The following is a 67,476-nucleotide window of genomic DNA, read 5'->3' as shown; positions in this document are numbered from 1 at the left end:
CTTCCCTCTCTCTCTTCCCCCCCAGTCGCTCGCTCTCTCTCTTCCAACATCAACATTCCCTCAAAAAAGCCTCGGCACTGCCGGGCATCCCCAGCAAGTATATATATATATATAGATAGATGGATAAATCATGTGAATTCAATATATTATTTGCGTTGCCGAAAAAAAAGTAATTCAGAAAATTATATCAAGCACAATGTTCTGTTACCTTGTACCGTGACATCGATATAGTTGCTGGTTGTGTTAAATATCCCTTCATAGGTCCCTCTGTTGCTCGCTACACAGTGATATCGACCTACATGTCCTATCTGGAATGAATTGATAATGAGTTCACTCCCGTCCCTACTTAAGTGATAAGATTCACTGTTGTTTACTAACTGTTGGTTGTTCAGGTACCAGTGGAAAAGCGGTGCAGTGCCTCTCTTCACCAGGCACTGGAGAACGAGACGGTCCCCCACTGAAAACTCAGTTTTGTTGGGATTGGAAGTGAGAGAAGCACCAGCTACACGAACTAGAGGAAAGCAAATAAGATTAAAGATGTAGAGAATTAATTCTGCAAGACAAAATTCAAAATTGGAAACTATTTTGAGTACTAAATTAGATTAAATCAGATAAATACATCAGACTGGTGCAAGAATTGCTGATCAGCTGCAAATGCATTGCTGAAAATATTTAGTCCAGATTTGTCCTTGTGCTGCACCATCAGTGATATCGAATATTAATTCTAACTAAAGTGTCTGCACATAACTCCAAAGAATAAGTTTTTGTCCAAAATTGAAAGTCTTCAAAAGGACTGTATATCAAGCGGGGAATATAGCAAGTGGACGGTGATATTTTTGCGCTACTGAACAAGATGATTTTTTCCGGTAGGTTCGTTAATACACTGAAACACTCATGTGCAGATTTCCTTTGTCACCGGCCTCAATGTGGTGGTGACAATGAGCCAACAGGACAACTTGCACTGAGTTTCATACCGAACAGCTCGGGGGGTATTTAGAATTTTACAAGATGACGTGAAATGCAGGATTTGGAATTATCCGCCAGTCATACACCACACCCGGTTTCCCTTCTCATTGCTATTGAAAGGCAGGAGCCATGCACTATTCCAGGACCATAAACACAACGCTATCTAAATGCAATGGTAACTAACTCCACCGCTCCACCTGGCAAATCATTCTATGTTCCAGCACTAGTCTATGGATAAGAACGTCCATCCCGCATTAATGATAATTATACATTACTGATCCCTCCTTCCTGTCTTTGCAATCAGAGAGAATGTATTTCCCTAATCGCCCTATCTAGCAATTGGCATGTAAAAAACACAAATGAAATAACCCTTAGCCATGGCTAACCCGGTACTGTTAGTCCCAATACCTCAAGTCTATCCTGGTGAATACAGTTTCACTTCCCTGGCGTCAAATGTTGATTCAGCGCTGCCCGTTTTCTATGATTTTCATGTTCTCTTTAAAAGTGATAAAAAAATCTTAAATTTACTCACATCGGACTGAAACGGAAACCTGATTACTCAGTTTATTCACTTCACTGTTCAAAGTAGTTGCTTCACACCGGTAAATCCCCGAGTCATCCGGCCGAAATATTTCCTTGATGTAATAGTTGTGTTCTGCCGCTGAAGTGAGAGCTTGTCCATCTTTGTAAAATACGTGTCTCAAGGAAGTATTGGATCGAAATATTTTAACCAAACAGGCGAGATTTAACTGTTGGCCCTCAAATAATTGAGCTCCAGACTCAGCCCTCAATGTAGGTTTGGAGAAGACCTCTATAAAATAGAATGATATATGGATTTTCCGGGTTCCTCATCCATCACAGACTTAACAATTTATGTGTTTGGACAACTCACGTTAATGAGCAGAACAATGAAACGCCGACAGCGGCTCAGAGAAAGAGACTTTCAATAATTCTTGATTGCGCTCTGCTACGGGAATAGGCAGTTTGGGACACCGACAAAGTTATCACCTGTGATCTGAACATCCTGTCGTGGCTAGATTTGGGAACAAGTTAACCCTTCCATTGAAATGAATGGAAGAAACATCCTGCGGGTCCTGTGAAATTATCACCCAACACACCACCCCCACCACCCCATCCAGAATTTGAACTCTGCTCTCAGTCCAGGCGATGCTTTACTCCCCGGTCTTAAATATTGAAATCTCCTTGGTCGTTGTTGCCGTACCTGCAAAGTTTAGGACATTCATGTTAAACGCTCAGCTACTGACAATACAATTCTTCTGAAATCCACTGCCGACAGAGGATTGATAACTCCCACCTTATTTTAAGTTTGCCTGTTGAATTGGAAATGCGAAGCAAGAGTTATGGTTGGCCGGATCTAACGGAGTGGAAAGGAATCCGGGGGCATCAGAGGCACAGACTTTAGTGACCTCGGGCATTTTGCCTCCACCTCTACTGAAATTGGAGGGGGTGAAAATTCAAGTTTGTCTGGGGTGCAAAATCGGTGGAAGCAGATTTGCCACCCTTTATAAAGAGAGGCCCATTTCGATTCCATTTTCTGCTGATCCACTTTTGCGCTCTCAATGTTAAGTTTTACTCCCGAGTTTTCAACTATATAAGATTTCCGGGGCTAGTAAGTGGTAAGGCATTGTCTAATTAATCACCCTGCTGTTCCTGACCAGGTTTTGCTCGCTGCTGAATCTGTCAGAGAGAAACAGAGGAGGTAACTTTACCTTGGGGGACATGAGTTAAAATGCACGGTATCGAATCTTGCACCAATTCTACACTACACACGATTTTCCTGTCCATTCAAGATCAATGGAGGCAAAAACGGGCAGGACATATAATGGGAGGTAAATTCAATGTCGCCCAATTCCACACTATTTCAGGAAGCTGCTATTACCCACTGGGAGTGGGCGCTGGTCCTCAAACGTTGCAGCTTTTACAATGTTGGTTTTCAGCAAAATGTATGGATTGTCTAAGAACCAGATGGCGCTTTGATTTAAACAGGTTGCATTCAAATGGATTAATTACGTGATAAACTTGTGGTTAAATCCTTTACCAGACTGGATCCCTCTCATATGTTTTTTTTAATTATAACCTCCTGAACAATTCTTTCAATCAACAATAATTACAGCTGGCTGTCCTTAACTTTAACCGCAATGGAAACCTCATCACTCTTTTTCACACCACGGTAGGAAATAATTGCTTCACACATGCAAGTCCCGGAGTCCTTCAAAGAAGCTGTCTCCGTGAGCTTAAAGTTGTTGTTTGAATTCAATATCAGTGCTTTGCCATTTTTGTAAAATGAGTATTGAAGCCTATTATTGTACGGCATTGTTTCAATAATACAGCTGAATACTAACTGGTGTCCCTCAAATATTTCAACTGCAGGGTCAGTCCTCAGTTTAGGTTTGGAGAAGAGTTCTGTGAAAACAGAATCTGGATTGACAGGAAACAGTTCCTATCACTGAGTTAAACAAACAGCAGAGTTTATTAATAGGAGCAAGGCAATACCGAGAATCGCCACAAGGGGCGTCTACAATAAATGGTAACTGGCAGCTGTATTGTGGAACACTAGAGCAGGAAGCATTACTATATTGTTATGGAATTCCTCTCGCTGCTTTGATTGCGGATAACTTAATCTGCTTAATATATTGTGCTGAAACAGGAATTCCAAACAGGACAAGACTTATGTTTCAGCAGGAATCCTCCCATTAATTTTTTCTCTTTTAGCCATTATCTGCTGTGTCTCACCATGTACTATGACCAGGGTGAAATCTACAAATGTTCACAGCTACATCGCTCTTTCTCCAGCCTGCCCCAGCTCAGCTGTCACCATCTGAAATTACAAAGACTCCGGATTCTCACGGCCAGGGCGATGGATCAGTGATGATATAGCACACCCGCTGTGATGACAAGGACATCCAAGGGAATCTGCTCCCATAGTTTATTAGGAGTCTGTGACGAAGTTTACGCAAAACACGTAAGTGAAAATAGCAAGAGAGAGGGGAGAGGAGCACACTGCTTACGCTATCCTTCCACAATGTCCGTCAGCGGACCCACCACTGAAGTTCCTGGGGCTCACGTGGACCTGCTGGTACTTTTTGTCAACTCCTCATCGTGGCTGTTAAGGACAGATGCAGCATCATATTTCGGTATCGTGGGGGAAAACTCCCCGTCAGCCTCTAGATGTGACAGGGTGGTAATGGGGGAAGCTGCCAAATTCTCCTCCGAGGTGGGGCGGGAGGAGAAAGAAATCTGCTGAAGCTGGCACGGGAGGAGACCCGCCCAGGTTCAATATCGACTAAAGTAGCACATTGTTATATAAACATCATATGACCTAACGCGAACACATTTTCCCGGAATCAAAGAACAATGTATAATTTTGTACAGATTTCGAACTTCTCAGACCTGTAATATTTATATATATTAAAGAGGGATATCACCAATTGAAATATTGCATACGTACCATGAACTTGAACATGAACACTTCGAGACTTCTTATTGTCAATAGTACAATGGTATGATCCACTGTCTTTTGACCTATTCACTCTAATGCTATGCAGAACTTTCCAATTATTCAACTTCATTGAGTGGATCCTTCTATTGTCTTTGAAAAAGTCAACATCTTTATTCCACCAAAAATAATTTCTGTACCGACAATTCAGATTTAGTACATCTCCTTCCAAAACTGAAGGTGGGTCAACCTGTAAGGCCACATCGCGATCTAATGTTGGGAACAAAATTTCATGGTTATAGTTTCACAAATGCTTAACTCAAACTGAGAACTGCTTCTCCAACAGCCTGAATACATTGGACACGTTGTGTAACCTCAATCCCAAATCCAAACAAGCCTGGGACAAATGAAGCACAGAAAGGAAGCAGTGGCCAGATGGTATTGAATTTACTGATGGTTCCAATTGTGGTTTATTGATATTGCTCTCTTCCTGCAGCACTTCTGCACCATTTGGCCCAGCTCTTCTTAGTTTGGAACTCTGAAAATAATCTGTGTAGGAGCAGTGAGGAGCGGCGGAGCTTAAAACCGGCAGCGAGGCCCGACCAGAGCATCGGACCTGTTTGGTAGCAGTGAGGAGCGGTGGAGCTTAAAACTGGCAGCGAGGACCGACCAGAGCATCGGACCTGTGTGGGAGCAGTGAGGAGCAGCTAAGCTTAAAACCGGCAGCGAGGCCCGACCAGACCATCGGACCTGTGTGGGAGCAGTGAGGAGCGGCGGAGCTTAAAACAGGCAGCGAGGCCCGACCGGAGCAACGGATCTGTGTGGGAGCAGTGAGGAGCGGCAGAGCTTAAAACCGGCAGCGAAGCCCGACCAGAGCATCGGACCTGTGTGGGAGCAGTGAGGAGCGGCAGAGCTTAAAACCGGCAGCGAAGCCCGACCAGGACATCGGACCTGTGTGGGAGCAGTGAGGGGCGGCGGAGCTTAAAACCGTCAGCGAGGCCCGACCAGAACATCGGACCTGTGTGGGAGCAGTGAGGAGCGGTGGAGCTTAAAACTGGCAGCGAGGCCCGACCAGAGCATCGGATCTGTGTGGGAGCAGTGAGGAGCGGCAGCGAGGCCCGACCAGAGCATCGGACCTGTGTGGGAGAGTGAGGAGCGGCTTACCAATTCAACAGCAGGGAGAGAGATAAAAAGTAATCAAAGTGTGACGTCACCAGGAAGCAGGTAAGTGATTGGTTGGTGAGTATATCTCTCTTTTTTAAAAATTTAACTCTGTGGTTTATAGTTTCTAAGGTCTCTCTGGTATAGCGGGGACTGTTGGTAAACCAGTTAACTTTAGTGTAATTAGTGGGATTGATTTAATTTAAATTCAATTAATTAAAGGCTAAGTCATGGCAGGACAGCCTGGCCCCGTGGTATGCTCCTCCTGCGCTATGTGGGAACTCGGACATTTCCTGTGTCCCTGACAACTAGATGTGCAGGAAGTGCATCCAGCTGCAGCTACTGACAGACCGCATTGCGGCACTGGAGCTGCAATTTGATGCATACTGGAGCATTCGTGATGCTCAGGACATCATGAATATCACGTTTAAGGAGTTGGACACACCGCAGGTAGAGGTTGGACAGGAAGAAAGGGAACGGGTGAGCAACAGGCAGAGTACTAGGTGCAGGCAGGAAGTGCAGGGGTCCCCTGTTGCCATCCCCTTCTCCAACAGATACACCACTTTGAGTACTGTTGGGGGGGGATGCCTTATCAGAGGAAGGCAGCAGCAGCCAACTTCCTGGCACCAGGGGTGGCTCTGCTGCACAGAATGGGAGGAAAAAGAGGGGCAGAGCTATAGTAATAGGGGGTCCTATTGTAAGGGGAATAGATAGGCGTTTCTGTGGACACAAACAAGACTCCAGGATGGTGTGTTGCCTCCCTGGTGCAAGGGTCAACTATGTCTACGAGTGGCTGCAGAACATCTTGGAAGGGGAGGGTGAACAGCCAGTTGTCATGGTGCATATCGGCACCAACGATATAGGTAAAAAGAGGGATGAGGTCCTAAAAGCAGAATATAGGGAGTTAGGAGATAAATTAAAAAACAGGACCTCACAGATAGTAATCTCAGAATTGCTACCAGTGCCACGTGCTAGTCAGAGCAGAAATAGAAGGATACTTCAGCTGAATACGTGGCTAGAGGAATGGCGCCAGGGGGTGGGTTTCAAGTTCCTGGGATATTGGAACCGGTTCTGGGGGAGGCGGGACCAGTTCAAACCGGACGGTCTGCATCTGGGCAGGGCTGGAACCGATGTCCTGGGGGAGTGTTTGCTAGTGCAGTGGGGGAGGGATTAAACTAAAATGGCAGGGGGTTTGGAACCTGAGCAGGGAGACAGAGGAAAGGAAAACAAGGATAAAAGCAAAAGATAGGAAGGAGAAAAACAAAAGTGGCAGTCAGAGAAATCAACGGTTTAAATCAAACGTGGCCACAGTAAATAATAATTCTAATAGGTCTAAGAGCGTTAAAAAAACAAGCCTGAAGGCTTTGTGTCTTAATGCAAGGAGCATTTGTAATAAGGTGGATGAATTGACTGCGCAAATAGAGGTAATCGAATATGATTTGCGTGGGATTACAGAAACGTGGCTCAAGGATGGCCAAGACTGGGAACCCAACATCCAGGGGTATTCGAAATTCAGGAAAGATAGGAAAAAAGGAAAGGCAGGTGTGGTAGCATTACTGGATAAAGTAGGGATTAACACAATTGTAATGAAGGATATTAGCTCTGATGATGTGGAATCTGTATGGGTAGAATTGAGGAAATACTAAGGGGAACAAAACGTTAGTGGGGGTGCTATATAGACCTCCAAACAGTAAGGCGGAGGTTGGGGATGGCATTAAAAGGGAAATTAAAGAAGCGTGCATTAAGGGTGACTTTAAACTACATATAGATTGGGCGAACCAAATTAGTAACAATACTGTGGAGGAGGAATTCCTGAAGTGTTTATGGGATGGTTTCCTGGACCAATATATCGAGGAACCAACCAGAGATCAGGCCTTCTTAGACTGGGTATTATGTAACGAGAAAGGAATAATTAGCAATCGTGTTGTACGAGGCCCCTTGGGTCGGAGCGATCATAATATGATCGAAATCTTCATTAAGATGGAGAATGAAGTAGCTGACTCAGAGGCTAGCCTACTCAATTTAAATAAAGGAAACTACGATGGTCTGAGGAGCGAGTTGGGTAAGATTGATTGGGGAATGGCACTCAAAGGGTTGACAGTGGATAGGCAATGGCAAACATTCAAAGACCAAATGGATGAGCTACAGAATTTGTTCATCCCAGTTTGGCATAACAATAAAACAAAAAAGGTGACTCAACCGTGGCTAACAAGGGAAATTAGGGATAACACAAGATCCAAGGAGAGGACATATAAATTGGCCAGAAAAAGCAATAATCCTGAGGGTTGGGAGCAGTATAGGATTCAACAAAGGAGGACAAAGGGATTAATTAAGAAAGGGAAAATAGAATATGAGAGTAAGCTTTCAGGGAACATAAAAACTGACTGTAAAAGCTTTTATAGATATGTGAAGAGAAAAAGGTTGGTGAAGTCAAGCGTAGGTCCCTTGCAGTCAGAATCAGGGGAATTTATAATGGGGAACAAGGAAATGGCAGGCCAACTAAATACATATTTTTGTCCTCTCTTCACAAAGGAGGACACAAATAACCTCCCAGAGGTGCCGGGCGATGCGCCATCAATTACTCAAAAGGCTGAGGTTAAGCGAGTAACAACCAGGCTTTTATTAACTAAAGAATGAAGGTCTAGTCTCGAGTGGTCGATCCGTCCAAAATACTAAGGGACTGGGAGGTAGTCACTAATATACCTGGAATAGTGGGAGGAGTCAGCCGAGGCATGTCCAGACCTGTACCTAGTGGAATACACATACACATACGGACAGGTATAACAGTGGTTTACCACACCGGGGTACATAGGTCTGATGAAAGGGTGGAACTGAAAGAAATCAGTATTTGTAGGGAAATGGTGTTAGGAAAATTGATGGGACAGAAGGCCGATAAATCCACAGGGCCTGATAATCTACATCCCAGGGTACTTAAGGAAGTGCCCCTAGAAATAATAGATGCATTGCTGGTCATCTTCCAGAACTCGATAGACTCTGGAACAGTACCCATGGATTGGAGGGTAGCTAATCTTACCCCACTATTCAAAAAAGGTGGAAGAGAAAAGGCGGGAAATTATAGACCGGTAAGCCTGACATCGTAGTGGGGAAAATGCTAGAGTCCATTATAAAAGATGTAATAGCAGAGCACTTGGAAAGCAGTGACAGGATCGGACAAAGTCAACATGGATTTACAAAAGGTAAATCATGCTTGACCAATCTTAGGGAATTTTTTACGATGTAACTGGTAAAATAGATAAGGGAGAACAGTGGATGTGGTGTATTTGGACTTTCAGAAGGCTTTCGATAAGGTCCCACATAAGAGATTAGCGTGCAAAATTAAGGCACATGGGATTGGGGGCATGGTATTGACTTGGATAGCGAACTGGTTGGCGGACAGAATGCAAAGAGTTGAAATAAACGGGTCATTTTCCGAGTGGCAGGCAGTGACTAGTGGGGTAACACAAGGATCGGTCCTATGACCCCAGCTGTTCACAATATACATTAATGATCTGGACGAGGGAATTGGATGTAATATCTCCAAATTTGCAGACGACACAATGCTGTGTGGGAGGGTATGCTGTGAGGAGAATGTCGTGAAACTCCAGTATGATTTGGACAGTTTGGGTGATTGGGAAGAAACATGGCAAATGCACTATAATGTGGATAAATGTGAGGTTATCCACTTTGGTGGCAAAAGCAGGAAGGCAGATTATTATTTGAATGGCAATAGATTGGGAGAAGGGGAAGTGCAAAGAGACCTGGGTGTTCTTGTGCACCAGTCGCTGAAGGTAAGCATGCAGGTGCAGCAGGCAGTTAAGAAGGCAAATGGTATGTTGGCCTTCGTAGCAAGAGGGTTCGAGTACAGGAACAAGGATATCTTGCTGCAGTTGTAGTGGGACTTGGTGAGACCGCACCTTGAGTATTGTGTGCAGTTTTAGTCGCCTTATCTGAGGAAGGATGTTCTTGCCATGGAAGATTCATTAGGCTGATACCTGGGATGGCAGGAATGACGTATGAGGAGAGATTGTGTCGATTTGGCTTATACTCACTGGAGTTTAGAAGATTGAGAGGGGATCTCATCGAAACCTATACAATTTTGTCAGGCCTGGACAGAGTAGATGCAGGAAGGATGTTTCCGATGGCCGGAGAGTCCAGAACCAGGGGTCATAGTCTAAGGATAAGGGGTAAGCCATTTAGGACTGAGATGAGGAGGAATTTCTTCACCCAGAGAGTGGTGAACCTGTGGAATTCTCTGCCACAGATGGCGGTGGAGGCCAGTTCATTAAATATATTCAAGAAGGAGTTGGATATATTTCTTAAGGCTAAAGGGATCAAGGGATATGGGGAGAAGGCAGAGACAGGATACTGAATTTGGATGATCAGCCATGATCTCATTGAATGGCGGAGCAGGCTCGAGGGGCCGAATGGACTACTCATGCTCTTATCTTCTATGTTTCTATGTTTCTATAGTCACCACGATCACAATACCATTTTTGCTAACAACTCTGTTATGTGATACTTCATTAAGCATTTTTTGAAAGTCTATATACATAACATTTTACCGCACTAATTTCATCAGCATTCTCTGTTACTTCTTCAAAGAGCTGTCTATCTAGCCATCCATTTCTTTACTCAATTATTATTACTCACTGCCAATCTTCAGTGAAATGATTTGGTAGGTACCCAGACCAATTTCTAGGCCACGTTATCTTTATTGTATTGTTTTAGACATTAAACTTGGCACTGAGGCTTAAAATTGGGGTTCAGATTGGAAGACCATGAGAGAAACCACCCAATTTATATCCCCACCAATCAATGAAAATGATGATCGAGCGTCTCTCTTATAGTCGCGTATCCAGAAGGTCAGTTTTATGCTTGGGCGAACAGTTGATAATTACTCCATTGCTGGATTCTTGTTGTCCTACTGCTATAAATTGGAAACGTTCATTCCACAAACTGGATTATTATCAATAGTGAACATTATTGTCATCATACCTTGTGTGGTCGCCTGATGAGTAATTTGCACTGAAAGAGAGAAGACAATGTAAAATATGTTTCATTATCTGAGACCATCTTCAAGGTTGACCTAAGCTGCTAAGCTGTAAGGCAGCTGAATACAGGAAAAACCCAGGGCATGAAATTCTATTTCAGCAGGGACATAAAACAATCAGTAACACATCTGCCGCCCGTCTATATGTGCCGCCAGGTATTCAGTTCAGTTGAAGTAAATGTAAAATATTAATACATCGAATTATTCCAGTTGACCCTCTCACGAACAAAGATAAATTGTTTTTATTTAAGTTCCTAATGCTCTGAGGACTACATGGAAAAGCTGCTGCCAGATGAAAGGAAACTGACAAAGATTGAAATGTTCATTGTTCTGAGAGCCACTGAGTGTGATTGTTCTGTCAAGGAGCAGGGAACATTTCTTTAAAATTGTTTATAGGCCATTTAGGATGGAAATCAGGAAGCACTTTTTCACACAATGTGTAGTGAGAAATTGCATTGCTCTTTGCAAAAAACGCTGTGGATTCTGGGGGTAAATTGCTGCTATCAAGATGGAGATCGATAATTTATTGTTAAAAATGAAAGAAATGGTTGCATTTCTATAGCACCTTTCAAGACCTCCGAACTTCCGAAAGCATTTTAAAACCAATGAAAGACTTTTAAAGTTAAGTGACTGTAGGAAATGTGGCAGCCAATGTTCACACAATGATGTTGATAATGAGCAGATTATCTGTTTTTGTTACGTCATTGATGGACAAATATTGCCCAGGGCACCAGGGATAAACGCCCTGGAAGGGGCGTCACTTTAACATCTCATCCGAAAGACAGCCAATCCGACAGTGCAGCACTCCCTCAGCACTGCACTGGAGTATCAGCTTAGATGATTGTGCTCAAGTCCCTGGATTGGGACCGGAATCCACGAACCTTCTGACTCAGAGGCGAGAATGCTATACACTGAGCCATGGCTGACACGAGTTGAGTATGGGTAACAATGGATGTTGAGCAAGTGGGGTAATTGGAGTGGAGGTACAGATCAATCATGATATAGTTGAATGACAGAGCAGTCTCCAAGGGCTGAATGGCCTACTCCTGTTGTAATGTTCCTATTATCAGTTAACTCATCTTTAACCTAATCAGAATTACAAGTTTTGCCAGGGTTGCAACTGATACTCGTGAAGACAGTACATGACCCAGCAGCTAGAAGCAGAAAGCAGCAGAAAGCTTTTGTCACACCTCAGACCACAGGAATCACACTACTAAGGCAATGCTTGTTGCTGCAAACTTTGCAGAAATAATTGCAAACAGGTCAATGATCAATGCAGATGTGTCTGTATTTCATTGTTCAACATGTAGACCCTGGGACTTTCGTCCAGCTAGGACTCAATAGGGTGAATGTTTCAAGCATTCAGTTAGGCCAATATTTCCAAAAAGTGGGTTTCATGTGCTGTGCAACACATAAATCATGGGGCCTATTATATGCTTAAGAATGATCAATTTGAGATTAACTTCACATCTTTTATGCTCTACCTCATTAATCTGTCGAACTAGATTTAATCAACATGGTCCCACAACTAATGTCAAGTTACTAAAATAGATGAGATTCTGGTGAAGGAGTCGATGGTACATTAAAGATGCAAGCCCTGTTGTTTTTTCGTGTTTGCTGGTCTTGTGGTCCAGTGGGTAACAAGACAATAGAGCGCTGAGGTCAGCATCTCACAGGAAGGCAGCCTCAATGTCATGTGACCATAAAGAGTCACTTCTGTCTAAATTCCAGGAAACAGCATCAGAAATTAATATTGAAGATCCAGCATTTTAAAATTCCCTGCCAAACCCCCTAAAGCCGTCAGTTTAGCTCAAGTAAAATCATAGTAAATGTGTTCTCCTCAGCTTTGTTAACTCAAGGGATGTCATCCCGCTAATATTTATTTTGTCCCTCACACCTGAAAATAAAATAAGCCCTTCATAGTGAATGTGAAAAGCTGAGTTGAAAACCACTCCTGTCCGTTCTCTCTCTCTGTCACTCTCCCTCGTGCACATCGAGATTGTTACTTTCTTCCAATCTCTGTCTATCTATCTCTCTCTGTCCCTATCTGTCTCTCGCTCTGACTCTCTCTCTCTATCTTTCTCTCTCTCTCTGTGGCAGATGTTAACAAGAAACTTGCCTGTGGTACTCGAATCATCAAGCAATGATACGGACCAGGTTTAACATCTAGCTACAGAAGCCACACACTGTAAATCTCACCGCATGTATTAATAGCAATTTGTAAGAGTGAGTTAACTGAGCCAACGCTGATATTTGATATGAAGCGTATAAAAATTTTTTTTTTTTCCTAATAAGCAAAACTAGAACAATAAGAAATGTCCAACCAGATTCTGCAGGTGAGGCTAAATAATTGGTAAAATAATGAACATTGGACCGTTTAGAAGCAATCTTAATTGGGCTGCAACCTTTAATAGTAAAGAAGGTTCCCCTTAGATGAGCAGAAAGATCCTGTTAGCCTGACTAAGCAAACATATTTCTGTTGTTGCATTCAATTCTGATTAAAACTGAAGCATAGAAATGACATTTCAATGCTTTTTAATTGAATGTTTGACCTTAATAAAGTCTGAATATTAATTTAGAGTGATGATCCCTCTCACAGAATGAGTCTTATTAATCTGATTAACGGTCCGGGGTGAGTGACGTTGATTTTCAAAGGCACTGGAAATATTTGAGATTCACTTACTGAAGATCAGAAGGCGACAGATGTGCTTCATTTCGAATGCGGGGGATCCGAGCAGCAGTCCACCTCCCTCTGTGAAGACGCGTGCTTCGGATCAGCTGTTTTCAGTTCTGTTCACGTGAAAAGTGAAATCATAGAATCACATTCAGCCGCTGACACTGTTCTAATTCTTCAGTACCAAACGCCTGCACGCACAGATCCCGAGTCTGTACTTACGGTGAATGAGGAGACAGCGGCTGGAGCGAGTTCCCCAAGAAGCAGTCTACAGCTGTGGAGCTCACTGTTCATGCACCAGGCGACTGCACACTGAGATCAGTCTGACTGCTGACCACATTGGAGACAATAGGAAATCAAACCAGACGTGATGACGAGTCCACCCTAACGCTGAAAAGTTAACTGAGCCCTGTCAGTTTTATAATAAATTCTTATCAGAAGGGAACAGTTGGCATCCATGCTGGAGACATCTCTTCAAACTGTTTTAAATATGATTTATTCTAACCACAGCTTATACCGTTAACTGAAATACCAGCCTGCTCTGTGGCCCCAGTCTGAAGGCTTGTTTTTTTCCACAGGCTTAGGGAAGCGGTCACCCCAGCTCTGTGTATATGGCCTGGTACAACGTTAGAGGGGGAAGGGAGGCGAAGTGCTGATACCAGCGAGAAATCAGACCACTGAACCTGTTACACTCTGGCACAATTAACCATTTAAGTCCCGCGAGTTCAATCTCGTCATTAATGTTTAGCAAATGGGTGATTCGAACCTCAAATTACTGAAGCCTAATACCAGACTTATATGGGGCATCTCCTTGAGTCGCACAGTATTGTTCCTCTCTCAGGCTCACTCTAGATATCACCTACTGGTGCAGGTCCATGATTGCTGCTTCGACTCTCCTACTGCAGAATGTATATGATCAATACGTAGACACCACTTCTAGTACAGGTCAGCTATTGGTAGTGATACTGTCCTCTTTGCCCAGATCTGCAATAAATACCAACTCTTTACTATTGTGGCGAACTCTAATTAGAATCTGCGCAGTTCAATTGGTGTTTGTCTATGACTGGGAGCGATAAAGAGACACTGGATAAGGAATTTGTAATTTACTACTCGTGCAGTTAGTAATTAGTACATATATAGCCCTACGGGTGCCGGGCAATGCTCAGTACATTCACTGTCCTTCTGGTACAGGTCTATAAATAGTGCCTATAATGTCCGACTGCTGCATGTCTCTAATCATTTGCTATACTGTCCTATATGTGCATGCCTATGAGTAGTACCTAAAGTAGCTCAGATATTCTGTTGACTGTTTAAATTGTCCTATTGCTGCAGATCTTTTTGAAACTTTATTGTCCTACTCGTACAGGCCTTTGTTTGTCAATTATACTGTCCCACTGATCAATCACAGAATCACAGAAACCCCACAGTGCAGATAGAGGCCATTTCGGCCCATCGAGCCTGCACCGACACATATCCCACCCGATCCCCGTAACCCCTACACCAACACATATCCCACCCTATCCCTGTAACCCCACGTATTGAATTCCCCTAACACTACGGGTCAATGGTTAGAGTCTATGGTTAGAACCTGTACTATTCTACTGGTACAATCCATAATTGGAACTTCAATTGTCCTATTGGTGCATGCCTTTGATTATTTGTGATACTGATGATGAATAAACAGACATAGTTAGATAATTAGTAAATCAAACACAAAAAGATAGATCGATAAGTAGATAAAACAGACCAACAATGCGCTATAGCAATATATGGAATGCCCATAAGGAACCTACAGAATTTTTGTTATTCCTTTCTCTAACTTTCAGAAAAAGAGATTAAACGTTTTGGCACCATCACCAAAATTAATTGTTTCCATTTTCGTATTGTGCCGCATCCCAGAATATTTATTGATTAAAATAAATATATATATTTTAAATATGCAGCAGAATATGAGTGAAAGACACCAGAAATACATTTTCCCTCCCCTGTCTTAGCCAATCATTTGGAGGGAGTCTCCAGGGAAAGACAGGCAGAACCGTATGGTCATTCCCCAGATACAAACTTTGTGCATTGAATTAGCAGAAGGTTTGGTTGAAATCGTGCTGAATAGACTTACACTTGATGTCAATCTGTAAACAACGGGGAATATTTCTTAAAATTATATTTATTATTCAACGATAAAAACAGTTATTGTTGAAGCACGATAAAATACAAAAAGACGTTAATAAACATGCTGAATGGGCGTGTACATGGCAAGCGAATTTTAACATAGTTAGGTTGTGAATTTTGGTACAAGGAATGAGGAAGCCACATTATTCTCGAAAAATTTGAATCTAAATGGGGTAGAGGAGTAAAGGGATCCAGGCGTGCACATTCACAAATCATTAAAATTAGAAAAACAAGTTGACAAGGCCTTAAAAATGCTGCCGAAGTATTGGAGTCCATTTCTAGAGGAAATGAATGGAAAAGCAGAGAAGCCGTGTTAAATTTGTATAGAAGTGTTATTGGACCACATTACAGTATTGTGTCCTTTTGTAGTCTCCATCACAGAGGCGGTTCCATTAAGGTCCACTAGATTGATTCCCGGGATGAGAGGGTTGTCCGAAGAGGACATATTGAGTAGATTGGGACCATACTCACTGGGATTTAGAAGAATGAGAGATGATCTAGGATTCTGGGGGGATTTACAGGATAGATGTTGAGAGGCAGTTTCCCCTGGCTGGAGATTCTAAAACTCGGGAACATAGTCTGAGGTTATGGGGTCAGCCATGAGGTGGAATTTCTTAACTCAGAGGGTTGTGAGTCTTTGTAATGCACTTCCCCAATTTGGTGTGTATGCAGAATCATTGAGTACATTCAAGGCTGAGATAAAATCGATTTCTGGATTCTAGTTCAAACAAGGGAAATGGAAATCGGGCAGGCAAGTGGAGTTAAGGTCGAAGATCTGCCACGATCTTACTGAACGCCAGAGCAGCCTCGAGGGACCATATGGTCTACTCCTGCTCCTAATTCTTATGTTTTTATGTTATATGTTACAAAATGGATATGTTGATAGGATTAGATGAGGGAAGGTGAGAAGAGTCTCGTGTGGAACATAAACGCCAGCACAGACCACTTGGGCAGAATGGCCAGTTACTGTGCTTTAAATTCTGTGTAAATTTTAAAATTCCCATCATCCATGTAGCATTACAAAACGCTATGTCTTATGCATTTGGCACTAATATATGGTGAGGTAGAGTTCAGTCTGTACTGCCGGAACGTGGAAGGAAAGTTTGGCACAAGGGATACTGGTAACGGAACGGCCTGCTTTTTGAAGGTTGAAAGAAAGCAAAATTCGATGGGCTTGGCAAGTAATGGGCCATCCTTCCCGCCAGATATTCTATCCTGCGATCTGCCAATGCAATGCTAAACTCCCAAGCGATGAAGATTAAACAGTAACCACTTACTCTATACACAGTTTTTTTGTGGCATTCATATAGATTGGAATAATTTGAATTTTGGGCGAGAGTGGGAAATGGACGATATCATTCAAGGCTCCCATTATACAGCATGCCCTGTTTTACTTTACATTGACGTTAATGGAAAAGGAAATATGTCGTGGGGCTATATCGGTTTGATGACATTCATTCTACAACATGACTTAAGATAAAAGTGACCCTAGAAATTGCTACAGGATTTCTCCCGTCATCTTCGGGCATTTGCATAATTTCTCCAGGGGATCCACTGATCTCCCTCTGCAGTTTTGGAAGAATGCAGGATCACTGGCGGAAAAAGAGAGCAAGAGCCCCAACGCATCCATTAACTAATTGCATTAGAACATGGCTAGCCTGGGTGTACGTTCCGGTGCAATATTCTTACACACTGTATAGACTTGCACGTAGCACCACCAAAGCCACACGTAGGTTCCCTGTGCAAAATATCAGCTGCAAAGCTTGCGACATGATGTCCCTCGAGATATAAAGTCCTGTCAGAGTAAAACATATGTATAAATTGAATGGCTGGCGGGCAGGAACGCTGTGCCTAGGAGGCCTTGCACAAGGAACAATGGCTTAACCTGCCTTCAGATTAAAGTCCCTGAGGGCAGGTAGTTTGCACAGAGCACAAGTTGATTGACGTTGCCTCCATTCTGTTTTCTTGTTGTAGCCATGCTTTTTAATCCTGCTTCACTCTTATTTCCGTGGAAGGTTTTCGTAGACACAGCCTTCTTCCATTGGACGTCCTTCCAAACTAGCTTCAGTGTTTGTGCGGTTAACTGTGGCGTACGTGACACAATAGTCGCTGGGACCAATCTTGTTATCCTGGAATTAAAGAATATGGGGCTGAAATTGTCTCAGGTGATGGTGCACAGCTGGCGAGAGAGAATCAGTGGTGATTTCAGTGGAAGGGAAGTCGGGAGAGATGGATAATGGATGGCCAATTCAATATCGCCAGATTTACAGTATGGTCAAAACTACTGACAATTAACTGGCTGAGCTCACACAATTTCACTTATAATTCCTCTATTAATTTACTTTTATAGTTAAAAATCAAAATAAAATGGTTGGATTGAAACGAGCAATGAATAAACCACCGACTAAATTTAAACAAGCGATGATAATTTTTTATTCATGGACGGGATGTGGGCGTCGCTGGCAAGGCCAGCATTTATTGCCCATTCCTAATTGCCCTTGAGAAGATGGTGGCGAGCCGCCTTCTTGAAACGCTGCAGTCTGTGTCGTGAAGGTGCTCCCACAGTGCTGGTAGGGAGGGAGTTCCAGGAGTTTGACACTGCAGTGATGAAGGAACGGCAATATACTTCCAAGTCAGGATGGTGTGTGACTTGGAGGGGGAGGTGTTCCCATAGGGTTAATGCCTTTTCTTGCAGTTTGGTAAAATTGATTGGCTTGCTCCGCCATTTTAGGGGCAGTTAAGGGTCAACCTCATTGCTAGTGAGTCTGGAGTCACATACAGGGTAGACCAGGTAAGGACAGCCAATTTCCTTCCTTGAGGACATTAGTTGGGTTTTACAACAACCAGAGTGTGTCATGGTCACCATTACTGTTATGAGCTATTTATTCCAGATGTATTTAATTAACTGAGTTTACTTTCCCCAGCTGCCAGTGCTGGGATTTGAACTGATGTCTTCGGACCATTAGTCGAGACCTCTGGATTATTGATCCAGTTATGTAACCACGAAGCTACTGCACCCATATTTGCAATGATCTTTCGGTGGAACAAAACTACAATGTTCTTTATTATTCTGTAAACAACTGGCAACTGAATTTTAAAATAATGGTCTGGATTTAAATTACTAATCAGGGGCTACTTTAGTGGTGTGGAGCCAGTTTAGCAGTGACCTTTGCAGACAGAATGATTTAGATTTCAGAAATTGGGCCCAGGCTAAAAACTGGCGTCGATTGGAACCGCCGGATTCTATTTTTAATTCAAATCATTGCAAATTAAAAATGTGTGTTTTCCATTCTGTGTGAAAGATCGTCATCACCCTCTTTAAGCCCAAGTCGCAAGCAGCATATCTGTCCCAATGATAGAGAATAATAGACATCGGGGTTAAAATTGCTTTTGGGCAGTGTGGGACCATAACGGGTGGACAGCGAATGTGCTGCTCCTTTCACAATCCAAACGAATATCTTTTCGATAAGGGAGTGTGTTTCAATCGGGCCATTGCTAAAACTGATCGCCGACAGTTTACTTTGCGAACATTAGTTAGAAATCTACTCGCATTGGTCGCGATATTTCTCACCAGCATCTTTCCCCTCTAAAGATAACTTACCTGTTTCCTTCCTGAGGCGCCATCATCATTATCTGTAAATAAAGCAGATGCATTATAAAGGCAACAATCTGGGGAAGTTGATGAATAGAATTAGATGAATCCAGCCTAATCCGGGGTCATTTTAATATCACCCACCCTGGCAGTAAACTGACGGGATCGGGACAATTTCGGGGTGGGTGTACACCCAATGGACTTTACTCTCCCTTGTAGTAGGAGAGTAAAATTGGGTGCGATTGACAACAGGCATTTCACCAGATCCAGTCCCTTTTCGACCAGGCTGAGTTAGGTTAAAATTACACCTGCTAATAACATCTACGTGATATTTCATAAGAAACATAAATAGGAGCAAGAGTAGGCCATTCGGCCCCTCGAACCTGCACCACCATTCAATACGATCATGGTTGATCTGATCTTGGCCTCATCGCCACTTTCCCATCTGCTTCTCAAAACTCTTAACTCCCCTGTAGCTCAAATATATGTCTATCTCCGCCTTGAATACAATCAATGACTCCGCCACCACAGCTCACTGGGGTAGACAATTCCAAAGATTCACAACCTCTGAGAGAAGAAATTCCTCCTCATCTTCGTTTTAAAAGGGCGCTCCCATATCCTGTAACTTTGTCCCCTACTTCTAGATTCCCCCACGAGGGGAAACATCCTCCCTGAATCTACCCTGTCAAGCTCCCTCAGAATCTTATATGTTTCAATAATACCAACTCTCATTCTTCTAAACTCCAATGCGTAAATGCCCAACCTGCTGAACATTTCTTCTTTAGACAACCCCTTCATCTCAGGAATGAACCTAGTGAACCTTCTCTGAACTGCCTCCAATGCAAGTGTATCCCGCCTGAAATAAGGGGACCAGAACTACACGCAATACTCCAGTTGTAGCAAGACTTCCCTACTATTATGCTCCACCCCCTGCCAATAAAGGCCAGCATTCCATTTGCATTCCTAATTACTTGCTGTACCTGCATGCTAACCTTTTGTGTATCAAGTACGAGGACACTGTGTACGGCAGCATTAGGTAGTCTCTCCCCATTTAAATAATAATTTGTTTCATTCGATTTCTTACCAAAGTGGATAATCTCATATTTTCCCACATTATACTGCATGTGCCGAATTTCTGCCCGCTCACTTAACATATCGATACCCCTTTGCAAACTAATTGTGTCCTCCTTACAACTTGTTTCTCATCTACCTTTGTATCATCAGCAAATTTGGCCAGGTCATTAATATAGATTGTAAATAGTTGAGGCCCCAGCACTGATCCCTGTGGCATTCCACCAGTTACAGTTTGCCAACCGGAAAATGACCCATTTATCCCGACTCTTTGTTTTCTGTTGGATAGCCAATCCACTATCCATGCTAAAATATTACTCCCAACCCCATGAGCTCTTATCTTGTGCAGTAACCTTTTATGTGGCACCTTAGCGAATGTCTTCTGCAAATTCAAATACACTACATCAACTGGTTCCCCTTTATCCACCCTGCTCGTTACATCCTCAAAGAACTCTAGTAAATTTGTCAAGCACAATTTACCTTCCATAAAACCATGTTGACTCTGATAGAAAATCATGATTTTCTATATGTCCTGCTATTCATTCCTTAATAATAGATTCCATCATTTTCCCAATGACAGATGTAAGGCTAACTGGCCAATAGATTCCTGCTTTTTGCCTCTTTCCTTTCTTCAATAGGAGCGTTAAATTTGCGAATTTCCAAGCCGCTGGGAGCTCTCCAGAATCCAGGGAATTTTGGTTGATTACAACCAATGCATCGATTATCTTTGCAGCCACTTCATTTAAGACCCTTGAATGTACGCCTTCCTGAGAATGTGATCACTCCTTCTAGACCCACCAGCCGGGGGAAACATCCTCCCTGCATCCAGTCTGTCTAGCCCTGTCAGAATTTTATACGTTTAAATGAGATACACTCACATTCTTTTAAACTCTCGTGAATAAAGTTTAGTCAGCCCAATCTCTCCTGAGACGACAGTCCTGCCATCCCAGGAATCAGTCTGGCGAACCCTCGCTGCACTCCCTCTATCGTAAGTATATCCTTTCTTAGGTGAGGAGAACAAAACTGCACACCGTACTCCCAAGGTCTCATCAAGGCCCTGTATAAATGTACATCCTTGCTCCTGTACTCAACTCCTCTTGCAATGCAGGCCAAAATTCAATTTCCCTTCCTTACTGCACCTGCATGTTTGCTTTCAGTGACTGGTGTACATGGACGCCCAAGTCCATCTGTACATCAACATTTCCCAATCTATCAACATTTAAATAATATTCTGCCTTTCTGTTTTTCGTACTGAAATGGATAACTTCAGATTTATCCACGTTATACTGTAGCTGCCATGTATTTGCCCACTCAATGAACTTGTCTAAATTAGCTTGAAGCCTATTAGCATCCTCCTCACAACTCACAATCCCACCTAGATTCGTGATGTTAGCAAACTTGGAAATATTACATTTGGGACCCTCACCCAAATTTTAGATATATATTGTGAATATAGCCCCTTGATTATCAATTATCATTGGGATGCTTTTTGTTTCTTCCACCGTGAAGACCAATACAAAATATTTGTTCAATGTCTCTGCCATTTCCCTGTTTCCCATTATTAATTCCCCAGTCCCAACATCTAAGGGACCAAGTTTTACTTTAGCTATTATCTTCCATTAATATACCTGTAGAAGCTCTTAGTCTCTGTTTTTTTATATTTTTTGCTAGTTTACTTTCATAATCTATCTTCTACCTCTTTTAATTTTTTAGTCATCCTTTGCTGATTTTCAAAAATTTCCCAATCCTCTCACCTACTACGAATCTTTGCAACATTTTATGCATTTTCTTTCAATTTGATACCACGCTTAAATTCCTCAGTTAGCCCGGGATGGTCATCCTTCTCGTGGAGTCATTCTTTCACACTGCAATAAATCTTTGCTGAGAGTTATGAAAAATCTCGTTAAATTTCTGTCGCTGCCTATCTACCGTCTTACACTTTAATCTATTTTCCCAGTCTACTTTAGCCCACTCTTTCTTCATACCTTTGGAATTGAATTTATTTAAGTTTCAGACCCAAGTTTCTCACCCTCAATCTGAATTAGAAATTCATCATGCTATGATCGTTCTTCACAAGAGGATCCTTTACCAGGAGATCATTAATTAATCCTGCCCCATTACACATTACCAGATTTAAAATAGCCATCTCCCTGGTTGATTCCACAACGTATTGTTCTAAGAAACCATCCCGAATACATTCTATGAACTCGTCCTCAAGGTTAACCTTGTCAATTAGATTTGTTCAATCTATATGAATATTAAAATCACCCATGATTATCGCAGTACCTTACTTACAAGCCCCTATTAGTTCTTGATTTATACACTGTCCTACAGTGTAGCTAGTTAGGAGTGCTATATACTGCTCCCACTAATGATTTAATTCCCTTACTATTTCTTATCTCCGTTAAAATTAATTCTACATTTTGATATTCTGAGCCAATATCATTTCTCACCACTGCACTGATCACATCCTTTATTAAAAGAGTTACCCAACTCCTTTTGCTTTCTGCCTATTCTTCCAAAATGTCAAATACCCTTAAATATTCAGTTCCCAGCCTTGGTCACCTTGCAACCCCGTCTCTGTAACGGCTATCAGATCATGCCCATTTATTTCGATTTGTGCCCGCAACTCATCTATCCTGTTATGAATGCTGCGTGCATTCAGTTAAAGAGCATTTATTTATTTTTATACCATTTTTAACTACACTGAAACTATTTGCAGGTGCACGTTTATGTCTGTATGCTCTGTCTCCTCCTGTTAATCTCTGGTTATCATTACCCCTATCGCTACCTTGCACTATTACCTCCTCCTTTCTGTTTGACTTTCTAAATTCCCCTTCAACTGAACCCTCCCCCCCCCACTATTTAGTTTACAGTCCATGTGCCTCATTCCCACTATATCAAGCAGAGGAATATCCCAACATTATCTAGAACTGTAATTATCATCTCGCTTAGCAACAGCTGCGAACAATTGACAGAAATTACCACAGCCTCGTGACTTTATGATCGTGACCTCCGAATACACTAAATGAGCAGCAGTTCCGGTATCATCTGAACAGAAACAAAAAGAGAAAACAAGACAATAAGGACGCTTCATTAAGATGGATTAATATATAGATGATAGAGAGGTGATAGATATATATAGAGATATAGGGAGGAAGACATTGAGTGATAGATAGAAAGATACATAGATATTTGGAAGATAGATATAAAGATAGATTGACACATAGATAGAAAGATATTGATGGGTACATGGATACCTATTTAGAGAGCTAGACTGACTGATTGCTTGGTATAAATTAATTGACAGCGATAATGAATTGAGAATATCGTATCAGTATCCATAACATGAATATAGTGCATGTGATTAGAGCATGTCATTCCCATCAGTTATATAACCATTAATTGCACAGCATTGATTTAAATTTCCAAGAATGGATTATGTTTGCCAAATGTACACGTTATTTGCCTTCAACTGTATCGATCGAGTTATATTAAAGATTTGTTATCATCATTGCATTTTATGGTGACATTAAGAGTCCGGCCAATTACGATGTTCCACACAATAGTTAACTAAAAACCAGAACAGGGGAGTTTCTGTGCAGGTTCTAAGGATACTACTCCCAAGAGATGGAACTTACAAAGTGTCTATAGTGATTTTGTCATTTACAAATACTGGTATTGTGGTGCCAGTCCTATAATGCATCAATCGATTCAGACCCTTCCCAGATTACTTCTCACAGTCTGAAGACAGTCGCTACCCTCACAGTAGTTATGAAGCCTTTTGAGATATACAAATCCCTCCAGCCAAGTAACAAGGCGAATACGTACCTTCCATAGATTTCCTGTCTTGGACTACACTGTAGATTATCTGATTGGAAATAGAAGCTGTAGAGAGAAAAAATGGAAACTGTCAATGACAGTTAATTAAGGAAGCCTTTAGATACCAGACACAACCTACAATTCATGATTGGAAATTTACTGCTGTGTTTACTGGTATTAAAATTAATCAACTAATTATCCTGATCAATACAAGCTGATCCATCGGCCCGTGAGCAAATTCATGAAGTGTTTTGGTCCCAAGCCATAGGGCTGGGCTGAGTCGCTTGCTTGTAAACAGGGTGATGGTGAGAAGCACATTCTCTCATTCTCTCCATTCCAGGCACCCAGATATCGGGCTGAGGACCAGTTCCAACATCCTTTGCTTGGAAAGTTGATTTGTAATGGTGGGGAGGAGACAGTTCCCCAAATCAATTTAGTACTCAAGATATTGTTCCTTATGTCTGATTATCAGGTTCCGAGATAAAACCTTTGGACTAGCACCCAGATGGCCACCTATCAATCCCGGCCGATTGAGAACCACTACCATCAGAAAAAAGAAAAATGAGGTGTAGAGGAAATAATGAATTCAAAATTAAAAGGGAATAGGGGTAGATTTTTGTTTTGGCGTAGGAACAGTTAGCGTCACCTGCAAAGAGCGCAGACTGCTCAGTCTGCTGGAGCAGCAGGCACATCCTTTACGGAACCCACCAGCTTTTCTTTCCACTAACATGGTTCAATAGAACCGTGTCAAGCGCCCCAAACTATTTCCCTGCGTATGCTCGACCCATGCGATGCTTAATGCCCAGACAATAAGATGGAAATCTAACATGAGAGAATGCTGAATGCTTGCAGATGAAAAACTCCAATGTCCATGGGTGATTTCCACCATGTCCTGTCACAACGTCATTGGAATATTGCCGCAAGTCATGCAGAAATGGTCGTTTCCCTGAATTATTACCGATATTCCACCGGAGATATGATGGGTTAGCGGCAGAACCAATGTTACCATGAACAATCTACCATATTTTTCACATGTGTCAGTTCACGCTTACCAGTATTTCGGCCTGATCCCACAACTGCACACTCGAAATTGGTCGCAGATGTTTCTTCACTCGGGGTTAGAGATCTATTTTCAGTTGCCACCCTGTGCACGAAAATGTTCTCAGATATTAAGGATTCATGCATCAACAACGCAAAGTTCACTTTTAACGAAATGTTACCGAATCATAGAAACATTCAGAAGTAGATATACAGAACGTAGAACGCCTTGAAGGAGCAATCGTCCTTAGTCCCATATCCCTGGCTTTTGTCCGCAGCCCCAAAAAGGTCCTCATAGTCAACGATCCGTCCAACTCACTGCTAAAGTTATTGATGGAAGTCGCTTCCACCAAATTTTCAGGTAGAGCATTCTACATCCCGACAACTCTCTCATTGAAAAATATTTCTCCACATCTCCCCTCAAGATCTTTATACAATGATGTTAAATCTTTGACCTCTAGTTATTGACCAAGAGGGAATATTGTTTCTCTATCTGCACTAACAAAACTTCTCATCCCCTTGAAAATCTCTAATGGCTCACCTTCTCTGTTCCACGTCCTAATTAGCCAACCACTGCTCGTAAATAAAGTCCCTGATCCCTTGTAATATCCTGTAAGCATCCTCTGTATCCTTTCTTTGCCTCTTACTATGTTTCCTGAAGTGTGGTTTTATTTGTATTTTGAATGTGGGCGTCGCTGGCAAGGCCAGCATTTATTTCCCGTCCCTAATTGCCCTTGAGAAGGTGGTGGTGAGCCGCCGCCTTGAACCGCTGCAGTCCGTGTGGTGAAGGTACTCCCACAGTGCTGTTAGGGAGGGAGTTCCAGGATTTTGACCCAGCGGCGATGAAGGATCGGCGATATACTTCTACGTCAGAATTGTGTGTGTCTTGGAGGGCAACTTGGAGGTGGTGGTGTTCCCATGCCCCTGCTGCCCTTGTCCTTCTAGTTGGAAGAGTTTGCGTGTTTTGGAGCTGCTGCCGAAGAAGCCTTGATGAGTTGCTACCATGAATTGTCCAGCTGAGCCCTAAACACTGATTCATAAAGTTCTAGCATGTTCTCTTTGCTTTTACATTCTAAGTCGCTATTTAAAAAAAAACAAGTGATCCATATGCTTCTTTAACCAACTTATCCACTTGCCTTGTCATATTTAAGGATTTGTGTATATGCACACCAAATTATTTCGGCTCATCTACACTTTTCAAAATCGTGGCTATTGTTGTATATTGTCTTTCCAGATTAGTTCTCCAAAATTACATCACTTCACAGTTCCGGGTTGAACTCCAGCTGCCATGCTTCTGCCCATTTAACCATTCCTGTCTATGTCACCCTGAAGACTACAAGGATCCTCATCACAATCTACTACCTGGCCAAATTACGTATCATCTGCAGATTTACACTGTTGCTCCCTACACCTTTGTCTAGGTCAGTCATTAAAATTGCGAAGAGTACTGGACCCCAAAATGACTGTTGGGGAACACCACTGCAAAACCACCTCCCCGTCTGAGAAATATCCATCCACCACCACTCTCTGCTTCCTGTCACCGAGCCCATTTCTCTTAATCCCATGGGTTTACATCTTTTTTAACAAGTCTCGGATGACTGCCTTCCGCAAGTCAATATATACAACATCTACAACACCATCTTGATCAAAAGTCTGTTACCTCATCAAATATTCAATCAAGTTAGTCACACATGATTTCCTTTAACAAATCCATGCTGCATCTCCTTGATTAAACAATGTCTTTCCAAATAAATGTTTATTATTTCCCTAATAATTGTTTCCAATACCTATGTTAGGCTGACTGACCTGTTGATAAACTAAAAAGCAAGAACAAAAAAATAGAATATTTAGCCATTAAACACTCCAACCGTCTCCATCGGAGCTATATCAGAGACTATGGGGTGTAATTCCATTTGTACGCGGAGGCATAACTGGCTGTAGTGCAACTAGCGACCGTCTACGTCCAGTCCAATATTCAGTTCCAATTGGGGGCGTATAATTTGCACCCATGCCAAAGAGGAATTTCAGCTTTCAGTAAAATCATGGATATAGTTACAACGGACTAATAGAAAGATTTTGCAGACTTACCCCTGCGGCTGTGAAACACTTGAGGAATTCTCTGGATAAAATAGGAAGAGACATATTTCAGCAAGTTGTGCAATAACTATGGCACGTTTACTGCCTAGAGATGGTTTGGGTTTCCTTAAATAATCTTCAGACAGTAAGCATATTCATTGCTAATAATTAAAAACTGTTACGCACGTGCATTTATTATATCAATAATTAAATAAAACAGAGCACGAATGCACAAAGAACTTACGGAAAACTTTAAGATATCACCAATCATTACAAATCATCTAGCAGATTTCACATTCTCTTCCGAACCACGTGCCTGTTATTATTCTCCCCCTCGCACAGATTTATACCTGTAAGCTGAATTCATCAACCGAACTCATCCATGTAAATAACTCTTTGCACTCCCGCCCAAAATGTGCGTCTCCCTCTCAAATCATTCTGCTACATTTCGAATGATGCAACTCAATATGGAGGGTAATGAATCCCATCCCGTGGCTGTCGAGCCAATCACCTGCCCGTAAGACACTGCTCACCTTGTTTCTTCTTCCGAAGTTTGAAGAAAACCAGTGCAATCAGGGCAGCGATCAGAAAAACTGGAATAACTGTTGCTGTGATCGCGGTTGTTTGACTTTGTGCTGGAATCAAACAAACTTGTTCCATGAATCACATCAAACCGTTCCAAGCAGTACAAATTCAACCTCGCACCATAGGAAGAATTACAATTGTTTTTAAAATCTGCACTGAATGGATTCCATTTCTACCCAGCTCAGCCCCGTCATTCTGAAACACTGATTCCTGGATTTGTCAGCTCTAGACTCGATTATTACAATGCCTTACTTTCTGGGCTCCTAATGCCGCCGTCCACAAAATACAACTAAACCAGACGTCCCTGTCCCACACCAAAACCTACTCGCCATTTTTCCCATCTAGCTTCATGTACTCGAAGGAAACAACTTTAAACACCAGGTCCTCGTGTTCCTTATCATTTAAAAAAATCTCCTCCAATTTTATCTCCATCCATACAGCCCTCAGTCAATTGATTTGTGGCCTATTGGGAGTACACGATTCCTTTGTCAGACAATTAGTGAGTGAAAGTGCTTTGGCTCTACTCTCCTAAACCACATCTACTACAGCCTGCTTCAAACATCCTCACAGGAACCATATTTGCAGCTAGGTTTTTGCTCATCCCTCCCAATATTCCCCTCACTGTCGCTTTATGATCATGGCTCTGCTTTGTATCCTTATCGATTTCAACTTCAAATGCGCCCGTGGGAAATATTGCTAGTTTATTTCAGAACGAGTTTCACCTAGTTAAGTTCAATTACTTAATCAGAAACTATTCTTATAAATTTTCACCTGAGCTGCGATGTGTCATTTCTGAATATAAAGCATGCAAATGCAATATACTGTTTACTTTGCCGAAAGAAAAGTAATTCATAAAATCAGATCAAACACAATGTTCTGTTACCTTGTATCGTGACGTTGATATAATTGCTGGTTGTGTTATATATTCCTTCATAGGTCGCTACACAGTGATACCGACCTCCGTGGCCTATCTGGAATGAATTGATAATGAGCTCACTCCCGTCCGTGTTTAATTGGTAAGATTCGCTGTTGTTTCCTAACTGTTGGTTGTTCAGGTACCAGAGGAAAAGTGGTGCAGTGCCTCTCTTCACCAGGCACTGGAGAACGAGACGGTCCCCCGCTGAAATCTCAGTTTTGTCGTTAATGGAAGTGAGAGAAGCACCAGCTACAGGAAAGCAAATAATTTTGAAGATGTAGAGAACTAATTCTGCAAGTGACAATTCAAAATTGAAATTATTTTGAGTACTAACATAGATTAAATCAGATATGTAAATCAGACTAGTGCAAGAATTGCTGATCAGCTGCAAATGCATTGGTGAAAATATTTAGTTCAGATTTGCCCTTGTGCTGTACCATCAGTGATATCGAATATTAGTTCTAACTAAAGTTACTGCACATAATTCCAAATAATAGGTTTTCATCCAAAATTGAACGTTTTCAACAGGATTGTATATCAAACCGGGAATATAGCAAGTGGACGATAATATTTTGGTGCTATCAAACATGATGATTATTTCTGGTATGAAATTTATGCACTGAAACACTCATGTGCAGCGTTCGTTTGTCACCGGCCTCAATGAGGTGGTGACAATGAGCCAACAGTACAACTTGCACTGATTTTAAAAGGAACAACTCGGGGTATTTTGAATTTTTACAAGATGGTGTAAATGCAGGATGTGGAATTATCCGCTCATCATACACCACACTTGGTTGCCCTTCACATTGCTATTCAAAGGCAGGTGCCATGCACTGTTCCAGTACCATAAACAATACTCAAACCTAAATGCAATGGTAACTAACTCCACCGCTCCACCTGACAAATCATTCTATGTTCCAGCACTCGTCTATGTAAAGAAGGTTCTTCTAAGCGCTACCCTCCTGCTTTAATGATAATTATACATTACTGATCCCTCCTTCCTGTCTTTGTAATCAGAGAATATCTGTCCATAATCGCCCTATCTCGCAATTGGCATGTAAACAACACTAATGAAATAACCCTTAGCCATGGCTAACCCGGTAGTGTTAGTCCCAGTACCTCAAGTCTACCCTGCTGCAAACCATTTTACTTCCCTGGTGATCTGTTGAATCAGCGCTGCCCGTTTTCTATGATTTTCAGGTTCTCTTTAAAAGTGATAATCAATTATCTTAAATTTTACTCACGCCTGACTGAAACGGAAACCTCATTACTCAGTTTCTTCACCTCACTGTTCAAAGTAGTTGCTTCACACCGGTAAATCCCCGAATCGTCCGGCCTAGATGTCTCCTTGATGTAATAGTTGTGTTCTGCTGCTGAATTGAGAGGTTGTCCATCTTTGTAGAATACGAATCTCAAAGAAGAATTGGATCGAAATATTTCAACGAAGCAGGCGAGTTTTAACTGTTGGCCCTCCAATAATTGAGCGTCACACTCAGCCATCAACGTAGGGTTGGAGAAGGCCTCTATAAAATAGAATGAAATAGGGATTTGACAGGTTCTTCGTCTATCACAGACTTAACAATTTCCGTGTTTGTGCAGCAGAACAATGAATGGAAGGCAAATCCTGTGGGTCCTCTGAGATTATTCCAAAAAATCCCAATGCTCCCCTATTCCAGAATTTGATCCCTGCTCTCAGCCCAGGCGATGCTTTGCGCCCAGGCGTTAGATAGTGACGTCTCCTTCATCATTGTTGCAGCAGCTGCAAATTTTGGGACGTTATTGTTAAAAGCTCAGTTCTTGACACTACAATTCTTCTGAAATCCACTGCTGACACAGGATCGATAACTGTCACATTGTGTTCAGATTGCCTGCTCCATTGAAAATGCAAAGTTAGAGTTATGATTGGCTGGATCTAACTGAATGGAAAAGAAATCCCGAGGGATTCAGAGGCACAGACTTTAGTGACTTCAAGCGTTTTTCCTCCCCATTTACTGAAATGGAAGGAGGTGAAAATTCAAGTTTGGTTTGGGTGCAACACCCATGGTAGCAGATTGGTCATCCCTTTATAAACACAGGCCAATTTCTATTCCATTGTCTGCTGATCCGCTTCTGTGCTCTCAACTTTAAATTTCACCCAAGCGTTTTCAACTATAAAAGATTTCCGGGACTAGTAAGAAATGAGGCATTGTCTGATTTATCTCCCAGCTATTCCTGACCGGTTACTGCCCTGTGCTGATTCAGCCAGACAGAAACAGAGGAGGTAACTTCACCTCATGACTGTGGGGTATAATGCGCGGCATCGTATCCTGTGCCAACTGTAGACCATGCACGATTTCCCTATCCATTAAAATGTTGGGAGGCAAAAACTGGCGGGATATATAATTGGAGGCAAATCAAATACCGCCCATTCCACATTCTTACAGGAAGCTAATATTACCCACTGGGAGTGGGCACTGGTCATCAAACTTTGCAGTTTTTCGCAAATGTATGGATTGTATAAGTGCCACGTGGCGATATGATTTAAACAGATTGCACTCAAAATTGATTTATTACGTGTTAAACCTGTGGGTAGATCTTAATACAGGATTTGTTCATCCCAGTTTGGCATAAAAATAAAACAAAAAGGTGACTCAACCGTGGCTAACAAGGGAAATTAGGGATAGCATAAGATCAAATGAGAGGACATCTAAATTGGCCAGAAAAAGCAGCAAACATGAGGATTGGGTGCAGTTTAGGATTCAGCAAAGGAGACAAAGCGATTAATTAAGTGGGGGAAATAAAATATGAGGGTAAGCTTGCAGGGAACGTATACACTCATTGTAAAAGCGTCATAAGATATGTGAAGAGAAAAAGATTGGTGAAGTCAAGCGTAGGTCCCATGCCGTCAGAATCAGGGGAATTTACAATGGGGAAAAAAGAAATGGCAGACCAATTAAATACATACTTTGGTACTGTCTTCACAAAGGAGGACACAACTAACATCCCAGAGATGTCGGGGAACATAGGGTCTAATGAGAGGGAGACATTGAATGAAATCACTATTTGTAGGGAAATGGTGTTAGGCAAATTGATGGCATTGAAAGCTCATAAAGCCCCAGGGCCTGATAATCTACACCCTAGGGCACTTAAGGAAATGGCCCTAGAAATAGTAGATGCATTGCTGGTCATCTTCCAAAATTCGATAGAAGCTGGAACAATGCCCATGGATTGGAGAGTAGCTAATGTAACCCCACTATTTAAAAAAGGTAGTAGAGATAAAAAGGGGAATTAAAGATCGGTAAGCCTGACATCGGAAGTGGGGAAAATGCTAAACTCCATGATGAATAATGTAACAGCAGAGCACTTGGAAAACAGTGACCAGATCGGACAAAGTCAACATGGCTTTACAAAAGGTGAATCATGCTTGACGAATCTACTGGAATTTTTTGAGGATATAACTGGCAGAACAGATAAGGGAAAACCAGTGAATGTGGCACATTTGGACTTGCAGAAGGGTTTCAATAAGGTCCCGCATAAGAGATTACCGTGCAAATTTAAAGCACATGGGATTGGGACTTGGATAGAGAACTGGTTGGCAGACAGGAAGCAAAGAGTTGTAATAAACCCGTCTTTTTCTGAGTGGCAAGCATTGACTAGTGGGGTACCGCAGTGATCAGCGCTAGAAGCCCAGATAGTCACAATATATATTAATGATCTAGACGAGGGAACTAGGTGTAATATCTCCAAGTTTGCAGATGGCACAAAGCTGGGTGTGTGTGTGTGCTGTAAGCAGGATGCTGAGGAACTCCAGGTTGATTTGGACGGGCTGGGTGATTGGACAGATGCATGGCAGATGCATTAGAATGTGGATCAATGCGAGGTTATCCACTTTGGTGGCAAAAACAGGAAGGCAGATTATTACCTGAACGGCAATAGATTGGGAAAAGGGACGTGCAATGAGTCCTGGGTGTTCTTGTGCACCAGTCGCTGAAGGTAAGCATGCAGGTGCAGCAGGTGGTTAAGGAGGCAATTGGTATGTTGGCCTTCATAGCGAAAGGATTCGAGCACAGGAGCAAGGATGTCTTCCTGCAGTTGTACAGGGCCTTGGCGAAACCACACCTTAAGTATTGTGTGCAGTTTTGGTCGCATTATCTGAGGAAGGATGTTTTTGCCATGGAGGGAGTGCAGCGAAGAGTCACCAGACTGATACCAGGGATGGCAGGAATGACGTATGATGAGAGATTGGATCGATTAGGCTTATATTCCCTAGAGTTTAGAGGAATGAGAGGGGATCTCATTGAAACTTATAAAATTCTAACAGAACTAGACAGACTAGATGCAGGAAGGATGTTCCCAATGGCGGGGGAGTCCAGAACCAGGGGTCACAGTCTAAGGATAAGGGGTAAGCCATTTCAGACTGAGATGAGGAGGAATTTCTTCACAGAGAGTGGTGAACCTATGGAATTCTCTACCACAGAAGGCAGTTGAGGCCAATTAATTAAATATATTCAAGAAGGAGTTAGATATATTTCTTAAGGTGGAAGGGATCAAGGGATATGGGGAGAAAGCAGGGACAGGGTACTGAATTTAGATGATCAGCCATGGTCTCATTAAATCATGGAACAGGCTCAAGGGGCCGAATGGCCTACTGCTGCTCCTAGCTTCAGTGTTTCTATGTTTCTTTACCAGAATGGATTCCTCTGGTACGTTGATTTAAATAAATCACATGAAGAAATGTTTAAATGAAAGATGAACAATAATTACAGCTGGTTGTCCTTACCTTTTATCACAATGGAAACCTCATTGCTCTTCTTTTTCACACCACGGTATAAAACATTTGCTTCACACAGGTAAGTCCCCGAGTCTTTCAAAGAAGCTGCCTCAGTGAGATTAAAGTTGTTGTATGCATTCAAGCTCAGAGCTTTGCCATTTTTGTAAAACGAGTATTGCAGCCCAATACTGGACACCATTGTTTCAACAAAACAGATCAATTTTAACTGGTCTCCCTCAAATATTTCAACTGCAGGCTCAGTCCTCAGTTTAGGTTTGGCGAAGAGTTCTGTGAAAACAGAATCTGGATTGACAGATAACGGATCCTATCACTGAGTTAAACACCTAGCAGTGATTGATAATAAGAGCAAGGCAATACCAAGAATCGCCACGAGGGGCGGCTATACTTCATGGTAACCAGCAGCTGTACTGTGGAAAACTGGAGCGGGCGGGTGTTATGGACTTCCTCTCGATTATTTGATTGCGGAGAACTTAATCTACTTAATATATTCTGCTGAAACAGGAATTCCATGCTGGGCAAGAATTATCTTTCAGCAGGAAACCTCCCATAGATCTTTTCTCTTTCAGCCATGCTCTGTTGCATCTCACCGTATACTATGACCACGGTGAACTCCACAAATGTTCACAGCTACACCGCTCTGTCCCCAGCCAGCCCCCCGCTCAGCTGTCAGCATCTGAAATTACAAAGACTCCGGATTGTCATGGCCAGGGTGATGGATCAGTGATGATATAACACACCCGCTGCGATGACATGGGCATCCAAGGGAATCTGCTCCCATAGTTTATTAGGAGTCTGTGACGATGCTTACGCCAGACACGTAAGTGATGCTAGCAAAAGAGAGTGGAGAGGAGCAGACTGCTTATTCTATCCTACCACAAAGTCCGTCAGCGGACTCACCACTGAAGTTCCAGGGGCTCACGAGGACCTGCTGGTACTTTTTGTCAACTCCTCATCGTGGTTGTTAAGGACAGAGGCAGCATCATATTTCGGTTTCCTGGGAGCAAACTCCCCGTCAGCCTCTAGATGTGACATGGTGGTAATGGGGGTAGCCGCCAAATTCACCTCTGAGGTGGGGTGGGAGGAGAAAGAAAGCTGCTGGTGCTGGCACGGGAGGAGACCCGCCCTGGGTTATATATCGGCTAAAGTAGCACGTTGTTAGATAAACATCTTATGAACTAACGCGAACACATTTTTCCGGAATCACAGAATTATGTATAATTTTGTACAGATTTAGAACTTCTCGGACCTTAAAGATGAATATATTTTAAAGAGGGATATCACCAATTGAATTATTGCATACATACCATAAACTTGAACATGAACACTTCGAGAAATCTTATCGTCAATAGTACAATGGTACGATCCGCTTTCTTTTGATCTATTCATTCTAATGCTATGCAGAGCTTTCCAATTATTCAACTTCATTGAGTGGATTATTCTATTGCCTTTGTAAAAACCGACATCTTTCCACAAATAATAGTTTCTGTACCGACAATTCAGAATCAGAACATCTCCTTCCAAACCCGAAGGTGGGTCGACATGGAAGGCCACATCGCCATCTAATAGCGGGAGCAGAATTTCGTGGTTTAGTTCAACAAATGCTTAAATCAAACTGAGAACTGCTTCTACAACAGCCCGAATACATTGGACACGTTATATAATCCCAATCCCAACTCCAATCAAGTTTGGGCCCAATACAGAACAGAAAGGAAGCAGTGGACAGTTGGTGATGAATTAACTGATGGTTCTAATTGCGGTTTATTGATATTGCCCTCCTCGTGCAGCACTTCCCCACCATTTGGCCCAGCTCTTCCTAGGTTGGAACACTGAAAATGATCTATGTTGGTAGAGCGGGTAAGCAATGCCTAATCAGATAAGGGAATCGAAAATCCGGCGCAAAGGATCAGTTATAGCATACTGAACCCGCCATATATGCTATCCATTGATTTCAATAGAAGGAAATTCCGCCAGATTCTTTGAGGAGCATTCCACCCACCCCACCAGAGTCGGTAAGGAGGGCATCCAGCTCATTTTGCATTCTGAGACGCCCAGCGGGCACAGGGTGCCAGAGGTGCGTTGTGAACATAATGGAAAAAGTGCGCCAAATCTTCCAGGCCTCAGCTATAAGCCTGACTCAGCTACAATCTCCCATTCATTAGCAGCAAATCCGTTTAAGTTGGGATGGCCTTACGTTGCTTTGCATACGGCAGTCACAGGCGCACATCATTTGGCCCTGGAGCACTGCCACTAGCCTGAAATGGGACGTTCAGGTTGCGGCTGAAAATTAGCAGTTCAAAGTCCCCCAGGACCTACGATCGGCAGGCGGGAGTTTCGGTGATTGTATTTAAGTCAAAAAGCTGTATAATATATTCTCTATTTAGGATGCCCTTGGATCCTCAAAAAGACTTTTGTTGGCAGATTATTCTGACGAAAGCTCCACCACCAGTGTTTATCAGGTGGCCCCTCTATTGTGGTCCGCCATAGCTAAATGGATAGGAAAATTTAGTGGAAGACCGGAACAGCTCCTCCTGACGCAAAGAACATTGTACACATTATTTACAGCAGATAGCCCAATAAGTCCATGCAGGTGCTTATTTTCCACACGTGTTTCTTCCCAGCCTTCATCATCTACCCCATCAACATATACTTTTATTCCTTTCTCCCTCATGTGTTTATCTAGCTTCACCTTAAATGCAATTCCCTCAACTACTCCCTGTGGGAGCGAGTTCCACATTCTAACGACACTGTTATTACTAACCCATATGCAGCCCTAGTGATATGAGCACGGGGATGCACATGAAATCGCCCAGCAGCGTGAGAGCACGGAAATGAAACGCAAATGACCTCCAACGACATTTCCCGATAGTTCTCAGGAGATGGAGGCCTCCCCTCCTATGGATTCATGGGGCCCTTAGAGTTAACGGAGTGTGTTATTTTGCCACATGCGAACCAGAGACTTGCCTACAGTGCCCAGCTTGTAATGTTTTCCCAGTACTTGCCAATATTTACCAATTTCAACAGAAATTGTCTAGCCAAAGAATATTCTTCGAATCGTTTTCCATCTTTCAGCAAATTAACAAGCAGCACGTTTCGGAGGAAAACAACAAAGCCAGTGACCAACCTGCTATGGTGATGTTTACTTCCAGTGAGACCCACTTCCTGTAGCCTATTCTGCGTTCACACCGGTAAGATGCCTCATCTGCAATTTTTGCATTAGCTATGATGTACTGAGATTGAGAAGTTCCATGTATTATCTCTTCTTTCTGATACCACAGGAAGTATCCTTTCCCTTTCTGGTCAGACACCAAACAATTCAGGATAATTCTTTCACCTGTCAGCGCGGCCCTTGGATTTACTTCAAGAGTTAAAAACATATCAGAAGCTGAAAATATGTAAGAAATATTAAGTAAGCACAAACTGGAATATGTTAAACTACAGGTATGACATCCTATATTTATTTCCTTTAAAGAGCAGCTATAGTAATCACTTCAGTAACGAACACCACATCTATAATGCAAAAAGCCCCAGCGACAAGTGTGGCATTAGAAAGTCACGTGTCCCTTATTAAGTTCAGCTGACACCCCCTTATGTGGTCCTTCAAATGTCAATCAAATAACTTTTACTTCGAAATCCGATTCTACCAATCAGCAACAAACTCGGCCCTCTCTCAAGGAACGACTGGTATTTGTTCATCAGGTGTGGTGAGGCTAGAGGAGCTGGGATTGTTTAGAACAGAGCTGGTTGAAGGGATTTGAGGAAAAAGTGACCTCAGCTTTGTGGACTCGCCACACGCTTCATCCCAGTGACCATTTGGCAATTTTGTTCAAGTATGTAACATGTTTGATATACTGTCTTACGATTTACTGAGAGACCTCTTTAAAAACTTAACTTTTCGGGACAAAGGCTGAGCTGACTGTGGGTCAAAGTTCACCGACCGATGGTGGCCACTTCCAGCGGTTTGACTCAGCAGTCAATAACTAACAATAGGTGTGGCTCACTTGCTGCCCAAACGCTTCTGCGATAGTGAGGCGTTGGTTTGAACCCCACTCCAGAGACTCCCGGTGTCATTATTGAAGGAAACGGAGCCTTTTTGATGAGATATTATACCGAGGCCCTGTATCGCCTATTAGGTGGGCGTTAAAGTTCCCACAAAAATAATTGGAAGCTCAATCACTCAACCAATAGAATTGAAAAGATGACCTGGTCATTATTACACTGCTGTTTGTGGGAGCTTTGCTCTGCCCGAATTAGCTGTCACTTATCTCACATTACATCAGTGACTATATTGAAAAGTACTTAATTGCCTGTGAAGTGCAATCGGAGGTCGTGCAAGATGCCATATAAATGTAGATTTTTCTATTTTCTATGATTTTAAGTGTCAAAGTTCACCTACCGATGGTGACCACTTCCAGAGGTTCACTCCTCTCCCATTTGTTTGACAACAGGGCACAGTGATAAGAGCCTCCACTGCTACTGTCCGCAAGCGATTCATAAAACTCACTGTGAGTTTTATTTAAATGTACTTTATTTTTAAACCAATGAGTGGAAGTAACTTTGCCACTGTATCGACAATGCAGCTTAAATTCCTCTCCTTCCTTTACCACACCACTGCTGGGGTAACTAACCAGCACTTCCGGCCCAGGAGCTGCAGAAAGACAATAAATGGAATTTATGATTAGAAATATTGAAATTTCTAATCTATGCACTATCTACTGTAGTCAATACAGTGGGTATTTCTACTCAGTGTCCCAACCGGGAGCTACCTAACGGCTGTCTATTGATCGAAATTTCTATTTAAGAGGTGACATTAACTTGGTGAAATCGGGTGGTAACCGTCTCGAACTGGGGTCGGTAGTCTTACCATTGCTTTAACGCAGACACTCAGCACCCTACCATTTTCAGTAGGACCAAAGATTGGGCGGCACAATCGCCTCCCATTGTCACCGGTAGGCGTTTCAACTATAACAATTAACATAACATTTAAAAGTGTCTCCTTATTTACTGTACCAAAACCTTTCATGATTTTGAACAGCTCGATCAAATCACACCTTAAACTTCGGTGCTCAAAGGAGAACAGCCCTCGTTTCTCCATGCAACTGAAATCCCGTGTCCCTGGTACAATATTAGTAAATTTCCTCTGCAATTTCCAGCAATATATTGTATCTGCCTACGTCGGCCGTCTGTCTTTCTCTTTCTGAAGTCTCTTTCTATCTTTCGCAATGCTTGCTACATTTCCGAGCTTCATGATTCTGCAAGGTTTGTAGTTGTGCACATGTATACCCAAATCCAGGTGATATATAATTATCAGACAGAACAGTGAACCCAATAAAGACATCTGCGAGACACCACTGAACATTCACTTCATAACTAGTCTCTGCATTTAGTCTCAGCCCATTTCTTATCCACACTGCCACTTCCCCTTATTCACATGGGTTTCAAATTTGCTCACAGGTCTGTTATGTGGAAGTTCATTAAGCACTCATTTCATCAGCACTTGCTGTTACTTCATCAAAGAGCTCTCTATTTATCCATCCATTTATTACTCAATTATGATTGCTCTCTTCCAATCCTCAGGTGACTGAGCTGGCAGTTACCCAGACCAATTTATAAATCATTTTGTCTTTAATATATTGTGGTAAACATTAAGCTTGGTGCTGAGGCTTAAATCTGGGGTTCTGATTGGACGACCATTGGAGAAACCGCCCACTTTACATTTCCACTCAATCAATGAAAATGATGTTCGAGCATGTCTCATAGGTGGCGAGTCCAGAAGGTCAGTTTTTCGCTCGGGCGAACAGCTGACAATTACTCCATTGCTGGATTGCTGCTGCCCTGTAGATATAAATTGGAAGCGTTCATTCCACAAACTGGATTATCAAAAATGGACATTATTGTCATCATACCTTGTGTTGTCGCCTGATGAATAATTTGCACTGCAAGAGAGAAGACAATGTAAAATATGTTTCATGAACTGAGAGCATCTTCAAATTTGACCTCAGCTGCTAAGAGGAAATAACTGGGGGGTGAAATTCGACTTCGGCAGGGACATAAAACATGCAGCACCACATTTACCACCAGTCTATGCGTGCCGAACTATGACAATTGACCCTCTCATGAACAAAGATAAGATTTATTTTGATGATCCTAATTGTCTGAGGACTACATGGAAAAGTTGCTGCCAGATGAAAGGAAACTGACAAAGATTTTAATGAGTCCTTGTTCTGAGAGCCACTGAGTGTGTTTGTTCTGTCATGGAGAAGGAAACATTTCGAATAAAATTAGTGATAGGCCATTTAAAATGGAAATCAGGAAGCACCTTCTCACAAAATTCAACTCACTCCGCTAAGAATGATGTGGAATCTGGGTGTAAATTGGAACTTTCAATACGGAGATCAAGATAGATTTTAGTTAAAAAAAGAAAGACTTGCATTTTTAGAGCGTCTTTCACAAACTCAGGACTTCCCAAAGCGCTTTGCAGCCAATGAAATACTTTTGAAGTGTAGTCACTGTAGGAACCGTAGATGTCAATTTTCACAGTGATGATAATAATGAGCAGATAATCTGTTTTTTTATCTTAATTGAAGGATAAATATTGCCCAGGGCACCGGGGATAATCTCCCCGACGGGGCCTCGCTTTAAAGTATCATCCAAAAGACGGCAGCTCCGACAGTGCAGCACTCCTACAGCACTGCACTGGAATTTGATCCCAGATTTTTGTGCTCAAGTGTCTGGATTGCGACTTGAATCCAGAAAACTTCTGACTCAGAGGCGAGTGTGCTACACACTGAGCCACGGCTGCCTCTAGTTGAGTGAGGGTAACAATATGTGCTGAGCAAAGGGGCGTCATTGGAGTTGATGTACAGATCAAACATGGTATAATTGAATGACAGAGCAGCCTCGAAGAGCTGAATGGGCTACTCCTGTTCTTATGTTGCTATCTTCATTTAAATCGTCTTTATCCTAATCAGCATCACAAGTTTTGACTGGGTTGCTACTGCTCGTCGTGAAGAAGGTGCATGATCAAGCAGCTGGCTGCAGAAAGATTTTGTCGGGCCTCAGACCAGAGGAATCACATTACTAAGGCAATGCCTGTTGCTGCAAACTTTGCAAAAATAATTGCAAAAGGGTCAAAGATCAATGCAGATGTCTCTGAATGTCACTGCTCAACATGTAGAACCTGGGCCTTTTGTCCAGCTAGGATACAATGGGGTGAGTGTTACAAGTATTCAATTTGGCCAATTATTTTAACAAGGTTTATGTGCTGAGCAACATATAAAACATGGGGGCGATTATAAGCTCAAGAACAAACAAATTAAGCATTACTAATCATCATTTAAGATTTACCGCATTAAGCTGTGGAACTAGCTGTGGCTAACATGGTCCCACAACTAACGCCATGTTATTAAATTAGATGAGGTTATGGTGAAAGAGTCGGTGGTACATTAAAGATGCAGACACTGTTTGTTCCTGTTTTCTGTTCTTGTGGTCCAGTGGCTAACAAGACAACAGAGCGCTGACGTCACAACCTCACAACAAGGCAGTCTCAATGGCATTTGACCATAAGGAGTCACTTCTGTCTAAATTCCAGTAAATTGCATCAGACATTAAAAGTAAAGATCCACAATTATAAATTTCGCTGCCAAAATCATTGAAGCCGTCAGTTTAGCTCAAGTTAAATCAAAGTAAATGTTATTTCTTCAGCTTTGTTAACTCCAGTTTAGGCAGCAGATATTAAACGAGCCTGAAATTAAAAATGGTTCCCGGTTAACACATTGCTGTATGTTGTTCTCCCTTTCACCAGTAATTTAAAAAATATAATCATAGTGTTTGTGCATAGTTGAGTTGAAAAAAAGACTGTAATCTCTCTCTGTCTCGCTCTGTCCCTATCTGTGTGTCTCTCGCTCTGCCCCCTCTCCCCCTCTCGGTCTCTCTCAAGGATCTTTAGCCCACCGCCTCCCTGCATGTTTGCCTTCTGTTTGTCTGTCTCTCACTCTGTCTGTCTCTCCTTCGCCGACTCACTCTCTCTCTGTAAAACTTTCCCGGTCTTCATCCCTTTGCCCGTAGATCTCTCGGTCTCACTCTCTCTCTGAATTAACTTATGTCAGTGTCACTGTCTGCATGTCACTCTCTGTTGCTCTCTCTCTGTCTATTTGACGCTTATTCTCTCTCATTGCCTATCTGTTTCACTGCATGTTGTTGCATTGTACCTGTGTCTCTAACTCTGTGTCTGTACCTCCTTCTCTCTCCCTCATGTCCTCTCTCTGCTTCTTTTTTGTGTCTCTCCCTCAGTCATCTGTGTCTATGACTTGAGGTATCCCTTTCACTGTCTCTCTCGTGTGCTAATCTTCCTCTTTCACTCTGACTCATTGACTCCATCTCAATCTCTCTCTCTCTTGCTCTCTCTCCCTTTGACTCTATCTGTGTCTCGGTCTCTCTCTGCATTTTTAGTTATCTGCTTGTGTGTGTGTGTTTGTGTTTGTGTGAAAGTCTCTCCCTCTCTATCTCTCTATAAATCTATCTTTATACCAGTCTCTCTATAGCAGATGTTTAACAAGAAGCCAGTCTGGGCCACAGAAAATCATGAAGCAATGCTTTAGACCAAGTTTAACAGCTAGCCACAGAGACCAAGCACTGCAAAGCTCACCGCATTTATTAATAGCATTTAGTAAGAGTGAAACAACTGGGACAACGCTGACACTTGATATGAAGTGCATAACACTGTTAATTCCTACTTATAAGCAAAACTACAAGAATTAGAAATTTGAAAGCAGTTTCTGCAGGTGAGGCTAGATAATTGGTAAAGCAAAAATATTATGCTGTTTAGAAGCAACCTGTTATAGTAAAGTGGATCTCTTTAGATGAGCAGAAAGATCCTGTTACCCTGCATAATCAAACGTAGCATTGTTGCACTAAATTCAGCTTAAAACTGAAACCTACAAATGATATTTCAACACATTTTAAATAAATGTCTTACTTTCAGAAACTGTCAATATCAATTTAGAGCGTCGCTGCCTTTTAGACAATGAGCCTTATTAATCTGATTGTGGGTCCGGGGTGAGTGATGCAGATTTTCAAAGGCACTGGTAATATTTGAGATTCACTTACAGAAGATCAGAAGGCAACAGATGTGTTTCATTTCGAAAGCGGGTGATGCGAGCAGAAGCTCCCCTCCCTCTGTGAAGTCGCTCGCTTCGGATCAGCTGTTTTCAGTTCTTTTTATCTGTAAAGTGAAATCAAAAATCATACAGCGCCGAAGGAGGTCATTCGGCCCTGATGCCTGTGCCGGTTCTTCGAAAGAACTTGCTAATTGGTCCCACTCCCCTGCCCTTTCCCTAAAGCATTGCATTATTCCACTTTGCAGATAGTCGCTCGCCTTTAAGAGAGCCATGTGAAATATTAAAAACCCATGGATCATTGTTTTCTTTGTTTCAATGCCGCCTCTATTTATTCAGATTTGGGTGAACATTTCAACTGAGCGCCTGAACAGATTGATTCCGTCAAACACAGAACAATCTATTCCCAAGCGCATTGTTCCGCTTCCCAGTCCTGCTCCCGACAATTGTACCCGCTGACACTGTTCTACTTCTTCAGTACCAAACGCCCACACGCGCAGATCCCGAGTCTGTACTTACGGGGAATGAGGAGACAGCGGCTGGAGCGAGTTCCCCGGGAGCACTCTGCAGCTGTGGAGCTCACTGCCCATGCACCAGGCGACTGCGCACTGAGATCACTGTGACTTCTGACCCCAGTGGATAAAAGGGGAACTTAAACCGCGATGACGAGTCCACGCTAACGCTGAAAAGTGAACTGAGCTCAAGCAGTTTTAAAATAAATTCTTATCAGAAGCGAACATTTGGAATACAGGCCGGAGACATCTCTGGAATCTGTTTAAAACATGATTTATTCTAACCGCAGCTTGTACCGTTAACACAGAGACTGGCCTGGTCTGTGGTCCCAGGCGGAAGGCTTGTTTTTCTCACGGTCTTACGGAAGCGGTCACCCCAGCTGGCTTGGCACAACGGTAGAGGGGGAACCGAGGTGATGGGCTGGTACCAGTGGGAACTGTGACCACTGAAAGTGTTTCACTCTGGCACCATTAACCATTAAAGTCCCGAGAGTTTAACCCGGTGTATTACAAAGAGGTGATTCAACTCACAAATTGCCGGAGCCTAAACACAGGCTCATCTGCTGTATCTGCTTTAGCTGCCCAATCTAATCCCACCACCCGGCTCACTCCAGGTAACCATTAACTTTGCTCTACCAGAACGAATAATCTAATTATATTTTAACATTAATTTTTGCACTCTAGATAAGTTTAGCCATCTAATTGCAGGCATGCAGGGCAATGGAACATCTTACCCACACAGTGCTGAATATGATTAAAATAAATTATCCATGCAAGTTGTTATTGTTGTGGTGCAACATTCTAATTACTGAGCATGTGTTGTATGAATCTATTAGCCATATCAGTGTCGCCATAAGCAGATGTATAAGCCTGTGAATACATTTACTAAGTATGACTGTGAAACATTTGCCCCAGCATTACAAATTGCATCTATACTGTGCTACTGGCACGGGTCTATTATTTTATAGTAGCATAGGGTAGTACAGCAGAGAATGAGGCCATTCGTCCCCTCGAGTCTGCTCTGGCTCTTTCGAAGAGCAATCCAGTTTGCCCCACTCCCCTGCTCTTGCCCCATATCCCTGCAGTTTGTTTCTCCATCACGTATTTATCCAATTCGCTTTTGAAAGCTGCTATTGAATCTGTATCCACCACCCTATTGGGCAATGCATTCAATATCCTAAACACTCGTGTTAAAAAGTTTCTCCTCATGTCGCCTCTGCTTTTTTTGCCAATCAACTTAATTATCTGCCGTTTGGTTATGGAGGCTTCAGTCATTTGTTTAGTCTACCTAAATACTTCATCATTTTAAAGAACTCTATCAAATCTCCTCTTAGCCTTTTGTGCTCTAAGAAGAACAACCCCAGCTGCTCTCGGCTATCCACGTAACTGTAAACCCTCATCCCTGGAACCATTCTAATAAATCTCTCCTGCACCCTCTCCAAAGACTTCACGTCCTTCCTAAAGTGCGGTGCCCAGAACTGGAAACAACATTCTAGCTGGGGACGAACCAGTGATTTATATTGATTTAGCCTAACTTCCTGGCTTTTGCACTCTACGCCTCTCTTTGTGAAGCACAGGATCGCATATGTTTTGTTCTCTAATGTGCACCGAAACTGTCCTATTGGTACAGGCCTGTGATTAGTACCTGTGCTGAGGTCCTAGTCTGTAATTATTAACTATAATACCCTCTTTTCTGATTAGCTCCGGCATTGTTCTACTGGAAAAGTTCTATGACTAATATCTATATTGTACTACTGGTGCATGACTATGATTATTCCGTGTATAACTAGTACATATACTGTCCTATTGGTAGTGGTCTATGATCAGTACTTACAGTGCCGTCTGGTTACAGGTCTGTGATTAGTACCGACACTGCCCTAATTTTACAGACCTGGTATCAGTACATAAACTGCAAAATATACATATTCCTGATCATACCAACGCTATCCTACCGGTACAGGATTTTGATTAACAACTGCACTGTCATATAGGTGCATGCTTTTATTATTACCTGCACAAGTCTATTGATACTGATCTGTGATTATTAACCACGCTACCTTCTTTGTACAGCTCTGTGATTAGTACCTACAGTGTCCTGCTGGTACAGGACTGTCAATACTACATGAAATACTGGGACTGATGCATATGCGACCTATACAGGTCCTGCCCTTTGATTATGCCATTCAGTACCTGAACCGGTACTGGTCAGCTTTCAGTTTGTAAAATAATTAAAGCCACCTTCTGAAGTTATCGCAACATTTCATTATTTATTGCAGTATGCATATCGAAATTGAAAATAGATCATTGGTTGTAAATCCTTCAGTTGGGCCAGAAGCACAGCAGAGATGTCTAAAAACCACCTGGCATTTCAATAGCAAGGATACATTTACTAATTTTATTCGTTATAAGGAGCAATTAATTGATTTTAGCTCTTTAGATTTTTCTGAGCTGCCAATCGAAACAGAGTCTACAATTATAAAACAAGCTCAGTTGTTTATTTAACACTGCAACCTATTCATTGTACGTCAGAAACTTTCCAATGAAGGGGTGAACTCTGAATATCCGTGTCAAAGTGAAGCTGGTAACCAACACATGCCTTAATTACAGACACTCCCCCCACACCAGAATGTCAGTCATCAGTAATAACTCTCCCCTGATTAAAATCACAGAAATAGACTTCTTCAAACCTGTGTGCAGTGACAATGGTGGCTCATCGCCTGGTGTAGGACATTTGTCATTCACTATTAAAAGCACTGCTTTGTACACAAGTAATGCCCCGAGCAATAGGCCTAGAAATCACCAGGGGTTTACGTTTACAATATATCTGTCACCCAGCAGTAGATTACCTCGTCTCAGTGTATGCAAATCCCCGATCGTGCTTTTCCATTACCTATCAATATCACACACACACTCACTTCCCCACAGTATCCCTCTGATTTCCTGGCGAAGTTTCAGAGTACATGAGTCCATCAACATGTACGTCTCCTGCCCAAATAATCTATGAATAGAGCAATGTCTCCGTTCAATCTGTTATCTATCCTGCCAGTGGGAGCTCGCTGACCATAAAATCCCGTGCAAAGTAGAGCTCAAACTCCAATATTGTCGCTTTCTCCTGTCTCGCTATTAGTTCCTGCTCTCATTCTGGCATCAAACCTGTACATTGCTAGTTCTGAAAATATACATCAGGTGTCCTAGTATTTGCAAGCTGGTAATAACTTTCATCCACAACCTGCCTGCAATTCATTCACTTTATCTGCTTCTATTTTATTTAGACAATTCATATCCCTGAGCAGGCTGGCTGACAATCAATAATTCCGCTACTGTCCTAAACATCACCAGAATATCAATTATCTAGCAACAACCTGAATAGCAATGATCATTATATTTATGCAGTTTCGTTGTTCTTATTTAAAAATTAATATTGTTACTAATGCGTGATAAACCAATGAAACCTCGTCAATGTCCCTTTTTCTCGATTTTAAGTGCAAAGGATAATACTATTGTTCGAGTCTGTAGAATGCAGTCTGTCTGCGAATCATCAGTTCTCCTCGTCATTCAATCACAAAATACTATCCTCCCCAGTCTTTCTTCAAGGCTTTAAAAACGCCATGGGTCAAGCATCAATCCTGCCTTCCTCTTGCTGTGGGGAACCTAGTATGCTGTGAATCATTAACACCACAACAATCAGTGAGTAGCGATTAAGTATGCTTCAATATCATTCTCCCCTCTAATCAATAGCGTTGCCTTCATTTATGCTTTCATCCATCTGAACTTGTGCTTGACTCAAACTATTAGTAAATCACCTGTACCGCTGTTGAATTCCTGTAAGTCAGTTACTGTGCCTAGATTAACTGGTGCAACAGTTTCACATAAACCAGCGTTAAACATACAAGAGGCCATTTCCATCACTTTAAGTGAGTCTAGACATGGTAGATACAGGAAGGTTTACTAAACAAATGTATCACACCCGGCGCTCATGTTCAAAAAATGAAACACGGCATCTTCACATCATGCTTAAGTTCAAAACTTCGTGCTTCTTCACCCTTTCAACCATTGATTCGACCCCTTCCCCCAATGTGTTCAACAATAGCCAACGCCGATCTTTCCTGTTTAGTCTTTCTAATCGTTAATAATTCATCTACTTAATTCTATTGTAAGAAGAACGATTCATGTTATAGATCAGTCAGAATCTTCCCTTCCTCAGACGTTGATTCCACCTGCCATTGAGATGCAGAATGCGCTAAGTATTGTGTTGTTCATTCAGTAATAGGGAACAGTCTCCAGTCGGGTTGATTATACTCTCCTGATGATAAGTGCTGCAATAGTAATGCCGATTATTGTTAATTTGGTAGAGCCAACTGTGGAAACAATCAATCAATCAGTTTTCTCCGAATTCCATAAGAAATGTTCGGATATTCCGAAACTGATAGAAGGCGGCAACAGAGAATTATTCCGGTTAGAATTAAATGTTCAGCTGCCAAAAGACAGCGCCAAGGTTACATTCAGCCAATCGGCTTTTACCTGAAACTATCGAGGCCCGAACCCAACTGATCAGGAGCTGAAATGAAACCCTCAAGTTAAAATCAATCAATCAGTGTTCTCCGACGTCAATATGTTATATTCAAGGAAAAATGACTCTGAAAGATATTGTCCAGCAGAGACTTATTCCAGTAACAAATATTCAGTAAGCTTAAGAAAGTATCAGGATTATATAAAAAACTTAATCCAATTGGTCATTAGCTGAAATGATAAACCCGAGTTATAAGCAACCAATTAGTACCAATACGAAAATTCCAGGCGAAATGCATCAATCAGAAGAAGTCCCTCAACACCTGGGACATGAGCAGTTATTAATCTGGTGTATACAAGCGAAATGTCCAAGCAATAGAAAGACATTTAGGTCCGAATGGAAATACTCCAATCACAGTCAGGAAGCTAGTTTACCAAAGGTTTCAATCGGTCATTGACATTCTGGCATCTACATCCACAAACAGATGCTTAAGTTGTTCGAGTTGGGTGCCTTATTCTCTGTGATAATCAATCAACTGCTGTATACAACAGAGAGATGAATCATGTACTGTACATACAGGATCTTGAGAAGAAATATCCTAATCTTGGTTAAAACGTGACGATTGCAGAGCTTTTGTTTTGAGTGAACGTCCAGAAATGAGGTGCTCCCCTTGCAATAACCTTCTTTAGTCAATTGTAGGGATAACATGCTTGCTTCAATTATTGCCTGTGGAAGGTTATGTAGTTTCCTACAGACTCCGAACATCTGTATTTTTCTTTAGGGCCAAGGCTCTCGATTCCCTTCCAATTGTTGATGATTCATGTCACAGGAGCCACGTAATAGTCAGAAGATTCAAACTTTCCATGAAAGGAAATTAACATTCTATCAATGCAATATTCACAATTGTATTGCAGATTTAAACCCATTTCTATTACTCGTTTGATATATTTTGACAAAGAAATAATTATCTGATCGAATATAAGGATTAATAATGAGATTTTTAAGGACAGTAAGATCACTTTTTTTCGGTCAATTGAGTGTTGGATAAGTAAAACCATCTCGGCTCTTCAGAGTCACCAAGTAAAGTAACTAAAACATTTCGTAATTTAACTTCCTGTTTCCTCTACGTATTGCACGTTTTCTTTCTGTGGAAATGCATCTCACTTAATTAAGGATTTACACAGTTTAGCAATCAGCAGGTGTGAATAAGGATACTACTGAAATATCAGAGATTAATGACAGATTAGAGACGGAGATAGAGATTATAGATTATAGATGGAGATTGAGATACAGGCAGAGATATTTATAAAAATAGAGATAGATACAGAATACAGAGAAAGAGGGATGTTAAACAACATAGGTTGTGATAGGCACAGAGGAAGAGAACGGATTGAGACCGACATAAGTTTGGAGATATTGGTAGAGAATGAATGAGAGATAGACATGGAGATACAGATAAATGATTTGATACAAATAGAGCTATATAAATATGTAGAAAGAGATTGGCGTAGAGGTAGAGATAAGTGAGATATCGGTAGAGTTCTAACTGGACATAGATAGAGAGTGTGATAGAGAAATGGAGAGGTAGAGAGACAGAGATAAATAGAGATATATACAGTTAGGTAGATAGAGATAGCGATAGGGAGACATAGATAGAGAGATAGATCGATAGAAATAGAGATACATAGAAATAGTGTGTGAAATACTGGTAGAATGAGAGCAACTGGGATATACATTGAGATGGAGATTGGAGGGAAGAAGTTAGAGGTATTAGAGATTTAGCTAGTGCTAGAGATCGACACAGAGATTGAGATACAAATATTAATCAGCATAGATAGAGATATGCACATGGGCAGAGAGGGTATTGAAATGGATATAATGATGGAGAATCTCAGACAACGAACTGGAGCAAGAGATAGCGATAGAAATAAATAACGTGCATAGTGATACCAATAGAGGTATATTATATATATACATATATATATATATATACACATGTATGTATATATGTATAGGGAGAGAGTCTTTGATATACAAAGAGATAGAAGAGATAGTAATAGAAATGGGTTTAGACAGATATAGAGAGGTACAGAGAGAGATACAGAGATAGAGAGATAGAGATAGATAGGTACATAGTGATAGAGAGTTAGAGGTATAGAGAGATGTTGATTTAAAGTGAGGGATACAGATAGAATGAGAGACTGGGATATACAAAGATATATAGATAGGAGAGGTCAATGGGTGTCGAGATAGAGATAGCGATATGTAGGTAGAGCTAGGCATAGGCATGGAGATAGTTATAGACATGGTGATGGAGGTAGTCATAGATATCCACATCGAGCTCGAGATAGACACAGACATAGACATGGACAAATATGCAGAAGTCGGCTAGACATAGACTTGGTCATTGAGATAGTGTTAGAGATATGGGGCCGGTTTTCCCACACCGGGTATGTACGAGTTGTGCACTCACCTGTAGGGACCTCGCAAGTGCCAGTTTCAGGCATGTGAAGCGCATGCATTAAAACCCGGCTCATCCGATCTGTCAAGAATTTTCTTAACAGATCCTCCACCTGCCCGGGAAAAGGACCTCCGCCGGTGAAGAATTCCGCTTTCTGCACAACTTCTGCCTGCTGAAAAGCTTTCAAAATCTTACGCCTGGTAAACACAGGTGTAATGCTTGCTTTCACCAGCATAAGAAATTAAAACAAAAAATGATTATTTTTTCACATTTATAATGTAGGTATTTATAATACCTCCTTAAAAAACTATATTTTTTTCAAAAACAAATTTTTCTTCAAAATATTTAATTTAATGTAATTTTAACTAATTTTTAAAAAGGGATTTGAAAAACAATAATGTTTAACTTATTTGTAAGTGATCCCCTTTCATACTTTTGAAAGATCTGTGAGTAGAGACCTTTCAAAAGTGTGAAGGGGGTTTCCCATCTTTGACTGTTTCCCCATGGCCCACTCCCCATGGCCCACGTGATCCCAGGGACGCTTGCGAACCGCCTGCACCCCTGAGATAACTGGGCCTCTGCATATTTCGTAGAGCAGAGGCCCAGGATCGGAAGTCGAGGGACCTATGCAGCCAGCAGATAAGTTCTTATATGTTATATATTTTCCGATCGGAGGCCTCCATCCGCAGGAAGGCTCCGATCGAAAAATCCAGCCCATAGAGAGAGGAGAGATAGAGATAGAAATGGATATATACAGACAGATAGAGAGATAGAGATAGATAGGTACAAAGGATAGAGAGTTAGAGCAATAGAGTGAGATTGAATGCAAGAGACTAGGATATACAGAGAGATATAGATAAGAGAGTTGGACGTGGAGATAGAGATAGAGATATAAAGGTAGAGCTAGACATAGGCATGGAGATAGTTATAGACATAGTGATGGAGGTTGACATAGACCGTGTCCGTTCTAACTGCCGCACTCCTGCCCTCACCCCTGCCCCTCCCTCCCAGAACCACGATAGAGTTCCACTTGTCCTCACCTTTCACCGCCAGCCTCCACATTCAACGGATCATCCTCCACTATGTCCACCACCTCCAGCGTGATCCCACCACCAAACACATCTTCCCCCTCACCTCCACTTTCAGCATTCTGAAGGGACGGCTCCCTCCCCGACTCCCTTGTCCACTCCTGTATCAACCCCAATACCCCTTCCCCTTCGCCCGGCACCTTCCCATGAAAGTGCAGGATTTGCAACACATGCCCTTTTACCTCCTCCCTTCCCACTGTCCAGGGCCCCAAACACCCCTTCCAGGTGAAACAGCGATTTACTTGTACTTCCTGCAATTTAGTATACTGTATTCACTGCCCACGATGTGGTCTCATCTACATTGGGGAGACCAAACACAGATTGGGTGACCGCTTTGGGGAACACCTCCGTTCAGTCCTTAAGGGTGACCCCGAGCTTCCGGCCGCCTGTCACTTTAATTCACCGCTCCATTTCCACTCAGACCTCACCATCCTCGGCCTCTTGCATTGTTCCATGGAAGCTCAGCGTAAGCTCGAGGAACAGCACCTCATCTTCCGATTAGGCACTTTACAGCCTTCCGGACTCAATATCGAGTTCAACAATTTCAGAACATAACCTCGGCCTCTATCAGATATATATGATTTATCCACATTTTTTGTTTGTGCCTTCTGTTCTTCCCTCACACATGGCAACTGTCTTTCATTCTGCCAGCGCAATTTACACTTCATCTAGAGCCATCCTTTATTCCTTAACCTGCCCCATTACGAATTCCTTTTGCCTTGAATATCTCTTAATGTCTCTTAACCTCTCCAGCCTTCTATCCTATCACAGACCTTCCCTTTTGTTCTTTCATACCCTCCCCCCTTTCCCAGCTCCTACATTTGCTTATAAATCTGTTCTGTTTCCTGCTTTTTTCCAGTTCTGATGAAAGGTCATCGACCTGAAACGTTAACTCTGTTTCTCTCTTCACAGATGCTGCCTGACCTGCTGAGTATCTCCAGTATTTACTGTTCTTATTTCAGATTTCCAGCAGCTGCAGTATTTTCTTTTTGAGGTAGACATAGATTTCGGCATAGAGCTGGAGATAGACAGAGACATAGACATAGGCAGAGACATAGAAATAGACTTGACATAGACTTTGAGAAATTGTTAGAGATATTGATGCTGAAAGTCCAGACGGTGAAGGGGAAAATCTAACGCTATATTGTGTTGAATGTACGCAGATGAGGAAATAGAATTTCTATGTGGCTTTTCCCAGAGCCTCGTCGTAACTTCTGTGGAATTTCGGTTGAAAACTTGCAGAAAGGCTCATCTGTCTGGAGATTTCGCTGATCTTCCACCGAAGCCATAACGGTATTGAGTGCTCCCGCTGGAAATGTTACCCCGAACAATCTACGGTTCATCACATGCAGATTAGGTCGAGCTTACCGGTGCTTTGCGCTGATTCCACAGCTGCATACTCGGAATTGTCTGCAGACTTCTCTTCACCTGGAGGTCTGTTTCTAGTTGTCTCCCTTGGTGCAGATATGTTTTCAGAGATTAAAGTTAACAATAATCACCAACAACGGAACTATCACTTTTAAATAAAATGAAATCGTAGATTAATTGTCAAAAATCAGCAAGCAGTTTACAAGAGACAATTCTTTAAAATCGCAAGGCCACATCAATTGGATAAGTTGAAGAAGCTCAAGGTAGACAGGGGCCCGGGCTCTGGCACTTTCCTCCCAAGGGGTCTGAAGACCTAGTCTCAGCAGATCCTGAATGATCTCACTGAAATTTTCCAGTGTTCACTCAACTTGATTAACTGGAGTTGAATTTGGTCCTTGAAGACAGCTCAAAGCGAGAGGTAGCGAAATGGATGTCCGTTTAGAAGTCCTCCAGATCATTTTTGAACCATTATAATTTATGGAAATTCAAATCGGCGGAGTCCAAAAAGCGACACGTTTTCACGAGTGCTCGCTGTGTGCTGTGGCCCCAGATGAAGTTATACTGCTCATCGTTGAAGATTGTTAACTGTTAAGAGTGACAGCTGGAGGTGTGTATATGATCGACATTACCGCCTGGGCAGTAAGAATCAACTGGGACAAGTACAGAATTGAAAAATCTGGTGGAGGAATCGAAGCCCAGTAACAGCACTCGCCGCATTATTCTAAATTCGAAATTAATTCAAAGGAAAATCGGGCGCTATCTCTAATGGATGGCTGACAATAATGCCAGTTTATTCTGGAGCGGCAAGTTGGAAAGTTGATGTTAATATTCACTTTTACCGTCCAGCAGAAAGCGGGCGGTAGAGGATTAACCACTCGGTTTACACTTCAGCTGAATTTGGAAACAAAATCAGGCGGTGGCCAGCGATCCATTAGCAGCTGTTTTCAACTCCACCATAAAATGAACTTCACACGATTGTGTCCTGAATGGAAGGGAGATGTCAATACCGAATAAATGGAAGATTGTATCTTTGATATTTGGGTATCTGTTTGGAAAAACTGTGGGTGCAGAGTTGAAAGGGAATTAGGAAAGTGTAGAGAATATTGAGATACATCACAACCGTGTAACTTATAAATCAAGATCACCTTAAAATGTTAGTTGGTATTTTTGCAAGTTCATGGGGTAAAATGTTTTTTCCTGCCATTTTTTTTAAGAATCATGTTGAAGGAACGCAAAGAGGAGAATGTGGTGCAGAGTTTCACACATCCTTAACACAACACGCCAGATTTTCCATTCACGGTACTTAATGGAACAGAAATCAAGCATTGCTGCTTTCAGCAAGAGATCCTTCCCACCAGATCTTCCTTTCTGTGTTCTGCCCAGCAGATTTCCCACATCTGGCGCAGGGAGTACAATTTTTATATCATTTTCATTTAAAAAAACATACTAGACTCTTCCTGAATATTACAGCTGAGTCAGAAGGTTGGTTCCAAAACCTGTGAGACAGAGCCTTGAAAGGAGTTAGAGTATTTTGATAAAGTGCAGTCTTGAAAGAAGAGTGAGAAGTTTTTGGCAAAACTATTTATGATAATGAGTGGATTGGTGATTTTGTATACAGATATGTGTTTATACCGAAGCTCAAGAAGATTGTACTACAGTTTCAAATTGAGGGCCACGGAAGCATATCGGAATTTCAAGCAACTTTCAGTAAGAGGTTGAAACACATGTGGAAAGAGTTCCAGTATAGTAGAGTCGACCAACAATCTGTGACTGGATTCACAAGGGGACGAGATATTCGCTCCCAACAAAAGGTTTCAAGGCTACTAAATTTGGAACTGTATCCAGAAAAGCGTGTTCAGTTAAATGGAGCACTGTCTGAGATAGTCACTCTTTGAATGTTACTAATCCGAGAATGCTTCAGTTCCCTGTGATTTACATGATGATTAAATGTGAGGATTGAAGAATGGCCAAGCTCACTGAGTGATGGAGAGTTTGGGGTATAAAGTCTTCTTCACAAAATCGTTCACAAGTCACTGGAATCTAATTTCGTGTGGACTGTAAAACGATTTGTAATTGTCCCTTTTACTGAACCATGCAGGGCGAATTTCACTCAGTTTAGGCTAGGAAGTTTAGGTACAACTGACATAAATTAGAAAAAAGATCACTTCTTCCAGACTGCAGAGAGTATAATAGTGTGAGTGCGAGCTACTATTGATGCCTATAGTCAAAGGGACATATTTTCAACTTGCCACCCAGCTTAAAAGTGGCATCGCGGAACTGGCTCCGGTTGTAGAAAGCAAATGATTTTCAATCCCATTGAATTCAAATGAAATACAATGAGACGATTTCTATAATAGGCAGTTGATACCAATGCCAGATTTAAGCTCAAAGCAAGTTAAAAATCTACCGCACAAACATTTACCACATTTAATTCAGCTATACAGAAATATTCAGGGGTATCACGATGTCTTATTTATATAAAAAATTCTCGGACTTACCCCAGTTGTGAAATTCTTGAAGAATTGTCTGGATAAAATAGGAAGAGACCAAATTCAGCAAGTTGTAGTAAATATTGTTGTACAGTTGGCTTTGTTTAACAGCAAATATATTCAGTCATCTCAATTCTAAATATTTACAAACGTACATTAAATGCATTAATGCAGAAAAGACGTGCAGAAACCTTTAAGGTGTTCCCATATAGTGAATTACAAATCCTTTAAGCCACATCACCTCCTCACACTAACCACGAGTGATGCTGCCACTTATTGTTCTGCCCCTTGCCCAGATGCATACCTATTCTGAAAAGCACTGTTAGAAACTAGGGGTGGCTAAAAATGTATATGGCTACACCAATAATACTGTGTTTACATGGCTGTATGTTTCGGCATGAGAGAAGTGAGTGACTGATGAAGTTTCCTTTTCCTGGAAAACGTGCCTTATAATTTGAGAAAATGAATTTAATCGGTTAGATTAGGTGAGGCATAAACATTCCACACAGGGGTCCATAGGATCGCCCAGCCAGGCCTGCTATATCTGTTGTATGTAATTTTGGGTTTTGACTTTGTTAATTTGGCCAGTGAAGTCCCAACCTTTGTTTCGACTATTGTTACTAATAACCATATTATAATCTCTACAGATAGAATTTGAAGTTTGTTTAGCAGAACTGCTTGCAAAGTTAATTAAAAATTAATTTGGAAAAGACATAGAATGAAAGGAATTTGAGGAGGTTGAATTATCCATCTTAGAATGGGCCGTTGGCTAGATGAAGGTGAAATAGTGACTGGTGAATGTGTGACAGCTTTGGCTGGGGCCATGAACAACAGGGATTGTGTCGGCCCTTGTACATGCTGGGTTAAGGAGGAGAGGGACAAGAGAGCTAAGACACGAATTCCAAAGGAAGAACCTTCAGAAAGATTGAACAATAGTGGCAATTGGATGAAGGACATGATGTGTTACAGGATGATGAGACTTTAGAGGAACATCTATAGGTTAAATGGTCTTGTCAATAACTTGGCCTCAGGCACACCTCTAAAAAGAGAATGAAAGTGACACACCGAGTGCTTGCCTACACAGACGGTGGAGGGGTGAGCCGAGCAGAAGTTGCAATGAGACGACAAGCTGGTCGAACACACGTTTGAGAGTGATCCCACACTCACCATCGAAGGCCCCAGAGGGAGAGAGATAAAGGCCAGAAGACAAAGAACTATTCACGCACACCAGCCGTCTATCCAATAGGGTCTGGTACCAGCTGCTTGTCACGGTCGTATGTTTTTGCTGTATTCCTAGTGTGTTATATTCCGTGCTAAACTCCAATTAAACATGGTATACACACCATATTGGTTTGCATTCGTTCCTGTTTACCAGAGATACTCGAATCTCTACAGCACACAGGGGAACACATTCGCTTGACCGAGCAAACTCACCCCATAACTGGGCTCCTGTCTGTTCTGATCTCATCATTGCAAACAACCTTTGCTTTCTCCAACGCAGACTACTCGTCTCTTTCCCAAATCATATGCTGACAATTTGAATGTGGCAATTAAATATGAAATACATTGAATCCCTTCACGTGACTATATAGCCAATCACCTGCTTGTAAAACATGACTCACCTTGTTTCTTGGTGGGAAGATTGACCCAAACCAGTGCAATCAGGGCACCCATAAGGAAAAGTGTAAGAACGAAGGCTCTGATCGTGTTTGTGAGAATCTGCACTGGAATCAAATAAAGATATCTCATGAGTAACATAACACCTTTTCAAATAATACAGATTCAATCTATCGCCATGTGTATCATTAGCAATACATTTCAGATCGGCAGTGACTTGACTCCCTCCAGCTCCACCGCAGCCTCTCGGTCATAAAAAACTGATCCATGGATTTCTCATCTCGAGATTCGATTATTACAATGCCTTCCTTTCTGGACTCCAAAACCCACCATCTACAAACTCGAGATGATCCAAATGTCTCTGTTCTGCACTAAATTCTACTCGCACACGTTTTTAACATCTGGATCCGCAGCCACCATTGTATCAAATTTGAATTCCATGTCCTCGTATTCACCTTCTTTCTGAAATATCTCCTCTAAGTTTAACTATATCGTTGCATCCTTCAGCTCTTTGATTGTGGCCTATTAGGATCACCAGTTCCAATCGCTCCTCCATCAGTGAAATAAATTGTAGCCACTTTGGACATAATTTCCCAAACTGCTTCCCGAAATCCCCCCCCAGGAAATAATTCAGCAAGTTCAAGTTCATAATTAAAGCTTAGGAAAGCTGTAAAGGGATTCGTGAAAGCTCATAATTCAGAATTTTCCTTGTGTCGTACCATCAGTCCTGTTCATCTTTTATTCATTCACTGGATGTGAGCGTCGCTGGCAAGACCATGATTTGTTCCCCATCCCCAATTGCTCTTGAGAAAGTTAGTTCTAATCTTCTGAATAGCAGTTTTAACTAACGTTCTTGGACACTACGGTTTAAATCTGAGCAGGTTAATGACGCTGTTTCTCCTTGTATTAAGGGCTGATTGTCAGTTCCGGTTTTGACACTGGGAGTCCTGTAAATACTACCATTTATTAGTTACGTTGCTTTTGTTGAATTTGTGTTGCAACATTCAAAGTGAAATAGGGCACTCATCATAATAAACAGCCTCGTCAGTAGGTTACCACACCTATATTGGGCGCACGTACCCCTCTCCTACTTTAGCAATAGGTGGAATTAATAGAGTAAAGCCTGATCCTGGAACTACAATGATTCCTACTACAATCCCCGTGTTTGCGTGGGTTTCCTCCGGGTGCTCCGGTTTCCTCCCACAGTCCAAAGATGTGCGGGTTAGGTTGATTGGCTATGATAAAATTGACCCTTAGTGTTAGGGGGATTAAATACGTGGGGTTACGGGGATAGGGGTGGGATATGTGTTGGTGTAGGGGTTACGGGGATCGGGTGGGATATGTGTCGGTGCAGGCTCGATGGGCCGAAATGGCCTCTATCTGCACTGTGGGGTTTCTGTGATTCTGTGAATCCACTTGTGGCCACCCTACTATCTCTGGCCTGGTCCTGATTCCTACTGATTCTGCTAGTCAAAGGCATGAACTCTGCACTATTCCAGTACCATAAACACTACAATATCTAGATGCAATGGTACCTAACACCACCGCTCCACCTGGCAACTCATTCTATGTTCCAGCAGTCAGATACGCATAAAATGTTCTTCGAAGGGCTACCCTCCCGCTTTTAGTGATAATTATACATTACTGATTCTCCTTCCTGTCTTCGCAATCAGAAAGAATAGCTTTTCCTAATCGCCCTATCTCGCAATTGGCATGTAAAAAACACTAATGACATAACACTTAGCCATGGCTAACTCGGTACTGTCAGTCCCTGTAGCTCAAGTCTATCCTGGTGAATAACGTTTTCCTTCCCTGGCGTCATCTGTTGAATCAGCGCTACTCGTTTTCTATGATTTTCGTGTTCTATTATAAAGTGATAAATAATTATCGTAAATTTTACTCACCTCTGACTGAAACGGAAACCTGGTTGCTCAGTTTCTTCACCTCACTGTTGAAAGTAGTTGCTTCACACCGGTAAATCCCCGAATCGTCCGGCCGAGATATCTTCTTGATGTAATAGTTGTGGTCTGCCGCTGAAGTGAGAGCTGGTCCATCTTTGTAAAATACGAGTCTCAAGGAAGTACTGGATCGAAATATTGTAACCAAACAGGCGAGATTTAACTGCTGGCCCTCAAGTAATTGAGCTCCAGACTCAGCCCTCAATGTAGGTTTGGAGAAGACCTGCAGCACGGTGCATAGTGGTTAGCACTGTTGCCTCACAGCGCCAGGGACCCGGGTTCGAATCCGGCCTCGGGTGACTGTCTGTGTGGAGTTTGCACATTCGCCCCGTGTTTGCGTGGGTTTCCTCCGGGTGCTCCGGTTTCCTCCCACAGTCCAAAGATGTGCGGGTTAGGTTGATTGGCTATGATAAATTGACCCTTAGTGTTAGGGGGATTAAATACGTGGGGTTACGGGGATAGGGTGGGATATGTGTTGGTGTAGGGGTTACAGGGATCGGGTGGGATATGTGTCGGTGCAGGCTCGATGGGCCGAAATGGCCTCTATCTGCACTGTGGGGTTTCTGTGATTTCTGTGATTTCTGTGAAGACCTCTATAAAATAGAATTATATATGGATTTTCCGGGTTCCACATCCATCACAGACTTAACAATTTATGTGTTTGGACAACTCACGTTAATGAGCAGAACAATGAAACGCCACAGAAAGAGACTTTCAATAATCCTTGATTGCGCTCTGCTACAGGAATTTGCAGTTCGGGACACCAACAAAGTTATCACCTGAGAGCTGAACATCCTGTCGTGGCTAGATTTGGGAACAAGTTAGCCCTTCCCTTGAAATGAATGGAAGAAACATCGTGCGGGTCCAGTGAGATTATCCCCCAACACCCCACCCCCACAACCCCATCATTTGAACTCTGCTCTCCGCCCAGGCGATGCTTTACTCCCCGGTCTTAAATACTGAAATATCCTTGGTCATTGTTGCAGCAAATGCACATTTTAGGACATTCATGTTTAACGCTCAGCTACTGACAATACAATTTTTCTGAAATCCACTGTCGACAGAGGATTGATAACTCCCACCTTATTTTCTGATTGCCTGCTCCATTGAAAATGCGAAGATAGAGATACGATTGGCCGGATCTAATGGAGTGGAAAGGAATCTCCGGGCATCAGAGGCACAGACTTTAGTGACCTCGAGCATTTTGCCTCCACATCTACTGAAATTGGAGGGGGTGAAAATTCAAGTTTGTCTGGGGAGCAAAATCGGTGGTAGCAGATTGATCACCCTTTATAAACACAGGCCAATTTCTATTCCATTTTCTGCCGATCAACATTAGCGCTCTCAATGTTAAATTTTACCCCCGAGTTTTCAAATATAAAATATTTCCGGGGCTAGTAAGTGATAAGGCGTTGTCTGATTAATCACCCTGCTGTTCCTGACCAGGTATTGCTCGCTGCTGAATCTGCCAGACAGAAACAGAGGAGGTAACTTTACTTTCGGGCCATGGGTTAAAACGCACGGTTTCGGATCTTGCACCAATTCCACAGAACACAAGATTTTTCTGTCCATTGAAGATTAATGGAGGCAAAACGGGCGGGACATATAATGGGAGGTAAATTCAATATCGCCCAATTCCACACTGTTGCAGGAAGCACAGGGAGTGGGCACTGGTCCTCAAACGTTGCAGCTTTTACAATTTCGGTTTTCAGCAAATGTATGGATAGTGTAAGAACCAGATGGCGCAATGATTTAAACAGGTTGCATTCAAAATTTATTTATTACCTGATAAACTTGTGGATAAATCCTTTACCAGGCTGGATCGCTCTCGTATGTTTATTTAACTATAATCCCCTGAAGAATCCTTTCAATCAACAATAATTACAGCTGGCTGTCCTTACCTTTAACCTCAATGGAAACCTCATCACTCTTCTTTTTCACACCGCGGTAGGAAACATTTGCTTCACACAGGTAAGTCCCCGAATCCTTCAAACAAGCTGTCTCCGTGAGCTTAAAGTTGTTGTATTCAGTCAATATCAGAGCTTCGCTAATTTTTGTAAAATGAGTATTGAAGCCCATTACTGTACGGCATTGTTTCAATAATACAGATGAATACTAACTGGTGTACCTCAAATATTTCAACTGTAGGGTCAGTCCTCAGTTTAGGTTTGGGGAAGAGTTCAGTGAAAACAGAATCTGGATTGACAGGTAACAGTTCCTATCACTGAGGTAAACAAACAGCAGAGCTTATTAATAGGAGAAAGGCAATACCGAGAATCGCCACGAGGGTTGTTTACAATTAATGGTAGCCAGCAGCTGTATTGTGGAACACTAGAGCTGGAAGCATTATTATATTGTTGTGGAATTCCTCTCGCTGCTTTTATTGCGGAGAACTTAATCTGCTTAATTTATTGCCCAGAAATTCGGGTCGGGGGCTTGCCGCGCGTGTAAGCCCCCGATCTGCACTTACCCGACGCGCCGGCCGTTGAGCTTCAGGGACGCCTGGAATTGCTGTTTTAAAATGTTGACTCCCGGGCAGCGTCTGACGTCACGCCGCCCAGGAGTGCAGCCAGCGCGAAGCCTGGAGCGCGCTGTGCAACTGAGACACGCCCCTTGAGGTCTCAGTTTAATAGGACACGCCCCCAATGTTTCTCACAAGCTGCTAAGCATTTTTACATGCAAAGCAGCATTTTAAATAGGTTTTTGGTATTTTTATGAAGCTTTTGGTAACTTTTATAAACTTTTAAAAACGTTTACATTATTTTGAAGAATCTGAAGTAGTTTTAAACAGAATTAAAGCAATTTAAAGACTTTTAAAAGACGTAAAAGATTTTTTTTTATTCCATTTATTTATTTAGCAATGTCGTCGTCATACGTGCCTTCACACTGTTCCCTTTGGGGAACTGTATGAAGTGGTGGAAGGATTTATGGCCGTGATTAACGCTCATTCCGTGACTGTAACCATCTTTGAACCAGCCATTAGGGTGGTTAGTCCTATGGCGGGAGGGTTTTATGGGCTCCCACAAGCTATACAAGGAGGGGGGGCCACCCACACCCACAGACGCAAATATCCCACTGGATGTCAACCCAGAATTTAGAGCCGGAGCTCCGACTCCACTTGCCGGGACTGTCTGGAAGCGGGGTTCGGAAACCCTACCCCGTCTGGCCCAGCGGCAGGGATCCTACTGCTACGCCAAAGGCCCAATCCGATTAGCAACGTGAAGTGGCTGGAATGAGCAAAATTCACGGCATTAAAAGAACTCACAATTGAACTGATGATGACCTCAGCAATCTCCTCAACGAGGTGGAGGCGCAGCGCCTGCTCATCATCGGTAATGAGAAGTCAAAGGCGCCGCAAAAAGGACAGATGATTGCTTGGTCTTTCAAGTGGCAGCATAGGGCTCCAGTCACGCGGAGGGAAAAGGCGCAGGAAACGTATGGGTGTCACCTTTTGCGCGGAGTGGGCCTTTTGCGTAGCGGTAAGCAACCCCGCTGCTGGGCCAGAAGGAGTAGGGTTTCAAACCCCGCTCCAGACAGTCCCGGCAAGTGGAGTCGGAGCTCCAACTATAAATTCTGGGTGGACATCCAGCGGGATACTTGTGTCCGCGGGTGTGGGTGCCCCCCCCTCAGATGTGTTGTGGGAGCCCGTAAAACCCTCACGCCATAGGACTAACCACCCTAATGGCTGGTATGAAGATGGTTATGGTCACGGAAGAAGTGTTAACGTGGCCAGAAATCCTTCCACCACTTCATACAGTTCCCGAAAGGGAACAGTGTGAGGATACGTACGACGATGACCTCTTGCGCAATGCACCTCCTTGGACCCTCAGTCGCAGATGCGAGGGGCAAATCGTGCAATTGTTAAATTTTTCATTTTATTGACATGTAAAATGTTGGCCCAGTAATTCCCTTCCAAACGCGCGAGTACGGTCGGGGTGCTTACGAGTCTGGCTGGAGGAAATGCCGGTTTTCAGCATGCACAGCGCATGCGGGGAAAACCGGCATTTCCTGTCCTCTGAACGAAGGGGTTCAGAGGCAGAACGCGTGCGACTGTACAGGCAGCGCGTGCGCAGTAAAATTCGCCGCTTTCATTCATGCTTTCAGTGAGGTCAAGTCCTTACAACTTACACATGAAAAAAGCATGAGTACAGTTGCTCCAGAGGCTGCGGAGGAAGATATTTCTTATCGTGGAGCTTCTGAAAGGCTAGGGAGGAAAGTTATTTTAAGAAATGCTGAGGTAAGTTTTAAAGTTTATTTTTGTTTTTTAAAACAGGTTTTCAGTACTGTAGGTGGAAGGATCAATTGTGGCTATGTGAATTGAATTTGCTGTGTTTATTAAATGTGAAAATGACTCCAACATTTTTAAGAAAGAAACTTGTCATCAGTAATATATTCTTTTAAGTAATTATGTATGTATGTCTGTATATATTCCTTTGCGTGTATGTATATATTCCTTTACTTATGTGTATGAATGTATGTATTTAATTATGACTTTCAGAGAAAGTAACTTATTGGAAAATCATAATTAAAAACATACATTCATACACATAAGAAAAAGAATATAAAACATACATATATATACGTAAAGGAATATATGCGGACATACATACATAATTACTTATTACTGATGAAAAGTTTCTTTCTTAAAAGTGTTGGAAATGTTACATTACTCATTTTAGAACACTCATTCTCACATTCAATTCACACAGCCACAATTGCTCTTTCTACCTACCGTACTGAAAACCCGTTTAAAAAAAAAAAATTTAAACTTTAAAACTTACCTCAGCATTTCTTAAAATAACTTTCCTCCCTTTCCCAAACAAAAATATTGCCTTTCAGAATCTCCACGATAAAATATATCTTCCTCCGCAGCCTTGGAGCAACTTCACACATGCTTTTTTCAAGTGTAACTTGTAAGGACTTACCCTCACTGAATCCATGAATGAAATCGACAAAGTTCACTGCGTAAGCGCTGCCTGTGCAGTCGCATGCGCTGTGCCTCTGAACCCCTTCGTTCAGAGGACTGGAAATGCCGGTTTTCCCCGCATGCGCTGTGCATGCTGAACACGGGCATTTCCTCCGGCCAGACGCGTGAGTACCCCGACCGTACTCACGCGCTCAGAGAGGAATTACTGGGCCAATATGCTGAAACTGGAATTCCAAACAGGACAAGACTTATGTTTCAGCAGGAAACCTCCCTTAGATCTTTTCTCTTTTAGCCATTCTCTGTTGCATCTCACCATCTACTATGACCAGGGTGAATGCCACAAATGATCACAGCTACATCGCTCTGTCCCCAGCCAGCCATCAGCTCAGCTGTCATCATCTGAAATTACAAAGACTCAGGATTCTGATGGCCAGGGCGATGGATCAGTGATGATATAACATGCGAAGACAAGGATATACGAGCGAATCATCTGCCAGGTTTTATTAGGAGTTTGTGACTCAATCCACGACAAACATGTAAGTGAAAAGAGCAATAGAGGGAGAAGCACAGTGCACTGCTCATTCTATCCTTCCAGAAAGACCGTCAGCAGACCCACCACTGCAGTTCCAAGAGCTCACGAGGACCTGCTTGTACCTTTTGTCAACTCCACTTCATGGTTGTTGAGGAGAGGCAGCATCATATTTCGGTTTCTTTGGAGAAAACTTCCCATCAGCCTCTAGATGTGATAGGGTGGGGTAAGTCGCCAGTTGGGCAGGAAGATGAATAAATCTGCCGGAGCTGGCACAGGAGGACACCTGCCCTTGGGTTAAATATCGATTATAGTAGCACGTTTTTAGATAAACATCATATGACCTAATTCGAACACATTATTCTGTGTTTACAGAGCTATGTATATTGTTGTACAGATTTAGAACTTTTCGGACCTGTAGAACGTATAACTATTAAAGAGGGGATATCACAAATTGAAATATTGCATACGAACCCTGAACGTGAATATGAACACTTCGAGATTTCATCTTGTCAAAAGTACAATGGTACGATCCGCTGTCTTTTGAACTTTTCACTCTAATGCTTTAGGATTATTCAACGTCATTGAGTGAATCCTTCTATTGCCTTTGTAAAAGCCAACACCTTTATTGCTCCAATAATAGTATCTGTACCGACAATTCAGAATCAGAACATCTCCTTCCAAAACCGAAGGTGGGTCGACCTGGAAGGATACATCGCCATCTAATGTTGAGAACAAAATTTCGCAGTTAAAGTTTAACAATGCTTAACTCAAACTGAGAACAGCTTCTACAACAGCCCGAATACATTAGACACGTTTTTTAACCTCAAACCCAAGTCCAATCAAGTCTGGGACAAATGAAGCAAAGAAAGGAACAAGTGGACAGTTGGTGCTGAATTTACTGATGGTTCCAATTGCGGTTTACTGATATTGTTCTCCTCGTGAAGCACTTCCCCACTATTTGGCCCAGCTCTTCATATGTTGGAACTCTGAAAATAATCTATATTAGGTGGTTAAGCTACACCTAAACAGATAAGGGGATAGCAAACCCGACATTAAGGATCACTTATTGCTTACTGAACCCGCTGTATATGCATTCCACTGATTTCAATCATAGGAAACTCCACCGGAAGGTGGCATAGTGGTTAGCACTGTTGCCTCACAGCACCAGGGACCCGGGTTCGAATCCGGCCTCCTGGTGACTGTCTGTGTCGCGTTTGCACATTCTCCCCGTGTTTGCGTGGGTTTTCTCCGGGTGCTCCGGTTTCCTCCCACAGGATGATTGGCTATGATAAATTGACCCTTAGTGTTAGAGGGATTAAATACGCGGGGATAGGGTGGGATATGTGTTGGGGTTACGGGGATCGGGTGGGATATGTGTCGGTGCAGGCTCGATGGGCTGAAATGACCTCTATCTGCACTGTGGGGTTTCTGTGATTCTGTGAAAGAGCATTGGTCCTAATACTGGTCCAGGGCAGCACGGTGGCATAGTGGTTAGCACTGTTGCCTCACAGCGCCAGGGACCCGGGTTCGAATCCGGCCTCGGGTGACTGTCTGTGTGGAGTTTGCACATTTTCCCCGTGTTTGCGTGGGTTTTCTCCGGGTGCTCCGGTTTCCTCCCACAGTCCAAAGATGTGCGGGTTAGGTTGATTGGCTATGATAAATTGACCCTTAGTGTTAGGGGGATTAAATACGTGGGGTTACAGGGATCGGGTGGGATATGTGTTGGTGTAGGGGTTACGGGGATCGGGTGGGATATGTGTCGGTGCAGGCTCGATGGGCCGAAATGGCCTCTATCTGCACTGTGGGGTTTCTGTGATTCTGTGACTCTGTGAGGAGCATTCCACCCACCCCACCAGATTCTGGAAGGAGGGCATCCAGCTCATTTTGCTTTGAGACGCCCAGCGGGCACAGGGTGCCAGAGGTGCGTTGTGAACATAAGGGAAAGAGTGCCCCAAATCTTCCAGGCCCCAGCTATACTCCTGACTCAGGTACAATCTCCCATCAATTAGCAAGAGATCCACGTAAGCTGGGACAGGCTGACGCTGCTCTCCATAGGGCAGTAACAGGCGCACATCAGTAGGCCCGAGAGCACTGCCACTAGTCTCATGTTCACTGTAAAATGGGGCTCTCAGGTTGCGGCCGAACACCAGCAGTTCGAATGGCTGCAGTACACACCAGCGGCAGGCGGGGATTTGGCTAGAAAGTTTTGTGAAATAGTTCTCTACATTCTTCAGGTCCAGATAGATTGCATCAATGCGTTTAAAATAATCTAGGGAAGAGATAGCAGATGCATTACTACTCATATTTAATAATTCGTTAGAAAAAGCTGTACTGCCAGAGGACTGGCAGGTAGTTAACATAATACCGATATCTAAGAAGAGGGTTGGAACATTTCCAGGGAATTATAGACCAGTCCGCTTAACATTGGTGGTAGGAAAAATAATGGAATTCCTAATAATGGAGAAAGGAGATGAACATTTAGAAACTAAAAATGTAATGCGTGGATTTCAAAATTAACGTCTTGCTTGATCTTCCTTATTTCATTTTTTGAAGAGGTAACTGAGAAAATAGACAATGGTAATGCAGTAGATGTAATTTTTCTGGATTTTCCAAATTAATTTGACAATGCACCCTATAATAGACTGATGAGAGAATGCAGAGTCAGGGGGCAAGTAACAGAAAGGATTGCTGGCTGGCTTCAAGCCAGAAACCAGAGAGTGGGAGTAAAGGGTAGATATTCACAGTGGCAGAAGGTGGGTAGTGGTGTTCCACAAGGATCAGTGCTGAAACAACTGCAGTTCACAATTTACATTAACGATTTAGACTTTGGAGTCAACAGCACAATTTCTAAATTGGCAGATGATACCAATTTGGGGGGGATAGACAATACTGAGGAGGGCTGCAACAAATTACAGGAGGACATTAATATACTTGCAGAATGGGCATATCATTGGCAAATGAATTTCAACACGAATAAATGTGAGGTAATACATTTTGGTAGGAAGAATAGAGAAGTCACTTTTCACTTGGATGGTGCGAGTCTAGGTGCGGTAGAGGAACAAAGGGTTCTAGGAGTATAAATACTCAATTCGCTAGATGTTGCAACGAGGTTAGCAGGGCCATACAAAAAGCAAACCAAGCACCAGGGTTATTTCTGGAGGTACAGAATTGAAAAATAGGGAGGTTATGCTAAACATTTATCGAACCTTGTTTAGATCACACTTAGAGTATTACGTACAGTTCCGGTCGCCATTTTATAAAAAGGATATAGAGGCACTTCAGAAGATTTACAAGGATGATACAAGAAATGCGAGGGTATACATATCAGGAAAGGATGAACAGGCTGGTTCACTCTTCTCTTGAAAAAAGGTTTAGGGGTGATCAAATAGAGGTCTTTAAAATTATGAAAGATTTGATAGAGTGGATACAGAGAGAATGTTTCCACTTGTGAGGAAGAACATAACTAGAAGCCATCAATATAAGATAGTCACCAAAAAATCCAATAGGGAATTCAGAAGAAACTTCTTTACCCAGAGAGTGGCGAGAATGTGGA

The 67,476-nt window shown here is 42.4% G+C and overlaps 1 protein-coding gene across 3 annotated transcripts; it reads right to left on the bottom strand.

Annotated features, from left to right (window-relative positions):
• Positions 1 to 15,452: 15,452 nt before the first annotated feature.
• LOC147085040 (platelet endothelial cell adhesion molecule-like) lies at positions 15,453 to 43,081 on the bottom strand. Of its 3 annotated transcripts, XM_085979742.1 has the most exons (16): positions 42,981 to 43,080; positions 42,454 to 42,568; positions 39,252 to 39,281; positions 37,742 to 37,993; positions 36,470 to 36,730; positions 34,653 to 34,907; positions 33,337 to 33,615; positions 29,822 to 30,100; positions 28,545 to 28,826; positions 27,610 to 27,711; positions 27,089 to 27,119; positions 25,015 to 25,106; positions 23,972 to 24,028; positions 23,126 to 23,191; positions 19,079 to 19,110; positions 15,453 to 17,606 (listed from the first exon to the last, which is right to left on the bottom strand). In XM_085979742.1, exons 2-16 carry the CDS (start codon positions 42,482 to 42,484, stop codon positions 17,478 to 17,480), a joined length of 2,178 nt encoding a protein of 725 aa, XP_085835868.1. In that variant the 5' UTR covers positions 42,485 to 42,568; positions 42,981 to 43,080; the 3' UTR covers positions 15,453 to 17,477. The 3 variants fall into 3 exon arrangements, with proteins under 3 accessions (XP_085835868.1, XP_085835871.1, XP_085835869.1); XM_085979745.1 differs by lacking the exon at positions 27,610 to 27,711 and having other exon boundaries at positions 42,981 to 43,081; XM_085979743.1 differs by lacking the exon at positions 39,252 to 39,281.
• Between the last annotated feature and the right edge of the window lie 24,395 nt (positions 43,082 to 67,476).

This window comes from Somniosus microcephalus, unplaced genomic scaffold (genome assembly GCF_052327205.1).
Source record: "Somniosus microcephalus isolate GS21.2 unplaced genomic scaffold, FLI_Smic_1.0 unresolved_chr9, whole genome shotgun sequence".
NCBI lineage: Eukaryota > Metazoa > Chordata > Chondrichthyes > Squaliformes > Somniosidae > Somniosus > Somniosus microcephalus.
This window is presented reverse-complemented; position numbering and strand designations above follow the sequence as displayed.

What these genes read in the sequence shown, in the direction of transcription:
- LOC147085040 (XM_085979742.1), bottom strand. Translation starts at nt 42,484, where the DNA reads ATGAAACACATCTGTTGCCTTCTGATCTTCT. An exon ending in TCTGGAAGTGGTCACCATCG is followed by an intron (nt 36,731 to 37,741) that starts GTAGGTGAACTT and finishes ACATATTTTCAG; the next exon opens with CTTCTGATATGTTTTTAACT. An exon ending in GGGATCAGGCCGAAATACTG is followed by an intron (nt 24,029 to 25,014) that starts GTAAGCGTGAAC and finishes TTCTCTCTACAG; the next exon opens with CTTCTATTTCCAATCAGATA.